Source organism: Marmota monax, unplaced genomic scaffold (genome assembly GCF_021218885.2).
Source record: "Marmota monax isolate L192 unplaced genomic scaffold, Marmota_monax_Labrador192_F-V1.1 WCK01_AAM20220418_F8-fsc00494, whole genome shotgun sequence".
In the NCBI taxonomy this organism is placed as follows: domain Eukaryota; kingdom Metazoa; phylum Chordata; class Mammalia; order Rodentia; family Sciuridae; genus Marmota; species Marmota monax.
In genome coordinates this window covers 159,452-231,540 of record NW_026694667.1, presented here as the reverse complement: position 1 = coordinate 231,540, position 72,089 = coordinate 159,452, and the positions used below count along the sequence as shown (strand labels likewise).

General features: G+C 39.0%; 1 protein-coding gene and 1 pseudogene across 1 annotated transcript; one reads left to right on the top strand and one right to left on the bottom strand.

Moving 5' to 3' along the window:
- Positions 1 to 28,694: 28,694 nt before the first annotated feature.
- On the bottom strand, positions 28,695 to 30,583 carry LOC124078512 (serine/threonine-protein kinase 24-like). The gene is given in 2 exon segments (XM_046423318.2): positions 28,695 to 29,310; positions 29,312 to 30,583. Coding segments are annotated over 2 exon segments (1,293 nt in total). The 5' UTR covers positions 30,511 to 30,583; the 3' UTR covers positions 28,695 to 29,216.
- On the top strand, positions 30,509 to 70,130 carry LOC124078511 (serine/threonine-protein kinase pim-3-like; annotated as a pseudogene).
- The last annotated feature ends 1,959 nt before the right edge of the window (positions 70,131 to 72,089 follow it).

Genomic DNA, 72,089 nt, shown 5'->3' with positions numbered 1-72,089 from the left:
CTTAAAAAATGGTAATGCCTGAAAACTAGTATGTCCATATAATTTATTTCATGAACTAGAGTGCTTTCAAGTGTAAAAAGCGGCTCTATTCATAGTCCAGATAGACCATTGTTGAAGATGAAGAATCAAGATTACCCTACATAAAAATCAGTTGGAGGTAAACTAGCAGACATTGTTTTCCACAGTAGAGGAAGACAAATGCGACACTGAACTTCCTTTCACATACCTTATGCAGTTCCAAATGTGACATAACTGTTTTAGCTACCTCATATTCAAATTATCATTTCTAGGTACAACATTTCAGTTACACTTTTTTCTTAATTCCTTTTGTTTTTCTGTGTTACATAATTTTTTTTAGTAAAAGCATCTAAAATTTTACTTTCTATTTACAACCATTTTCATTTTAAATGAAGACAAGTTTATTTCATTTAAAATGAAATAAACTTGACTTCCTATACCAGTGAAAAGTATGGTATATTATTAAAATAGTGATAATATGTGTGTGCACAAGTCCTCTTTCGAAGTCTACATAGAGGCTTAATTGTATATAAGCAAAACAGTGACTCTTGGAATTCTTGATTGAGTCCGTTTTATAAAATCAAAACTCTGTTGCTGTTTCTATGCCTTTAATGTCATGTAATAAAGATCTGCCTAGTAATGTTTGCAACTGCTATGTTTATATTATAGGTGAAGGGCAACCAGATATATAAATGAAGACAAGCTGAAACCAGTCAGGCCATTGTTATATTGAATACTGTACTTCAATATCTCTCAATAAACTTTTACAGATTTCTCCAAAGAGGTCTTGTATATTTTTGTTAACGTTTTCCCTAGGTATTTGATAGTATTCAATATTGCATTTTTGAAGTTTTATACATGAAACTAAATATATAGGAGCTGATAGGTGCACGTAAAATATTCATTGATAAATTGTTTATAAAGCAACTTTACTAAACATGCTTATTTCATTCATCAGTCCTTTTTGTTTTTTAAAACGCACAATCATATCTTTGAATAATAACAGCCTATTTCTGCTATTTTATATGTCATGCTTTTTTTTTCCCTTTTTTACAATAATGGACAGGCATAACCAGTTCCATGTAAACACTGCTTTCATAAATGCTTAGGACATAATACTTCTTTTCCTGTTCTCTGAAGCTAAGGTTTCTATAAGGCTTTGAGTAATGCTGAACTAGGTTTTCAAATGTACGCACTTTCTGGGTCACTTCATTTCATCATTAGACTCTACAGAAAAGCCAGAGATAGAAGAAGCAGCTCCATACTTTCATGACTTCACACTGTGCATGGAACTTATCTTCTTTGCAAGATGCCTATAATTGTGTCCCCCTAAAAATGACCAGCTTTTCTGCTTCTATGCTGATAATAATCTTACGTGCAAGGAAATATAAAAGCACTCCATAAATTTACCTACGTAATTTTGATCTGTGCCATATGATCATGGATGGGCAGGCCAATCCTAGATCTGTATGTGGTAATGAAAATAGCTCTAGTTATTGAGTTTTTAAATGAGAAGAGGTATAATAGCAACTCACACTCAGAGTGCATGTTATTTGTTAGCCACTTTTCCATGTGAGGAGTCCATTTTTTATGATTTTATTTCATCTTCAAATAATGTAATATTTTCATAAAATTCACAATACCTGAATCTAGTATACTGCCGATTTGGGGATTCAAGGTCAAAGTGCAAAACCTTTGATTTTTCTCAAAGCAAATACTTTTAAACATTTTGTCTATGGAGCTCATGTTGTACATATTGGTTGTAGTAGTAACCTGATAAGTTCATAAAATATTTGTTGGCATATATTTTATTGATTAAAGTAAGAGGCTTTGTTTTTGTCGTAAAAGATTTCTGAAAATGTAGCGCACTGACATCACACAGTGTCCCTAAATCATTGGGACAAAATAAGCTTTACTTTTTTTTTCAGTAATCCTTATTTTACTGTACTATAGAAAAAACTATAATACTGAATTTATTGGAATATTTGTGAGGACACAGAGAAAGAACTATTGGCACATGTTCAATGGAACAATGCTACATCATCTGTTGCCGCAGTCTGGCTGGGCACAATCAGGAGCCACTTGTCAAAAGAAACTAACTTTATTTTTAGAACCACACACGCCAAACAAAACAGCCTCTCAGGAAAAACCCTCAGAGCCTCAACTGCCACCACCGGCTTTCCACAAGCCTCTCTCTCCCACACAAGCTTCTCTCCACCTCCCCCAATCCTCCTGCTCTTGAGGCCGATTGGCTGGGTCACGTGGGTGGAGCCAAAAAAGTCCCCCAATGAGCAGCTCTGTGGTCTGAAAGGGCAGGGAAACAGTCCAATGAGCATCACCGCAGAGGAGCCAATCAGCTAGATGTTGCTGGGGCCGCTGTGAGCCAATCATCAGCCGGCAGCTGGAAGTTTGCTGGCAGCTGGAAGTTTGCTGGGGCCCCTTCGGCGGTGGCTCTCAACATCTCCCCCTCTCTGTTTAAACAACAAGCATGTGGCTTAGGGACCATGTCTGTTAGGCAGTCCAATTCAACATATGGTCCTTACCCGTCATCGGATGAACTGACCTCTAGGCGTCAGCCTCCTGTCTTAGGTTGGTACCACTGCAATTGGATCATACCCGTCACTGACTACCGGTCCAGCATACAGCTATACTTGTGGATAGGCCTTTGCACCAGTGGGGGGTGAGGTTCTTTGCCTCACCTCTGTTGGCCCCCAAATTTTAGACCATCACTAGTAGAGGAGGATGCAAAATGCCATGACATTAAGCCAATTGAGGGCTCCTTTGAAAAATTGTACCACCGGTGACATCATCAGCAAAAATACCCCAACACTACCACAAGTCGCTGCACCAACAGATAGTTCACAATGCATACAGGTGAGCTCACAATGTGTCCAGGCAAGTTCTGCAAGCAGTTCAGTGATGGCTATTGTAGAAGCTGTAGATTGGTTTTATCTTTGACTTCACTGGCACTGGGATGAAGATAGGAATTCTGGCAATAATGGCTAAAGAAAAAATTATGTAACATTACAGAAGGCACTAAAAGAAAACAATTTTCTTAACAATTTACATTATCTTTAAGAGAATTATTAAATATAATGAAAAGGAAAGGTGAAAGTAAACAAACAGATCTGTTAACCTTCTTTTTTGTTTACATATTAAAAAAATCCTCAACAGTTGTTTACCCAATTTAAATTAAACCATATAAATCACGTGAAAAAAATATTTGGATCCATTTTATCATGAGGGCTCATCATATATGATATATGGACATACGTACATTCAAACATATAACACAAAACACAAGTGTGCACACATAATATAATACATACAACACATAACATTATAGTAAAGGCCTTATAACTTTTTACAGGTGAAATCTCCATTGCAATGTTTAAAAACTCTATAGTCAAAAAATAGAACTGATCAGCAAAACATTAACCTAGGTCTGTATGAGCTCAAAAAACAAAATAGAACTTCATGATATGGCAAAGGGCAATAATAAAATAGATATTGAAAAAAGCATCCTGGTTCTGTTGCAGATGTAAGAATAGCCAAACTGGAGTTTTGGATATCAGTTGTTATGGAGTTGAGCCAAATCATCTTCTTTTTGGTCTGTAGAAATCGCTTTAGTTAATCTTTCTGGAATCCAAATCGGCTGCTGTTCTCCCTGTGGAAACACATAAACAGACCCCCGACTCCAGACAATCACTGGGTCAGGACCTTGGTTAATCTCTCTGGAATCCAAATCGGCTGCTGTTCTCCCTGTGGAAACACACAAACAGACCCCCGACTCCAGACAATTACTGGGTCAGGACCTTTCCATTGTCCTGTTAGAATATCCTTCCAAAGTACCTTGGGCTTATGTACATTTTTTGGACACATATGCCTTTCTGCAGCACTAAGTCCTGATGAATCCAAATTTAAAAAGTTTAGAGTAAAAAGGGTTATTTTAAGTTTATCTTTGGGGAATATATACCCCTTCCCAATTCCCTCTTTTTGCTTTAATAAGTACATTTTAATAGTTTGATGAGCTCTTTCAAGTATGCCTTGTCCCTGTGGATTGTATGGGATTCCTGTTATATGAGTAATGCCAAATGTTGAGCAAAATTGTTTAAAAGAGGTAGAAGTATAACCAGGGGCATTATCTGTTTTTAACTGTTTTGGAACACCCACAGTGGCAAAATTTTGTAAGCAATGAGCTATAACATCTTTAGTTTTTTCTCCGGCATGAAGGCAGCCCACCAAAAATCCAGAAGAAGTATCAACTGTAACATGCAAATATTTTAATTTTCCAAATTCTGGCAAGTGTGTGACGTCCATCTGCCAAATATGGTTAGGTATCAATCCTCTAGGATTGACTCCAAGATTAACTTGTGGTAAAAAGGTCACACAATTTTGACATTGTTTTATTATTTGTCTAGCTTGTAACTTAGTTATTTTAAAACGCTTTTGTAAAGTATTAGCATTGACATGGAACTTTTTATGAAAATTTATAGATTCTTCCAGTGTAGAGAAAATATGTATGTCATGTGTAGTTTTATCTGCTAAATCATTGCCCAAACTAAGGGCTCCAGGCAATCCTGTATGTGCCCTGATATGTCCTATAAAGAATGGATCTTTTCTTTCCCAGATTAGACTTTGTATAGTGGAAAGCAAAGAGAAAACAGTAGAAGAAGGGGAAATCCTACCAGAATCTTCAAGAGATACTATAGCATTAACTACATACTGACAATCAGAAAATAAATTAAATACAGAATCCTTAAACATCACAAAAGCTTGTAAAACTGCATTAAGCTCTACCTTTTGAGCTGATTGTTTGGGTACTAAAAATGTAAAAGTTTGATCAGGGGTAACTACTGCTGCTGTACCATTATTTGACCCATCAGTGAATATATTTGGAGCATTCATGATAGGTGTTTTTCTTGTCATTTTTGGAAAAATTACAGGATGCAATGACCAAAAAGACAACAAAGGATTAGATGGTAAGTGGTTATCAAATGAAACATTAGATTTGCACATGATTATTGCCCAAGTATTTAACTCATTAGCTAACTCATCAATTTGATTCATAGTATATGGAGTAATAATTTTATTGGGAGAAATTCCAAACACTCCCTTTGCTGCTTTTATTCCTTTGAGTATTAATTGTCCTACAGCCTCAGGATACCTAGTAAGAATAGTGTTAGGAGAATAAGATAAATGTATCCATAATAATGGACCTTCTTGCCAAAATACTCCTGTAGGAATATTTTTTGTTGGTAGTACAATAAATAATAAAGGCAAACTTATATCAATTCTATCCAAATGCATATTTTCCATATATGTTTCAATGATTTTTAATGCCTTTCTTGCTTCAGGCGTTAACATTCGGGGTGAATTTGGATCTGATGGACCTTTTGGGATATCAAATAAAGGTCCCAACTCTCCTGTTGGTATACCTAAATAAGGCCTTATCCAATTTATGTCTCCTAATAACTTTTGAAAGTCATTAAGTGATTTGAGTTGATCTACTCGTATTTGAATTTTTGGTGGATGGACCATGGTTGAGGATAATAGAACTCCTAAATAATTAATTGGAAAATTTAATTGTACTTTATCTATTGCTATCTCTAGATTATAATTTTTTAATAAGTTTGTAAGTGTGGCATAACATTCTAGCAATGTGTTTTTATCTTTGTGTGCTAATAATACATCATGCATATAGTGAAATATTTGTAGTTCAGCATTTTGATTTCTAAGTGGCTGGATTACTTTGTTAACATAAATTTGACACATAGTTGGGCTGTTAGCCATCCCTTGAGGGAGTACTTTCCATTCGTATCTCTGATCAGGACCTTCATGATTCAGTGCAGGGACAGTAAATGCAAAACGTGGACTATCCTCAGGATGAATTGGAATTGAAAAAAAACAATCTTTAATATCTATAACTAAAACATACCAGGTTTTTGGCAAAGCAGACAACTGAGGAATCCCTGATTGAGCAGGTCCCATAATAACCATCTCATTATTAATGGCTCTTAAATCTTGCAATAATCTCCATTTACCAGATTTCTTTTTGATGACAAAAATGGGAGTATTATGGGGAGATACAGAAGGTTGTATATGTCCTTCTGCTAATTGTTGTTTGACCAGGTCATGGGCTGCTTGTATCTTTTCTTTAGTCAGGGGCCACTGAGGAACCCATACTGGTCTTTCTGATTTCCAAGTAATTTTTATTGTCTCAGTGGCCCTTTCTGAAAATCCAACCCATGTCTGTCTGTTCCTTGATCTATTTGTATTGGTGCTGCTATACCTTGTTCTTGTTTTTCTAATCTTTTTCCTTTCCTAAAACCTTGTCTAGTCATAATAGTGAGTGCATTTTGGTTGATGTTATTTGTTAATGTCAAACCTAATTGATCTAGGACATCTCGTCCCCATAAATTTATAGGAAGATGATCCAATACATATGGCTGTATAGTTCCTTCACATCCTTCCGGATCCTTCCAATCTAATACCATTGCACTTCTATGGGGATTAGTGGCCACTCCTAGGCCTCGAAGCGTTTGAGTGGCTTGTTGTAATGGCCAATGTTTTGGCCATTCTTGACGAGAGATGATGCTAAGGTCTGCACCTGTATCCAGTAGCCCATTAAATTCATGTCCTTGAATATTTAGTTTTAGCATGGGGCGAGAATCTAAATTTAAAGAAAGCATAGCCCAATCTACACCTGTGGAGCCTAATCCCTTGGAACCTCTTTCTACAGTACGACTGGAAAATTTATCATGTAGGCTGGGTATTATTAGTAACTGTGCTATTCTATCTCCTGGTGAAATTACTGATATACCCTTTGGAGAACTGGCTATAATTTTTATTTCACCTTCATAATCGGGATCAATTACCCCAGGACTTATCATAAGTCCTTTTAGAGTAGAAGAGCTGCATCCCAATAATAAGCCTACTGTTCCTTTGGGAAGAGGTCCTTTCACCCCTGTGGGAATGATTTGAACTCCCATCTCTGGAGTTAGTACTGCTCTGGCGGAGGCGCAGATGTCCAACCCTGCGCTCCCTCTGGTTTGTCTGATGAGGGATCTAATGGATAATGTGTCCTGGGCACTACCCTGATGGGGTTGCTGGGTTCCTCCAGTGCTCCGTATATTTGTGGTTTGGGGCCCCGGAGCATTGGGCCCCCCTGTCCATTTTTTGGCAACGGAGCCCGATGCCCTTCTCCACGATATCATGGATAAACACCTGGTCCTTGTTCGTTTTTTGATAATGGAGTACCCTCTATGGTGGTTTGAGAACGGCATTCATTAGCCCAATGTCTCCCTCTACGGCATCGTGGGCAAATACCTGGTATTCTACTCCTTTGATACCTAGTTTTGTTAAACCCTCCTCCAATGGGGCAATTCCTTTTAAAATGTCCTGTTTGTTCACAATTGTAGCATGTTCTTGGCCTGGCATCTAAAGCCTGTTTAATGCAGCTGCCACAATTTGCCCTTGTTCATTAATGTCTCTGGCATCTAAAGCCTGTTTTACTGCAGCTGCCACGACTTGCTCTTGTTCATTAATGTCTCTACATAATTTAATATATGTGTTTAAATCTTCATGTTTCCATGGTCTAATGATATCTCTGCACCAACGATTCGCTTGCTCATAAGCCAGGTGTTTTAGTAATGGCATTGCTTGTTCTGTATTCCCAAAAACTCTGGTAGCTGTTTGAATAAGCCTATCTACAAATTCAGCATAAGGTTCATTAGCTCCTTGTATTACCTTAGATAATTGACCTTGTAAACCTCCATGTCTTTGTAAAGTCTTCCATGCCTTAATTGCATCTGCAGCAATTTGTGCTTATACGCCAGGATCATATGCAATTTGTTGCTGCTGATCCTCATAAGGTCCCTTTCCTAACAACATATCTAGATTTCTCTGAGGATAACCAGCTGCTGCATTTCGCCTAGCCGTCTCCTTGCAAAATTCCTCATTGGCAACCTTCCATAACAGGTATTGTCCTCCATTTAGCACAGCTTTACACATATTAGCCCAATCTGCTGGCGTCATGTTCAAGTTGTTAATGGATTCGACCATGCTTACAGTGAAGGGTGCTTGAGGACCATAGGTTGTTACAGCCTCTTTTAGCTGCTTCACTGTTTTGAAATTTAAAACTTGGTAAAATCGCTGCCCTCCTGCCTCAAATACAGGGCATGTTAATATTTGAGATCTTGTCTCAGGATCCCAACTATCAACTGCGGGGGTTGGGGACCTCCCAGCATATGGAGGTGGCTTTGTTAGTTGGACACTTACGTCCTCTGGTGATAGAAAGGTGTTAGTAGCAGTCTCCTGTAGAGGTGGTGCTGTTGGTTGGACACTTACACCCTCTGGTGATAGAAAGGTGTTAGTAGCAGTCTCCTGTTGTAACTTTCCCCCTGATGGCTTTTTCTGTTTTACACTTTCTTTCTCTGTCTGACTAGCTTGAGAGGCCTTCTCTTTTACTTGAATCTTTTCCTCTGTCTGACTAACTTGAGAGACCTTCTCTTTTACTTGAATCAATATGTCTTCTCCTTCCTCTACCATTGTCTGAACTGAAGGCTTTGGACTAAGCAAACAAGATATGAACGTCCACAATGGCAATGTGCCAACTGGCAGAGTCCCTGGGCTTTTCTTTTCTATTCTTTTTAAATCTTCACCATGATGGTTCCATTGTGATATATTTAACAACTCCTCCTTAAAAAGCCATGGGCTACATTTTTGTATTGTATCAACGTATGCCCTGATTGTTCTTGATTTTACTGAGATGCCTCCTTCCACTAACAATTTACTTAACACTCTTTCATTTTGTTTTTTACTAATTTCTGATCCCGTATTTCTACTATAATACAACCCAACAAGATAACGCCTAACAAAACTGAAACTGAGTGAAACAAAATTGGAACAACACAAAATCATTATAATAGCCTCCTGAAATGTCCATCCGTCCTTTCTCCCTATCTGTTCCTCAGATGTGAGCGGTTTTTCTTCCATCTTACACATCTCCAGGGACAGGCAACTTAAAACAAAAGTGAAACAAAATAACAAAAGAGGAATCTTAAAATGGCTACCCATCCTCTCGCCCTGCCCTCAGGGGCGAGCAGTTCACTTACCCTCAGTCGCTCCCCGTGCGAGCCACCAAATGCCACAGTCTGGCTGGGCACAATCAGGAGCCACTTGTCAAAAGAAACTAACTTTATTTTTAGAACCACACACGCCAAACAAAACAACCTCTCAGGAAAAACCCTCAGAGCCTCAACTGCCACCACCGGCTTTCCACAAGCCTCTCTCTCCCACACAAGCTTCTCTCCACCTCCCACAATCCTCCTGCTCTTGAGGCCTATTGGCTGGGTCACATGGGTGGAGCCAAAAAAGTCCCCCAATGAGCAGCTCCGTGGTCTGAAAGGGCAGGGAAACAGTCCAATGAGCATCACCGCAGAGGAGCCAATCAGCTAGATGTTGCTGGGGCCGAGGAGCCAATCAGCTAGATGTTGCTGGGGCCGCTGTGAGCCAATCATCAGCCGCCAGCTGGAAGTTTGCTGGCAGCTGGAAGTTTGCTGGGGCCCCTTCGGCTGTGGCTCTCAACAATCTGTAAATACTTCTGAGCTTACTTTAGTAGTTACTAGAAGATATGGAGGGGAAAAAAGAGACCTGTTTTTCCTCTCCATAAACTCTCAGCCTGATTATGACCACATGTCATAGAGAAGTCCTTCCAATGACTGTTTCCTATGTTCTTCCCATTACTATGCACAATCTACAATTACAACTCAGAATCACATCTATATCCACACAACCAAAAAGGTGATTCTGCATCAAACAACCCTATTAAGCATACATACACCTTACTTTTTTTTGAACTGGTAATTAAACCCTGGGATGTTTTGCCACTGAGGTATGTCTCCAGGTATTTTAATTTTCTATTTGAGACCTCTCTCATTAAATCTTACAAAAGTTGCTGAGGCTGACCTCAAACTTTCAGTGCTTTTGCCTAAGTCTCCTGAGTCACTGGGATTTCAGGCATGTGCCACCATACGCTGATGCATACCATTCTTTTTTTTAAGAGCTTTATACTTATACATATTGGTTGGGTTCATCTCAACAAACACATACATGCATGGAATTCAATTTTGGTTCATGATCCACTCTTTGCCCTTCCTCCTTTCCCTCCTGTCCTCTGTTCCCTCTCCTGTTCTCCCTTTTCTACCCTACTAGACTTCCTTTCACTTGTCTATTTATTTATATATGATTAAGTCTTTTTTTGTACTTATTCATAAAGGTGAAATTCCCTGTAGTGCATTTATGTAGGCACATTCTGCATGGTCTCTCCTTACCTATCCCTCCACTGTGCCTCTTAAACTCCTTCTAAATTATTGGCCTTCCCTTTGTCATTATATATTTTATCCTTCCCTCCACTTTTCCTTTATTTTAACGTAGTTTCCACGTATGAGAGAAAAATAATTCAACTCCTCAGCTTCTGAGTTTGGCTTATTTCACTTAGCATGATATCCTCCATTTCCATCCATTTACTGGTAAATGCCATAATTTCATTCATTTTTTATGGCTGAGTAGAAATTCACTGTGTACATGCATCACAATTTCTTAATACACTAATCTATTAATGGACACCTGGGTTATTCCATAATTGAGCTTTTGTAAAGTATGCTACTATACACATTGAGGTGGCTGTATCACTAGAGTATGCAAATTTTATATGTTTTGCAGAAATACTGAGAAGGAGGATAGCTGGGTCATATGGTGGTTCCATCCCTAATTGTATTTTTTGTTGGAGGGGGGTACCAGTGATTGAACGAAGGGGCACTTAACCACTGAGATACAACCCCAGCCTGGTATTTAAAAATTTTTATTTTGAGACAGGACCTCACTAGGTTGTTTAGGAACTCTCTAAGTTGCTTGGAGCTTTGCTAAGTTGCTGAGGCTGGGTTTGAACTTTCAGTCCTCCTGTCCCATCTTCCCAATCCACTGGGATTACATTGCACCACTATGCCAGGCTTCATCACTAGTTCTAGAAGAATTTCCACACTGCTTTCCAGAGCAGCTGTACTGGTCTGCAGTTCCACCAACAATATACCTTTTCCCTCACTACTTCACCATCATTATTATTGTTGGTATTCTTGATCATTGCCATTTTCAGTGGAGTAAAATGAACTCAGTGTAGTTTTGACTTATATTTCCCTGATAGCTAGAGATGTTGACATTTTTTTCATATAATTGTTGGCCATTTGTGTCTCCTTTTTTACATGTGTCCTTTCATGTGTACTTATCTTATTTGTTCTGGGATTTTACATTTCGACCAAATATATAATGGTTGATGGAATAAAGTTTCCAACTTCCAGTAACAGTGTCTGTTGGGCGTATGATAAGCATCATGTGGACACACAGGAATTCACAGGCAAAAGGGCCAGCATGGGCTTGTGGTGTCCTGTGCTCTTGGCCATATATTGAGTCTACATTTTGCTGCAGTGTACCTGACCTCCAATTCCTTAATATGCTCCCAATTTATGAGGCAAGTATGGGAAGAGATGACATAACATGAACCACCAGTCTGAGTTTAGGTGACACTGCTTACAGTACTCTAATGTCAGCTGTCCTGAATTCGTAGATGTACTCTGACCCTCCTGCATCTCTATGATTCTGTGTGAAATGAAGTACAGAATTCCATACCCAGAATATGGACAGCACTGATCATGTTGGAAATTGAACTGTTCCTGAGGTATAGTTGCTACCACCAATCCTAGATCAAACTCTTAGCTAAGCAGCTGAGAGTCCTTAGGATCATTTGGCAATTCTTCTTCTTTATTATTCATAGCTTTTCTTGCTTCAGTGTGTCACCATTGCTATTTCACAACTTACATACAAAACAGAAAACAATCCTTTGAATATTTCTGGTTGTCCAGAGGTAAGGTCTAACAGGAATGGAGAGAGGAAGTAAGGAAGAGTTTCAGATGGAAGCCTGCCCTTGGAAGCTGCAGTGGAGCTATTCAGAATTCATCAAGCACTATTCCTCAGGAAGTACAACCCTCCAGTATTCTGAAGGCATTACCTTGACCATTTCCTTATTACTTGCTCACAGAAAGTATAAATCTAGATTTTAGTATTGCCCATTTGTCAAGTACTTGGAAATGCACAACACTAAAAACTAGAATGAAAAATGGAGAAACTGAGTAAAATTTGGTAATGATAATGTGCATGCTGAGAAAGAACAAAAAATTAAATTTGAACTAAACACTGTCAAGAACTATACTCTCATCATATTAAAAATTGAAAAATGGCATGCCTAGTCAAGCTACAATTTAGGGAATGAGAGAGACTGAGAAACCTCTGCTTTCCCACTCAATATATTTTCTAATTAGAAGCCCAGATACATGGAAACTATAGGAGCTGGGGCAACACTGTATCTTACTGACAATAAGAATAGCTGGCTCATCAAGGACCCCTTTTTTGTCTTTTACTTCAATATACAATTTACCCCATTAAATTGCGAGATACATAAAAAGAGATAAAGAGAACTGAAACTGTTTACACTAATGTCCACAAAGAGAAGAGTTTATATTCCACTGGCTACATCAACATTAATAATACAGGATTCTCTTACCTAGAAGAAAATTACAAAGAACTCCACTTTTCATTTCACCAACTTCACAAAATGCCTATCACTCCACAACTAAGTGTCAAATGACATTTTGTCACCCCAATATTCTTTCTGTCTCAGAAACCATACCTTCATCACAGATAGACATATGGCATGTTCTCAATCATATGTGGAAACTTAGAAAGCTGACCTCATAGAAATGGAGAGTAGAACAATGGTCAACAGAGGCTGAGAGAAGAAGGAAGGGAGGGAGATAAGAGTGGTTGTATATTTGGTACCAAAATACAGCCAGATAGGAGAGATAAATATTAATGTTGTATAAAAGAGTAGGGAGACTACATTAAACTGTGGACTGTGTATTTCAGAATAACAAGCAGACAGGATTTGGATCTCAACTACAATAAAGGATAAATGTTGAGGTGAAGGAAATGCTCTTTACCATAGTTGTTCATTTCACTATATATATATATATATATATATATATATATATATATATATACATACACACACACATACATACATATACATACACACACATATCACAAACTATACCAATACTCAATATAGTTAATTTTTATGGGCAAATTAAAACTAAAAATTAAAAAATAGCATTTCTCTGTCTATATATCCTAAAACTTTACACCACAATTCCTTCCCAATTATAACCGCCATCACCCACCTTCAATGATCTCTTTCTACGCTACACTTCTATATCAGAATAAGTATCACTTAGGCCTTTTCTTATCTTAGATGCTAGTTCCCCTATTAAAGTACTACACTTCATTACAGTGTTAAGCAAAAATGCCAGCTTTATCGTATGCACCAGTGATTGGGCTAATATTTGGGAATGATGATCATCTGTGTATGATAAGCATAGCCATTATTACTGTACATCATGTGACAATAACCTTGGCCTAGATCCCAGGACCAATATCTAAGGATATAGCTGAGCCCTGAAATGGTCAAGGAAATGTTTCAAAAGTTTGTTCAGAAATTTAAAGGTATACAATGGGACCATCAAAATTAAATATGTTTGAATGCATTGATTCTATAGGAGTGGATATAGACAGTGAAATCATGACAGAAAGAAGGAAAGAAAAGGGAAAAAAGCAGCAGCAGCAAGCATGAAATTATCTGTTCAAAACACATACAAAAATAAGTTTGTAGGGTGCACACCTTGTAATTCCAACTGAGACAGGAGAATTAAAACTTTGAGGCCAGTTTCACAACTTCTACAGACTCCAACTCAAAATAAAATTAAAGAGGGCTGGGATGTAACTCAGTAGTGGAGAGCACCCATGTTCAATTGTAATAGAGGGGGGAAATATGTATTAAGTTTCTTAATAAGTATTGCTTTCACACTGGGTCTTTCTGAAACACATCTTTCCTTAAAGACAACCTTGGTCTGTCTACTCTCAAACTTTGTGATAGAAAAAGTAAATCCCAGCAGAGGGGAAAAAGAAGGTGGGGGAAGGGTTCCTAAAAGACGTCAGTGCGCAAGACAGAATGTCTCCATGGAGGCAGGAAAAACCCATCCCCCTCTCCAGACAACCAACACTGCGCATGCTCCCTGCTATGTGTCAGTTGCTGCGCATGCATTTTGCTTCCCGTGCCCAGAGAGGTGCCCAGGCGGGTTGTGCGGTCAGTCTTTACTTCCTTGTTTTCACAGGCTCGATTCTTTCTTGCTGAGTGTCAGGAGGTAGGTTCTTAGATCGGCTCTCTCAGAAGGACTACTGTCCAGTAGTGTGAAGAGGTGCCAGTGTGCTTCCAGCATGTTAGACTGGGGGCTCCATAGGGAGGATCTGGAGGTCATCATCCATCTCACCACAATGAGTGTTTGTGATCTTAGAGGGGCTGGGACAAGGGAGTAATGTGGGCTCTATTGAGGGTGGCTGTCATAATAGATGGGGCAAGATAGTGAGAAAGAGCCTGAAAATGTGGGGACAGCATGGGGTTGCCTCTGTGTCCCCAAGATGCACAGAGTGACAATGGGTGGCAGACTAAGCCATCTATATCTCACCATATCATCTGTGTTATGGCTGGAACCAAAATAGCTGTAAAGGGTTTGGGAGGGAATTAAGAAGACTGTGTATTTCCAGAAAAATGTTATTTTAGAATGGGCTTAGTTGCTGGGAGTTTTTATATTCAATAGCCCTTTGAATTTTATTTCTCTACGAGAATTTTCCTACATGTCTCCATAATGATACATGAACTTGTCCAACCAAATCTCAACCAAAACATATTCTGTTTGCCATGTGCCTTAAGAGAATTTCTCTGTTAGCATGGATAAAATACAGGTTCAATGAACACAGGGAATACATTGTGTATTAGTAGTACCCTAGGATTTATTTTGAAATATTTTTCTGTTAGAGTCTGTAAACAAGTCAAAATAACACCTGGCATTTTGCCAGGGGAATGTTAGAGTTCGTAAACAAGTCTGGATGGTGCCTGACAAAATGCCAGAGGGAGTGGTTTGAGAAGTAACAAAAGCAAGCCATTAAGTGTAGAGATTCCTTATTGGTTGACTGATGTATCTAGTTTATGCTAATTAGATAAGCTCTGTGGAATGTATAAATACTGCTCCTGTCCTGCAATAAACGGCTCCTACTCCTGCTGTATCAACGTACACAAGTTATTCGTCACCCCCCCCCCTGATTATTTTGCTGCAGCCAGCCGGACTGCGGCATTTTTCTACATTTTAAGAAATTACACATTATCTAGACTACATGGAATGGTCAAATATGTTGTCCTTTAAATTTATACTTCAAATCACATTATTTAGGTTTTAGAGTGGAACATGAGAAGACAAGAAAGACCAAGAACTAAAGCTGGAGGAAGACAGGATGAACACGAGTCTTCTCAGCCTGTTGAGTCTGTAGTTGTGAGTATTTTCATACTTTATATTTTCTGTTAATAGAAAAATAATTTTGAGAAATGTTGAAGATATTATAGATACGATGTTAATAATTTCCCTGCTGATAGAGTTCTCATCAAGGAGAATTCTCTTCTGTGCTGGCCTGGATGAATGCTCTTATGTTCCCAGGAAATATGCCTGATGATTTCCTTCTGATACCCATTAACAGTAGATTGAACATATCCAATCCAACATAGATTAAAATCTGTACAAAATCATTGCAGTTAACTCCTGTGGGAGTGACCTCATCATGGGAAGAGTAGCTTTGTTGAAAATAAGTATGTAGAATCAGGTTGAAAAAGATATTATATATATCAATTTATTATGCATATTTAAGTTAGTACTTGTATTATCAGCCAAACTTTTAATTTTTACTCACATACACCAACAGGCCCAGGAGTCTGGTGAAGAAGCACCTCAGCAAACTGTGCCACCAAGAGAAAATCAGGAGAGTACACTTATTAAGGAAAGAGAAAGTGAAGGACAACCTAAGGATCAAGGTGATGGGAAGGAAAGAAAAATACATGTGTGGGTTGAGTGTATGTGTTTATCATGCATTATGATATCACCCATAACAGTAGGAAGGAAAATATATGAAAAGTATTTCAAACCTTTACTGAACATTTGAGGGGAAAGTGGAGAGATTAGAGCTTTGTGTTTTCTCTTGTTATAAGAATGTTGTTCTTCTATGGAGATTTACTCTATGGGTCTTTGAAAGCTTGCTGTCCAAAGCTGGCTGTACATTAGCAAATCTAAGGAAATTATGTGTAATTTTAATCATAAAATTGTACATGATTTTTTAGTCACTGCATCAGAAGTGGAAGCACCTTTTAAAACTAGCCTGTGTAGAGCACACGTGTCAATACACTTATGAATAACATAATAAGGCCCATTTACATTGGGATCTTAAATTCTTTCCTACACAAGAAAACCAAGTCACATAAGTTGTATTTGACCAAAGAGCACCTGCTATTTTAATAGCTTTTGCACTGCTGTGATCACTGCTATTGCACTGTTCTTGCCCAACAAGAACAGTGTAGCAGTGGAAAAGTTTATGTGGGGCTCACAGTTTCAGTGTTTTAGTCCACAGACAGCCAACTCCATTTCTCTGTGCCAGACATGAGGCAGAACATTAGGGCACAGCAGAGGAAAGCAGCTCAGGACTTGACCATCAGGAAGGAGAGAGAGAGAGAGAGAGAGAGAGAGAGAGAGAGAGAGAGAGAGAGAGCTCTCCCCTCACTAAGGGCAAAATGTAAAGCCTAAGGGCATGTCCCCAGCCACCCACTTCCTCCAGTCACACTCTGCCTTCCTACAATTACTATCCATTTAATCCCTATCAGTGGACTAATGCACTGCTTAAGTTAAGTCTCTCATAAGTCAATCATTTAACATCTAAACTTTCTTGCATTTTCTCATAGGTGAGATTTTGATGCATACCTAATATCTGAACTAGAGCAACTGCCTGGATAATCAGAGCCTTACTTTGATTCTAACATAGTGTTTTTTTCATAATCTATCATTTGTAAAGAAAAGTGAATGATTTTACTTAAAATGCTTTATATAATGTCATATCCCTCAGCACTTGCCCAAGAAGAGACAGTTCAAATGGGAAAGAGCTCGATGAATCATAACCACTGTTTCTTTCATTGATATTGTTTTCCTATAAGATTGGTAAAAACTGGGTAATTCAGGATAGTGACACAGCTTGATTTATTGGTACCTTTTTAATGGGTATTTGAATTCTTCTAGGATTAGAAATCTCAAAAATATTCCTAGATTATAATACAATAAATTTATTGAAAAAAAGTGTTTGCAAGCTCAAAATCTACAAATTCAGATCATGGATTCTTTTAGCAATTCATTGTGAAGAGTTTTCCAGAACGTGACTGATGAGAATGCCCATTAATTCTGCTCTACTTTTATTTTCTGCTCTTTTCTTTATTTTCACTGTAAAACTATAATTTTGTAGTCAGTCACAAATTATGATGCTTTATTTTTTTGCTACTTTGTACTATGTGAGATTCACTTCTGGCATGTTCCATAGAGGGCAACTGGACCTAAATATGCATTTTGTATACATAATAACTTATATTAGCCTTAAAAATGATGAAAGTCACAATTCTATTTGTCATAGCCCTACATATCCACTTAAGTCATTCCTTCTGAGAAATATGTAGCATGTTCATACATAGGCGGCTATTTAGAATTGAGATTTCATAGTGCAGGAAAACAATAATGTGGAGTCTGTTCCTAGTTGCTGTTAATGTTACAAAAATAACTCCTGTCTTTTTGAACTGCAATCTAGCTGTTGTATATTCTTTTTGATATTTACTTTATAGTTTCAAGGAAATGAAGTTTACTGAGAAATGATAACAGTGGTATATACACTCATATAATTTCACCTTGATTTGAGGTAAGGGTTCTCCTGGAACAAAGAGAAGGTGATGTGGTGTACTCAGTAATTTTGTATGCACATGCTGCCAGTACAAAAAGAAAGTAAAGTGGCATCCTCACTGCTCATGTGCAACTCTGCTGTAACTCTGTCATGACTCTGTCAAAACTCTGCTGCCATTCTATAGTATAGAATACCCAACCAGAATGTATGTTATCATAAAGGGGAATCAAAGGGGCAAACATGTATCAGGGGCACTAACAGAGGTTATATAAGGCAAAGACATGCTGTATTTGGGGTTCAGCCTCTGGGTATGAATCTGCTGTAGTGCAGGCTAAAACAAATGCTGCTTCCTTCTGAAAGCCCTAGTGTCCTGTCTCTGCATGCAAGAGTCCTGCAACATTTCTTGTGGGCTCATGTTGGGGATTCAGAGATAGTGATTTCACCTCTTTTGTCACTGGGGTGTAAGCCCTGGGATGCCGGAAGAAGTGAGTTTGCCTATTGCCAATGGACCAATTGATCAGTAAGTGACTAGCCCTCCCAGCATGCCAGGATTACAAAGGAACCTGGTGGGGTCCAGGATTAAGCAAAGCAGCATCACCCATTAGACAGGTAGGAACCCAAGTCAAGAGGTGGACCTGTCCCTAAATGGCAAAAGGGGAGCCTGAAGAAAAGAGTTGTCCAAGTAGTATATATTGTATAAGACAAAACTGTAGCTCTAAAGAATAGGGTGGCAGATTGGAGGTGCTTTTTGAATGTGAGTGAATGGTGACTGAATGAGATGGACTGAGCATTGAATGAGTATGGAGTCCTGATCTGCAGGTCCATGGTGATCCTCATATAGCTTAGGGCAGTGCCAGTCTTTCTGCACAGTCTACGACCCTAGTCCAAGTCGGGGTTTATACTGACCTGCCAATGCTAAGAAGTGCGTGAAATATCTCCACAAGTGCTCACCCCATTCCCCTTTCTTTTTTTATTGTGTAGTTGTCATCTTTTAGGGGGAAGAAATGAGTGGTAAACAGTGAAATCTTACCCCCACAGAGCATATGATAAAAATTTTCAAAAAAGGATATTTCAGAGACTATGGAGTTAGGTTCACTCCTAGTAAACTCTGGACCTTTTGTGAAATATATTGGCCTTCATTCAAAGTAGGTTGGCCCTCCAAGGGATCACTAGATAAATAACTAATTAGCAAGGTGTTTAGGACCATTGTAGGGGACCCAGGCCACCCTGAACAATTCCCCTACATTGACTGGTAGCAATACATGGTCCTCTCTTGGCCACACTGGGTGAAGGCTTATCTGGAAGAGAACTGTAAAATTATGATCGCCCAGGGGATGGCTCCCTCAAAATGCTGACCAGAACCCAAGAAGCCCATTCTGTCTGGGTAGCCAGAGTAGATTCCCCTTCCTATGCACTACTGTAAACCTCCACTGTCACCTGTACTTCCTGTACTTACTTCACCTAGAACCTTGTCAGAGGCCATTCACACCCCTGAGGCCACCTGTCCCATGAGGCTACCCAAAATGCCCCTGATAGTAGCCACCCTGGAGCCGCCAGTCTTAACCCCATATACTCTGGCTCAGAAACACCAGGAGGACCCTGCTGGTAGTCCCCTTTCAATAGATGCTGAGATGCCCTATAGATGCCTCTAAGAAATGAGTGAGTGAATGGCGACTGAATGAGATGGACTGAGCATTGAATGAGTATGGAGTCCTGATCTGCAGGTCCATGATGATCCTCATATACCTTAGGGCAGTGCCAGTCTTTCTGCAAAGTCTATGACCCTAGTCTAAGTCGGGGTTTATACTGGCTAAGAAACCCAGAGCCCCATCTACTATGATCAAGATGGTCAGGTGAAAGGGGGACAGTGCACCTTCATATATCAGACTTTTACAACTACTGAGCTTTTTAATTAGAAAAACCATACCCCCTCTTTAATTGAGAAACCTCAGGGTATGATGGATTCAATGTGATCTCTCATTTAGACCCACATGCACACTTGGACTGATTGCTGCCAGCTATTCCTGACTTTAACACTGCAGAACGCTGCTGAATTACCCAGGCCACATTAAAGTGCTTGAAGGAACATGCCCCTGCAGGAACCATGAATAAGCAGGCTTATACCCAGAGCCAAATCCCCAAGGAAGATCCCCAATGGGACATTAATGATGACTGGGAATTTCGGACTCATGAGCATTATCAAGAGATTTTTTACGGCAGCATGAAAGAAGGATGGAGGAAGGCCATGAACATGAGCAAGACCTCAGATGTTCTCTAGGGACCTGAAGAGGGCCCAAGTCAATTATATGAGAAGCTATGTGGAGTGTTTTTTCTTTACACCTACTTCAACTTAGGTAGCTAAGAATCAGTGAACGGTTAATGCAGTCTTTGTTGTCTAGACCCAGGAAGACATCTAGTGTAACCTACAGAAGTTAGAGGGCTCCACAGGAATTGATGCCAACCAGCAACTGGAGGTTGCACTGAAAGTATTTGTCAACTGAGACCAAGAAGTCCAATATGAGTTGGACCAGACAATGAAGTGGAAGGTAGATCTACTTACCAATGCTCTAGTGTAACAGCTGAGGTACTCCTAAAGAGGTGTCCTGTAGGCCAGAGCTGAGACCAGAGGAAGAACCGACATGAAGGATCACCACATCTAGAGGTGAGATTAGGAAGGAATCATTATGCTCATTGCCTTCAAGAAGGTCACTGGAAGAATGAGGATGCCCAACAGAGGAATATTACCCAATCCCCAGACAAAAGGGGAGAGACTGATTGGTTCAAGGACAGTACCAATCAATATGGTGACCACATGAAGCTCCCGAGGATGATTTTGTTGGATTGCTCACCATAGGAAACTGAGATTAGGACACACTGGGCTACATTTTGTTAGGCCCCCAGGAGCCTAAGGTCCAAATGATCATGGGGGGCTGACCCATGGACTTCGTAATCGATACCAGGGCAGAATATTTCATGGTGATTCAACCTGTGGGTTCCTCTTACAGAGGCAAGTCATTATTGTGGGAGCCACAGATAGCTGAGGTAATCACCCCTTTTTACTGCCTCAATGATGCAATTTAAGCAGCCTGAATTTATTCACAAATTTCTATATCTCCCCAACTGCCATGTGGCTTTAATTGATAAGGATCTATTAGGAAAACTGCAGGCCCAGGTAACTTTCAATTCTCACAGCCAGAAACAAAAATCCTGTCATGGTCCCCCAAGGAGAAGAGTGGTGCCTTTATAGTCTCAAAGGCCACAACAAGGACCTGAACTTCCTTTCAAGGTGCCTGGGGTATGGGCTGAAGAAAATCCTCCTTGTTTGGCCCCAAACATACCCCCAATAGTAGAACTAAAGCCAGGTGCTGGGCCCACCCACCAAGCAATATCTCACTCCCCACAAGGCACAAATTGGGATCAGTGGTGATACTTCCCAAGTTTAGAATACTTATACTCTACCAGTCATCCTGGAGCACACCTCTCTTGCCAGTCCAAAAGCCAGGAATAGACAACTGTCAGCCAGTTCATGACTTATGAGCAGTAAACCAGGCCACTGTTACCTTACACCCAGTTGTCCCTAACACATACTTTTCTGGGCCTCATCTTCACTGAAGCTGCCTTCTTGACATATCTGGACAAAAAGAAGAGGCCTTCTTCTGTACCCACTTTGTCTCTCAGAGCCAACAATCTTTGCCTTCCAGTGGGAAAATCCTGAGAACAGAGAAAAAGCCAGCTGACATAGATTAGACTGCTTCAAAGATTTAAAAATTCTGCAACTATTTTGACATGATATTATCCTCTGATTTAAAAGCTTTCCTAGTAGACAAACATAGCTGTACACTGCTCCAGTATGTGGATGATCTACTACTGGCCAGAGAGACACAGAATTGTTTGGAAGGGACACAACAACTCCTCACCCTCCTATGGAAAGCTGGCTACAAGGTTTCAAGGAAAAAGACCCAAATCTGTCAAGAAAATGTCAAATATCTTGGTTTTCACCTATTCCAAGGACAATTTCAACTTGGCCCAGTGAAAAAACAGGCTATCTAATCAATCTGGTTCTGTCAAACTGACACCAGATTTGAGAGTTCCTTGAGGCCACAGGTTTATGTAGAATCTGGATACCTAATTTATCTATCTTGGCAAATACCCTTTATGAGGCCACAAAGTGGGGGAGGGGCAGGGAGAATAAGAATCTTTGTTATGAGAACAAGCCCAACAAAAGGCCTTTGAGGAAATCAAGCAGGCCTTCACCAATGTCCAAGCCTTTCCTTTTGTATGTACATGACCATATTGGCATTGCGGTGAGGGTTCTGACCTAGATGTTGGAGTAATGGCATCATCCAGTGGCATACCTCCCCAAGCAAATTGACTCTGTCACTCTAGGCTGGACACCCTGCCTATGAGCACTTGCAGCCTTGCAGCCGTGGGATTCTTGGCATCAGTGGCTGACAAATTGAGTATGGGACAAGAATTAACCATCTGAGTGCCACACTCAGTGCTGAAATTAATGGACTAGAAGGGGCAATATTGACTGACTGATGTCCAGATGGTCAGGTATCAGGGAATGCTGTAGTGCAGACCATAAACCCCATGAACCTATCGCCTGTTAGGCCAAGTCAACCAGATCATGACTACACTGAAGTCTTGAATGAGTTTTTTTCCAGCTGACTGGAATTAACAGACCAAACTCTCAAAGATCCCAATACTGAGTACTTCACCAATGGTAGCAGTTTTGTGGAAGAGGGAAAATACCTTGCTGGCTACTCCATGGTGACCCTAAATTCCACTATCCAGGCAAAATCTTTACCAAAAGGAACCTCATCACCAAAAGTAAAACTCATTACATTGACCCAAGCCCTTCAATTGGCAGTCTGGATACACGTCAATATATACACACACTCTAAATATGCCTTCATCACCCACCACATACATATGGAGCTTTTTATAGAGAGAAGGGTCTAATCAACTCAGAAGGGAAAGACAAAGTATGGCAAAGAAATCCTTTGAACTCCTAGATGATGTATGGGCTCCTAAAAAGGTGGCAGCCATGCATTATTAGGAACATCAATAGGAAAACACTATGGTTGATCAGGGAAATCATAAAGCAGACCAAAAGACAAAGCTCACAGCCTCCAAGTGGGCAATCAACCAACGGTCCTGAATGAAGCCCTATTCCTTAGTCCACTGGCAGAATGGGACTCTAATTACTCACAACATGAGGACACCAGGTTTAAAACTGAAAATGGGAGTTATGCCCCAGGTATATAGAGATTTGAAGATGGCTGAATAGCAATTCCTGAGGCCCTAGCCCCAGCCTTTGTCAAATAGTTCTCTGGGAGACCCACATTAGCTGGACAGCTCTGAAGGCCACACTGAGTTTACATTTCCACATTCCGCATCTCTCCAGCATAGCCCAAGCAGTGTGTGAACAATATGAAACATGTGCCTGGAATAACTCACATCAGGGACCCAAGGCATACCCTGGGGTGCCAATCTTTGGAGGAGCCCCATTTGAAAATATAGTTGTGGATTTTACTGAGTTCCTACAGGTCCAAGGCTATAATTTTGCTAGCCTTTGTGTGTACTTTCTCAGGTTGAATACAGTCCTTCCTACTCACACAGAGAAGACACATTAAGTGGCCCAATTCTCCTAAAGGAAATCATACCTCAGATTGGAATTCCAGTCACAGTGGGATCAGATAATGGTCTGGCTTTCTGACTGAGGTGGTGCAATTGGTGGTAAACGGGTTGAAGATCATCTGGAAGTTACACATTGCATGCCATCCCCAGAGATCTGGGAAGATGGAGCAAATGAACCAAACTCTAAAGTTAAAACTAAACAAACTGTCAGGAAACCTACCTACACTGGGACCAGGTGTTACCAATTGCTTTGTTAAGGATTAGATCTAGCCCTACTAGACAGACACGGTTCTCCCCTTATGAAATTTTTGTGGACTACTTCTTCCCACTCTAAGGGGTATATAAAGAGATCTAAAATAATTGGGCAACATTACTCTGGGGCACTAGATGCAGGCTCTTTGCTCAACCCTGACCACTATACACCATTGGGTTAGGGTACAGCTACCTGTGAATATAATCACAGTTGCCTACTCCTTTAAACCAGGAGATGCTGTTCAGTTGAGAGAATGGAATGCTCAACCCCTAAAGACCATTTGGAGGGGTGCGTTCATTGTCATTTTATCCACCCCTACTGCAGCAAAGTTGGCCGAGATGGTCCCTTGGATTCAGCACAGCAGAGTGAAACCAGCTTCTCATGACTGGGAGTGCATTCCTGATCCAACTGCACCATGCAAGTTGACCATCAGAAACAAGCGAGCTGTATCCCGAGACAACCATGAGGACAACAACCCTGCTTTAGTCACCCCGGAAGCTGACTAATCTACGCACGGCAGAAGCTTGAGGAATTGACCACCTGCCAGGATAAACAGACTATTATTATTTCCTATATTGGCCTCCTCACTGTAATTCTTTGGCAGTGTTACCCCTTACCCCTCTCTGTTGCCATGGTCTTAGCCTTAATTTTCTCTGTAGAATTTAGCAGAGACTGCTCTGGCCAACTGGCAATGGGTTGAAAAGTTTCTATTAGCAATATTTTACCTCCATTTGATAGAATGATGTATTGCTATTGGCTGTGTGTGATCTAATTCCCATTTGTACACTTAAGTCCCTTATCTTGTGAACCAAATCTTCAGGTGACCCAATCAAGTTAGGACATTTTCACAACCCTATTTTATCATATCTATTTCTCCTGAAAATGACCAGTTTAAGGGAAGTGTAAACATAATAAGACTACTATCATATCTACCAGCAAGGGACCAATATATTTGTCTTCACCCACAGTACTCCCCAACTGAGGAGTGGCTAGAGGTCTGAAGTGTTAATAGTATGGGTCAGATAATTAAGCAGACCCAAATCACTAATTCAAAGCTGCCAGTGTCAGTCTTCTTTGATGAATGTCAAGCCATAGATATGTACTGGTCTTGGTGATCTACAGAGGTTTATAGAGGGTTATCTTGGGAACAAGATATCTTGGGTACAGGCTCAATGATAAATACATGTGTGAGCAGCCATCAACTCAACCTGGATGTACTAATAAAATTGGTTACTTTCCCACCTGGAACTGTGTTTCATGGGCAGCCTGGCAGGGGCAAGGTAACAGTGCTCCCCCCAAAGAGTGTTGCTATACCCAACTGCAGTTCAGGAGCATGTAAACTGTTAATTTTACTATGCTTGACCCAGGGGATTCAAAATGAGGAAATGGACACAAAATTGGCATATCTATATATGTACAGAGCACAGACCCCTGGGCCATAATACACAACAAAAAGGTCACAACTCCACTTGAGTCTTCCTCCCATCCCACCATTTTTCCATTTATTTTAAGAAGAGATGAAGTCTGAATTCACCATCTCCAATACAACCAGAAATCTGTTTCTAAGCTTAGCAGAAACTACAGTTCAATCTCTGAATGTCTCTTCTTGCTATATGTGTGGAGGAACTAACATGGGGGATCAATGGCCATAGGAGGCTAAAGAGATAGATCCCCATGAGCCCTGTAGTGAAATAATGTATCCCCATTCAATTACTGGTGTTTGGTTCCTCAAAACCTCAATTATTGGAAAATCTTATTTTGCCTGAGAGGTAAACTGTTTAACAACTCAGTGAAGACTTTAACATGTCTAGGCCAAAAATTTTATAATATAACTACCCAGAAAAAAACAGTGTGGGGTCCTCAAGTCACACAGAACCAAATCCCCACCCCTGACAAATTTCTTTAACCTCAAACAGGCCTGGGGCAATGCCTCCACAGAAACATAATGGCAAGCCCCAAGTGGACTCTACTGTCTATGTGAAAGGGCAACTTATGCTAAATTATCCCAATTCTGGTCCAGACCTTCTATATTTTGGACAAATCTCTCCTCCTTTTTTCTTCTTCCATTAGCCAGAGAGGAGCAGTTGGCAATCCTCATATGTGATGACCAAGGATCCCAAAGGGGGTGACAAGCCCTGGCAATCAGTAACTGGAAAGATAATGAATGGCTCCCCAAATGGATAATTCTCTGTTATGGCTCTGCCACCTGTGTAGAGGACAGGTCCTATGGGAACCATACTATCATCTACAGGTTAAACCCTATTATTGGGCTACAGGCTGTGTTGAAATTATAATTATTGGAACTGCAAGAGCCCTCAATTCACTGGTCAAACAAAGTACTAAAATGTGAAATGCTATTTACCAATATCATTTAGACCTAGACTACTTGCTTGCTTCAGAAGGTGGAGTATGTGGGAAGTTTAACCAAATCAACAGTTGCTTACAAATAGATGATGCAGCCAAGGTCATAGAATAATCATAGATCATGAGAAAAATCACCCTTGTCCTGGTCCAAACATGGAAAGGGTGGATCCCCAGGGAATTATTTGAAGGATGTTTTTCAACTTTTGGGAAATTCAAAACTCTCGTAAATGTTGTGGTTTTAATTCTGGGGGCCCTCAGACTCCTACCTTGCCTGCTACCCCTGGTTATAAGTTCTGTTTCCAGTCTCATCGAAACTATGTTTGAAAGGAAAATGGCCATACATATCATGATGTTATGGAAATATAAGCCATTGAATCAGGATTATGCTCTATGATCCTCAGAGGATCTGAGCATCAAAGGGGGGAATGTGGTAAGTGTTCTCTAAGAACAAAGAGAAGGCAATGTGGCACATTCACTGCACATGTGCAATTCTGCCATAACTCTGACATAAATATGTAACTCTGTCCCAACTCTGTTGCAAACCTATAATACAGAATACCCAATCACAATGTATGTTAGTATATAGAGGAGAGGAAGGGGCTAACATAACATGGGGCCTAACAGAGGGTATATAAGTCAATGCTCTGCTGCACTTAGGGCTCAGCCTTTGGATATGAATCTGCTGGGCCACTGTGAGAACTATAAACAATGCTTCCTGCTGAAAGCCCTGGTGTCCTATCTCTCTGTGTGAGAATCCCACAACAGATTCACCAATTGCCTATGTGTTTTGCTATTGTTTTCCTTTTTTCTTAAAACTATGCCTTTGTCGTTGAATTGGCATCATAGACAAAGGTAAGCTTTCAGTAACAAATTGGTGATCCAGATGGGACCTGAGAGCAGCTCCCACTAATGCTTTCTTGGGCAGGTCCTCACTTCCATGCTGAGGATGCAAAGAGGCTGGTGAATTTGTTAGCCAACTGCTGGAGAGTTAGGAGATGGGTGAGTTTGCCTCAGGTTGAACCACAGGAGATATTCTTGTGATTAAAGGGAGGGACTGAAGGACTGCCCCAGCAGCTGCTGCAACCTCTTTTGCTTCATGAAACTCCCACCTTCTCTCACTGAACTACATGGATTGCTCCATCTTAGCCTACTTTAAGAAAAAGGAAACTGAACTCAGTATATTCACATCTTTGCTATCTGGTAACTCTCCTGATGTGCACACCAGACCCTTGATTCTACATATCTGGTTCCCCTTTGTGGGAATATCTGGTCCTGCTTTGTAAGGACATCTGTGTTGCCACTGGTATAAAAGTCAAGGTTGAGTGGGAGTTGTGAACTTGGAGGGATTTCCCCCCACCTGGTTGGTCTCTTTTAAAGGTTGTCTGTCTCTGAATTTTTTATTTGTACCTGTAACTGGACTTTTAAGACACGGGCAAGGGCTGGGGATGTGGCTCAAGTGGTAGCGCGCTCGCCTGGCATGCGTGCGGCCCAGGTTCGATCCTCAGCACCACATACAAACAAAGACGTTGTGTCTGCCGAAAACTAAAAAAAGTAAATAAATATTAAAAAATTATCTCTCTCTCTCTCTCTCTCTCTCTCTCTCTTAAAAAAAAGACACGGGCAGTACTGCATTGATCATACAGGTAGCTTCTTGGGAAGAAAGATCTTGGCTAATAGGCCACATATAGGTGTGAGCATCCAATGATGACAACCCTCTAAGTGACTTGCAACTCTGAGTCACCCAATCTCCCAAATAGGGAGATCATGGGGACCCTGGAGAATAGGAACCCAACCAGTGCACATTCTGCCAACAGGAGAGTCATTGGACAGGGAAATGTCCCCAGTGCTTCCAAAGGAAGCCACATATGATCAGTAACACTTTGACCAATCCTGGCAGATGGCATGTCTTGTAGAGGAAAGATAAAGGAGCCAAGAAGCTTCTCACAAGTTCTCAAGAGTGACTCTGAAAAAATCTCAGTGGACTCTTAGTACGTTGTAGTAGGAACAAAGTAAATTTTGATCAACTTGGTCTTTTTTTTTTTAAGTGTGTTATAAAATTTATTGGTGTAAGCATCCAGACACTTCCAGGTGGGAAAGATGATGATACGCAGATTCCGCTACGAGGTGCAACAGAAAATCGTGTGGGCAGGACAGTACGCCTGGTGCACGACTCCAAACAAAGGTTAGACGAGAGTGCTTCCTCTGGGAAACTCAGAATAATAATTTAAAGCTTCATGAGGCAAGATATGTTCCAATTTAAAACACTAAGAAATAGTACCATCGATGAAAAAGGAAATCAACTTCTAAGTGTACCAAAAGGGGTGAAGGACAAACAAGAGGGACATTTGCATCTGTCGAGGTACAAATGGGAGTGTTCCATCGAGGGGCGTTAATTATTATTAATGGCAAACCCTGCAAATACAAAATAAAACCCAAATCACTGGTCACATGACTCAAAATTTACATGTAATAAAGGCAAGGCAATAGACTCAAGTTATGGCCTGTCAAATATTTACTCCACGGACATTATCTACAGAAGCACTTGGCCGATTTGTACACAGTGATTCCTTATGCACGCCAAAGGGGTTTCTGTAAAAATGACGCTATATACAGTCTGTACACAGATCCACCAGCGATTCTCCATCTCCCCGGGGGAGTTATCGACTTAAAGCAGGATACCTGAGGTTTCATGTCTTTAGTTGCCTTATCACAATCCCAAATATACACTTCAGGGGTTTTGTTTTCAAAGACATTTTCCTTGAATATGTGCACTATGGTTAAAATTAAAAACAATAAAAAAATAAAATAATTGCTTGAAGGAGCTGGCCCTCCCCACCCCATGCGAGAGACTTCATCAGGCTGGGCACAGCGAGGGCTAAGTGTGTCCCTGGACGTCGCGGCCTTGGGGGTGGCCCTCCGTGGCGCCTCCAGCAGAGCCGGCAAAGGTTCTCCTCGACTTTCAAAAGGAGGATGCAGAAGAAAGGAGGGAAAACAAAACCCCAGAGGCCAAGGGGTTTCAGTGGGACGAAGTTCCTCCACCACTTAGAGAATATCTCTGCAGCCGCTGCACCAGCTGGGCCACCATGGTGTCCGAGATCCCGGGGCAGGCCTTCTGCCAGGTAGATGGCCCCTCGCAGCTCCTCTATGGACCCCAGGTTCCCTCCACATGCTTGGCTCTTCTCCTTCAGCTCCGCAAACAGAGGAGAAATAATTGTCGATAAACACTGAGAGAAAGGCCTCTTTGGGATGTCTTTCATCTTGTTTCTCTCCAAATCCGACAGCTGAAGAGCTCCGTTCTCAAGATTCTTGGGATCCTTCTCTCGGATTGTGAAGATCCAGTCCCCAGAGTCACTACCTCCAGATGCCTGGCCATCTGTTTCCGCGTCCGAGTCCTCAGAGCTGGAGTCGTCCTGGCTCTGCTCGGCCTTCCACCGCTTGTACCTGTCGATGAGCTCCGTCAGGTAGGACGTCTTCTTTGCATTGCGCATTATGAATTTGTGCTTCAGCAGCTCCTTAGCCATGGGTCTAAAGCTCGGCTCCTTGTTCAGACAGGCCTCCACGAACTCCTTGAGGGGTTTGCTGTAGTTCCCTTCCAGCGTCGGGGGGTTGTTCTTTGGAATCAGGAATAAAACCTTCATGGGATGCAGCTCGGAATGAGGGGGCTCCCCTTTCGCCAGTTCTATAGCTGTTATACCCAGTGACCAGATGTCCGCCTTCGAGTCCTAAGCTGACTGTTTAATGACCTCGGGCGCCATCCAGAAGGGGGTGCCCACGAAGGTGTTCCGCTTTATCTGGGTATCTGTCAGCTGGCCCGCCACTCCAAAGTCCGCCAGCTTCACCTCTCCATGCTCCGACAGCAGAACATTGGCGGCTTTGATGTCTCTGTGGATTTTCTTCTCTGAATGAAGATAATCAAGTCCTTTCAGAATTTCTCTTAATATGGTGGCAATCTGAGTTTCATCTAAAGGGCCAGGTTCTAATAGATCCAGTGCAGAGCCTCCGCCAAGGTATTCCATTATTATCCACAATTTAGTATCCTTCAAGTAGGATCCATAATATTTGGTTACATAGGGACTGTCACACTGACTCAGCACTGTGATTTCTTGTTGAATGTCCTCTATCTCATCTTCAGCTTCTTCCAGATCAATGATTTTTATGGCAACCACTTTCTGAGTCCGATTGTCAATGCCTTTGAACACCTCACCAAAAGAGCCTTTTCCAATTTTCTCCAGTTTCGTAAAAAGCTCTTCTGGGTCTGCTTTTAGGTTCTGCATGCCCGGCAGGCCCGACTGCACCGGGGAGTGGGCCATGGCGCTCCTGACGGCCACTTCCTGGCACGGGACGGCCGGACCGCGGGGATCCGCGCGGGCGACAGGCCCGCGGGCCGCGCGGGAGCCCGAAGCCACCGCAGCCCCGGCGGGTCCCGGCCGGCAGGGTCTCAGCGGCGGACGGCGGGCCGCGTCTCCATGCACGGAGCCGGGAGGGGCTGCGAGGGGCGCGGGGCCTCGCGCGAGCTGCTGCTGCTGCTGCTGCTGCTGCTACCGCTGCGCCGCCGCGGTGCTCGGCTGCAGCAGGGCGGCCTGGGCCCGCTCGCGCTGGCCGCCTGGAGCCGGAGTGGGCGCGCACAGCCCGCCGAGCCCGCGAGCGCCGCGCCCCGCCCGGGCCCGGCCCCGGCCCGGCCCCCGCGCCAATCAACTTGGTCTTAAACACCTGGCAGAAAAGTATAACGAGTGGCTCTTTCAGCATAACTTGAGATGTACACTTGTGTTATCCCTACAAAAAATAAGTAAAATTGGAGGCTATAAAAGAAGGGTTCTTATATGGGAGTGCCCAATGATAACTATACTGTAGGACTAGAGTGTCACCAGTTTGTCCTCAGTTTTAGAAACAGTCTACTAATTGCTTTTGTGGTAATTGTTTACAAAAAGTAATATTTTGATGTCTTATTTGTTGTTGTCCTAGCATGATTCTTGCCTTATTTATTCCTTGTCTAGTCATCTGCCAACCACCACCATGGGCCTCTGGACAGCCCTGCTGTTAAATGCCCTTAACTGTCCATTCCCCAAGCAACAGAGTACAAAGACTTTGAGCCACTTTTCTCCAACGTTGCCATCTTTCCGCAGGAAGCATTTTGGAGATGTTGTAACCCATTTTTCCATAGAAATTGACAGTTGGGAAATGTAATAGCTGTCCACCTCATGCTTTTGTTTCTCATAGCTCTTGTTTCTCTTCCAATGAGGCTTATTTTTTAAATGGACATATTTTCTTTTACTCTTCTCCCTCTCCCCATCCACAACCTGGGGTAGGGGAACAAAATTACCTTTTCCCCATCCTAGGCTAAATTATCTGTCTTGAGCATACAATCACCATAGGATCCAAGTTACTTTGACTTCAGAGATAGCACCAAAAGATCTAAGAAATGGATATCTCCCAAATGAACAAGTAAATCACAAACCCCAATGTGTCATTATTCTCTTCTTCAAGACCCTCTGTTCTCCCTATCATGTTCCTTATGACAGTAGAATCAATTGCACATGTTGTATAAACATGCAATACATCTCATTCTAATTAGGATCCAGGTCTTGTGGATACACATGGTATTGAGTGAATATCTTGTTTCAAAACCCTCTATTATTCCTGAAGGATAGAATAACAGCCTGTGGGACTGGTGTCCCCAGTGCTTCTCCTCTGCTAACAAAACAATAAACCTTCTTTCTTTCTGTTTTCAAAACCATGACATCATTATTGGATTGGCATCAGGTACAAGGATCAAGCTTTTGGTAACATTGGCAACCGTTCTCTATAATGGGGAGAATTATAGCCTCTGGGACAGGAGCCTCTGTGCTTCTCCTTTGCTAGCAGAGCAATAAAGCTTCTTTTTCCTTTTTCTCAAAACTCTGTCCTGGTTATTAAATTGACATTTGGGACAAGTACTGATCATTCAGAACAAATGTGGGATTAGTTTTGACATATTTAGTCAAGGACATAGTATAATTTGGTCTATTTTATTACCTAGTGCCTACCTTTGACCTCACATTCCCTCTCTCAATCCCTTACTCTAATGGTTTCTCTCCTATTTTCATGAGATCCAGTTTTTGTTCCTTTTGTTCACTCTAGTGTCCACATATGAGAGAAACATTTGCTCTTCACTTTCTGAGTCTGGCTTATTTCACTTACCATGATATTTTCAGTTCCATTCATTGATCAGTAAATAAGTTTATTTCATTTATATTTATGGATGAGTGAAACTCAATTATACACTCCTCTAGTTTGATGATGGATATGTAGGCTGGTTGCATAACCTGGCTATTGTGAATTTTGGTGCTATGAACTGATATGCATGTATTCCTGTAGTATGCCAATTTTAGTTCTTTTGGATAAATACCAAGAAGTTGGATAGATAGGTCATATAGAGGTTCCATTACTAGTCTTTAAGGGACCCTACATACTGATTTCCATAGTGGTTATACTAATTTTGCACTTCCACCAACAAATCATAAGTGTACCTTTCCCCGCTCCTCTTCTCTGGCATTTATTATTACTGATATACTTATTGAGCGCATTCTTGTATTCTGATTGAAGTGAGATGAAATCCAAATGTAATTTTGATTTGCATTTCTCTGATGGCTGGGGATACTGAACATATATTTTTCATATTTTTAACCATTTATATTCTTTCTTTTGAGAAATGTCTGTTTATTTTTATTTGCCCATTTATTGATTGGGTCATTTGTTTTGTTTTGGTGTTAAGTTTCTTGTGCTCTTTATATATGCTGAGTTAATATCCCTTGTCAGAATAGTAGCTGGCAATAGATTTTTCTCCCAGTCTACAGACTCTTTTCACATTCTGGTTTCTTTCACTCTGAAGATTTTTAAAAATTTTTTGCCATGCTGTTTATTGATTCTTACTATATTATTTACTGAAATTTAGTTGTTATTAAGACTTTTTTCACCCCGCATTTATTGGTGCCTACTCAAGCCATGTAACATACTAAGCACTAAGGACTTGAGTATTGAGAGAAGTAATTTCAACTTGGACTCACAACCCAGCCAAAGAGGCCCTCAAATTACTGATTTTATATGTTGAATAAAATAACAGGTAAGTACAAAAGAGTTAACTATATTGTCTGAAGGAGACTTGAAAAAAGAAACAGGTAATATTTGCAAAATCTTTGCTTCTTTGGGGAGGGGAACAGAGTCCTCCTGCTATGCTCTTGAAGTAATAACATATTAGGTAATGCATATAATGCAACTAATGCATTACTACCCCAGCCTACAGGATTCACTTCACAACATGTGGTGAAGAGTACCATTCTTATATTCATACTACATGTTTTACTCTGAAAAAAGTAAACCATTATAACCTTTTGTTTCCATTGTGTAAATTTGACATCAACAAAAGATGTTTTGATGAACATAAACAGAGGGAAATGATTACTGTAATCATTCAAATTAACTTATCTATCACTTCACATGTTTACTTTTCTATATTTTGAATGGACGTGTGGTAAGAGCACCTGGAACCCACACTTTCTGAAATTTTCTAGTTGCAACAAAGTAATAATAAGGATTCATTATATTGTTCATTAGAGGTCTGGACTGATTCATTCTACGTAAGTACAATTTAAAATTCTATAAATGACATTTTCCCTCCACCCCATTCCAACTTCTATTTTCCTTCACTTCTGTGCATTCAACTCTTTTTTTAAAAAAAAATCAATTTACAAGTGAGATAATGCAGTGCATTATTGTGTCTATGTGGATAAATTTGTACCTTTACTTTATTTATTTATTTTTATGTGGTGTTGAGGATCGAACCCAGTACTTCATACATGCAAGGCAAGTACTCTACCACTGAACCACATCCCAGCCCTATGTGGATAATTTGATTTAGCATAATGAAGACTAGGTTTATATATGCACATATATGTACATCACAATTCCTTTGAATATTTGTTTTAATCAGGTTTTGCATCACTGCAAACAAAGGTCTGAAAATAACAACTTAAAGGCAGAAAAATGTATTTGGACCCACAGTTTCAGAGGTTTAGTCCATAGTTGTTTAAGTCCATAGCTCCGGGCCAGAGGTGAGGTAGAATATCATGGCAGAACAGCATGGGGGAGGAAAGCAGCTTAAGACATGGAAACCAGGAAATAGAACCAGGGACAAAAATGTAAACCACAAAAGCACATCCCAGTGACCTATCTCCTCCAGCCACACACAGCCTGCCTACAATAAATACCCATTTAACCATATCAGAATTTTAATCCGCAACACTCATAATTTAATAATTTCAACACTGAGCATTCCTGCATTGTCTGCCACATGAGATCCGGGGTATTCATCATGTCTAAATCATAAGACACTGAATCTGTAAAGGGGCATTTGATTCTCTTTGGTCAGGGGGACTCATGAATGTAGAGCACCATCAACTGTCAGAGTAGCTCAGGAGTTTGTTACCTGGCTGAAAGTTGTAAAAAGAGGGGGCTTGATATGTGAACAATCTCTGTTCATGGAAAAGTTGGAGACCTGGTTTAATCCTCACTACTGGGTTTGGTGGGGAAGTCAAGGGAAGTACCCAATTGCCCATTCAGGCTCTGAGTGGTCTTTTGTTTCCCTGCCTGGCTGGCACCTGTATGAAGGCTGAATTCAGTAGCCCTATCCTATGGCAGCAGGTGGGAAAGTGTAAAGGAAAATCTCTTCCACAGAGCAACAGGAACTTGGGAATTATTGCTTACTTGTTCTGCACTAATTGTGGGGACAGGGTGTATGTATGTGCTCTCATGCCTATTTAGAACACTGTTTTATTCTGTTGTCTGAGAGTACTCTGAAAAGTTGTTGCATTTCATAATGTGAGTTTGAAAACCAGTTCCTTAGAGTGGGAAGAGTAAAACAGAGGAGCTGTATTTGTGGTCTCATTTAGGACAAGCTAAGAGTTGGGTATTCCTTCCTGACTGTAAGGTACTGAGGTAGGGTTTGTGATGAGAATGTGTTTCTAGTTATCCTGTCCATTTACATGCAGGTATATTCTAGAATTTAGGGCTCTCCCAACTAGTTTCTGATTTCACTGATAGGAAATTGACATATCTGTAGTTGTTTATTCATTGCATGCAAGGGAAGAAATAAATTGATGAGACTCCTATGCTTCCATCTTTCTGAGTTCACTTAAAACCTTTTTATATTTAAGGGGCCGGCCTTGAAGCTGATCTCCATGAACTGTCTCTGATAAAGACTGGAGGTAAAAAAAGAAGGAGATTGTCTTAATGTCAAGGGGGAGTTTGTAACTAGTCTAGATCCCACTCAAGTGACAGAAGCAGGTATTGTAATCCTTCATATTGCAAAATTATGGAGATTGATCTTCTACAATATATTATACTTAATAATATAGTGATAACAGTACTGCTACAATAAACCAGAATTGAAATATAAAGATTGTTTGAAAGTTAGTTCAGACCCCAAATGTCTGATTTGCCTTATAAAAGCAAAGTGGGTCAAAACCATATTGAATTATAAAATATGAACACAATTTCCAATTTTTGAGTATAATTCTCTTTAACAGGTAATAATTTTCAGGTTCTTTTACAGTTTCTGTTTTTAAAAACTTATATAGTTTTTAGAACCACTTCTTATGAAATAAGCTGCTGTGATGATTAGATTCTAGTACCAATCCCAACATATTTTGAGGGATTGGGGATGAATCCTTAACTTGTAAACCATCTTTGCCCTTATCAAAAATTTTGAATTCACTAATTTTGAATTCATTAATTCAAAATCATACACATTAAAATCATTTTCATAGTTGATTATTGCATTCTCTTTTGTGTTGTATAGAATGAAGAGGGCTTCTATTTTGCATGAATTGTTTACCATAAAATTTGTGCCTGCATCAAATTAAAATATATGAAGAGTGTTCTCTATCACTAAGCAAGTGAGAAAACACTATGATGTATTTTTTTCTGTTCAAAGACACAAATGTGTGTTGTGATAGCCTTTCAGTTTTTTAATTAGCTGACTCTCAATAATGACAGCTACAATCCTTCTCCCAATGGAGCCTTGAGTGACAGAATAATAAATAACATGGCAATAGGTAGTATAGTTTCTGTGGCTTGTGATGCAGGGAAAGTATATGGAGATCAGAGACACTCAAGGTGTGTGTGAGGAAGATGCCTGTACTTCTTGCCCAACTCTCAGACTTCTAGAGGTATAGTCTCTTACTTTTTCCTTTGGTAAACTGATCAGGAGTTGTTTTTGTTGTTGTGTAGTGCTGGGGATTATACCCAAGGATGCTCTATCACTGAACTACATGCCTGGCTCTTCTAATTTTTATGTTGAGGCTTCGTCTCCCTGAGCTGCTCTGGCTGAACTGGAAATTGTATGCCTTTTGCCTCATCCTTGGATTAGCTTGGATTACACATGTGTGCCACCTCTCTTGGCCTGGATCATGAATTTATTCCATTCATAAATAAGAATATTCATTAGCACACATTGTGTAATGCATCCTCAATATTTGCAGAGAATAGTGAAGGTAAGTCAGATATGAATCCTGTCCCTAAAGGACCACAAAATGAAGCAGGGAAACTCAGACAGGAATGAAGTACTGTTTCCAGTAAGGCAGTGGACAGCATATGAGATAATAATGTCTTCCATATCATGTATTATTATTATTAAAAGCTTCTACCTTGAGATAACTGAGGATAATATTTGATGTTCAAGTACCATATGATCTCCTGTGTAGTCAACATAAGTATGTTTTACACAAATGTTTTACAAACTGATTATGATTAGTTACACAGACTTCTGAATTTAAAAGAAAAACTTGATATTTAGGGAAGAAATGACCTCTAGTTAGTCTTCTGAATTTTTTTTCCTCTAAAGGCTGCACCATTCTATTAGACTATTTACAGTGGAAGATTCTTCTCTGATCACTTCTAGCACACTTCTTAATGTGAATAAAATGCAAATCTTACAATCATTCCTTTAAATGAATACTTTGTTAAAATTAATAACAAAATATGTGAACATGCAGTGTAAAAAGCTATTGTAGAGCAACAGAATAAACCTCAGGGAAAGGGAAAGAGATACTTAATAAAAGACCTTTATGAATTACTTTTTGATAAAATAAACAGTAATTCAACAAAGAAATGACAAAATCACTGTTGTTGCCAGGTGTGCTGGTGCATACCTGTAATCCAAGCAGCTCCTGATTCGGGAGCATTGCACATTCTATGCCAGCCTCAGTACCTTTGCAAAGACTAAGTAATTTTGTGAGACTCTGCCTCTAAATGAAATATAAAAAGGACTGTGGATGTGGATCAGTTGTTAAGTGTCCCATGGTTTAATTTCTGGTATCAAAAAAAAAATAAATAAATAAAGGAAGATGGCAGAATAGAGGAGGTCACTTTCTTAGGTGCTCCCTGGTATGAAAACAAGAAAGCACACAGGCAGCTTATCAGCAAGGTGGGTAAACAGAAAAAGGGGCTACATTACTGGAATTTAAAATTGAATATTCAAAGCAGATTGGGTAATCAGGAGGTTGGATATAATGAAATAAGGAAGAAACCCCCAGCAGCACAGCTGATGCCACAGCCATAACAGAAGCACCAGCAAAAGTGGTCTCTCCATCAGCAAAGTGGAGGTATAAGTAAATTAAGGGAAACCACATTTTTAGGAGGCCTTAGATGTGTCTGAGTACAGAGCATTTAGATATCAAGGATATTGACTAACTAAACTGAAAGGTGCACTGCACAATATCCTTGTGAGGAAAAGAAGCCAGCATCTCTCCAGGCAGCATGTGGAGGACAAAGGAAGGAACTACTTTGCAGCCACAGCACAGTGGCCAGCAGGTGAGGGAGCTGATTCCTGGCAAACCTGAGTTTGGCCTGAAATATAAGTCCAGTAAACACACACTGCCCAACATAGAGTGTGCTTAAGTGACAAGGAGAAAATCAAACATGGAGAGAGGTGTACACAGGGAACAACTGATAATGGAAACCCACCTGGCTCTATCCTTCCCCCTCCAATTTAGCTGCTTGCAGGAATCGCTAGGAGAGATGTGTCTGGCCAAGAATATGGAAGGGCAGGGGCAGGAGAGATTGAGTTTGGAGACTTAACCCAAGAACAGGAAACATGGGTCCACAGGTGATGTAGGGTACTAAATATGGGTTTCTTCACCACACAGTGGAACCCATGGAAGATCCCTTGGGTTTATCATGGATCAGCAATTACTGGGCCCTGGAAGTGCACTGATTTAAAATCCCTAGAAAAATTGGCATTCAGCAAAGACCCTGGAGCCACCTAAGCCTAAACCCTGCCTCCAAGAATTCTGCCAATGAGATTACCTCTCTCTTTCCAGCAATCTTGAGAGTAGAGTATCATGCTCCAGACAACCCCACCTTAAATTGCTGAGAAAAGAAGCTAAGAATCTTTTGAACTCCAACAGAAATAATTCTTTAGCTCTTCATTGAGATTTTTTCTTTTCTCTATTTAATTGTGACCTTAATTTTGCATAGACATTTATATTTATTCATATTTGCTTTTTTCCTCATTTATAGCATTTTTGAAGCCAGTTATTTTTCATAGGTCAGTTTTTTGAAGACTAGGATATTTGATTAGTATATTTTAGTTTTGTTTTGTATTTTATTTTTATTTTTAAATTTTTACTTTATATGTATTTTTTCTCTTACCTGTTTCCTTTGATTCTTTTTCTGTTTACCTGATAACAATCAATCTCTATTATTTTCTTTTTCACTCTTCCTTTAATTTTTTACTTCTGTCTTCTGTCTGCCTCCCTCCTAAATATTATATCTTATTACTTCTGTTATCTCCCTGACCACCATTTTAAATTGGAAATCCTTTTGCAAACTTGCTGTTTTCATTGTAGGCAATAACTGATCATATCATTTCTGATTTTTGAGGTAATTAACATTCTAGACATCATAGTAGGGATATTTGGCTTAATGCTATATATTGTTTTCATTGGCTGCTATTATTTTTGTCCCCCTAAACAATAAGGTGCTAGAAACCTTAAGGGACACTATAAGTTCATGGGGTAGAAACTCTATTGCCTCAGATCCATACTGTTAGATTGGTAGACACACAAACAACATGAAAGATCAAGGGAACAGATTGCCCCAAACAAACCAAGACACTCTAATAATAGAATCCATTGACAGCATAGTGGAATAAATATTAGAGAAAGAGTTTAGAATGTACATAGTTAAACTGATCCACAAAGTAAAGGACAGTATAAGGTGTGAAATCAGAGAGAAAATAGAGGAAGTGAAAGATTGCTTCAATAAAGAGAGAGATTCTGAAAAAATAAAAAGCAAAAATTCTCCTAATAAAGGAATCAATAAACCAAATTAAAAATTCAGTTGAAAGCATCACCAAGAGACTAGATCACTTCGAAGACAGAGATTTAGGGAATGAGGACAAAATATATAATCATGAAAAGAAAGTCAAACATGGAGAAAACATATTAAGAGACCAAGAACAGAACTTCCAAGAAATCTGGGTTAACCTAAAAGGATCAAATTCAATTTAAGATTTATTGGAATAGGGCTGGGGTTGTGGCTCAGTGGTAGAATGCTTGCCTTGCATGTGTGAAACCCTGGGTTTGATCCTCAGCACCACATAAAATTAAATAAATAAAATAAAGGTATTGTCTCCAACTACAATTAAAAAATAAATTTAAAAAATTTATTGGAATATATGAAGGCTCAGAGATACAAACCAAAGGAACGCACAATCTTTTCAATGAAATAATATAAAAAAATTTCAAACCTAAAGAATGAAATAGAAAATCAAATAAAGGAGGCTTATAGGATCCCAAGTATACAAAATTACAACAGACCAACAATGCTAACATACAGAATAAGGATAGGATTTTAAAGGCTGCCAGAGAAAAACGACAGGTCACATTTAGAGGGAAACCAATCTGGTTCTCAACTGATCTCTCAATCCAGACCCTCAAAACTGGTAGGTCTTGGAATAATATATACCAAGATCTGAAAGAAAAATGGTCACCAACCAAGAATTCTAAACCCAAACACAGCAAAATTAAACTTCAGATTTGAAGATAAAATAAACGTTTTCTATGGTAAACAAATAATTCACAACTAGAAAGCTTGCTTTACAAAATATACTCAATAAAATATTTCATGAAGAAGAAATTTTAAAAATGTGAAAATGAGCAAAGGGAGGAACTACACTAAAATCAATCAATGGAGAAACTGATTTAAATTAAAAACCAGAAATAAATCAAAATGACAGGGAATAAAAATCATATCTCAATAATAACATTGAATGTAAATGGAGTATACTGCCTTACAACCCCCCCCCCGCCCCCACACTTTCCAGCCTCATCTCAGTTTGGATCACCTGGTGTTTTTCTCATGAATAGTTTTAACACTTGGGACATTGCAACTATTGCCATAGTCCCCTCCACATGGTAGCCTGCATCTGAGGACACCGATAGGGTCTGAAGACAGCCACCCACAGCAGCATCCCACACCACAGAGCTACATCTCTTAACAACCTACCCAATGCCACCACCCAGCCTGCCCTCACTGCCCCATTTTTGAAATGGTCGCCTCCATCTTGGGACACCTTCCTTATCATCTTGGATTAACCCCACTACCACCATCACAATCTTCAGTTGGGGCAACTCCCATCTTAGGGCTCCATCTGGGGCCTAAAAGCAATATCAAGGTACTTATAGCCCCCAACCCTCTCCACCCACTGCCACTAACCTGGCACAACACTTGCAGCTATGTAGCTGACCCATAGCTCTGGAAGCCTGGTTCTGATCTTTCCAACATAGAATAGTTATCTGAAACAGGTGCATAGGCCCTCCAGAGAGACAGGTTTCTGATTGAGAAGTAGAAAGGGAGGGGGGCATAAGAGATACAGTTTAGAGTCTAAATTAGAGGCCAGAAATTGTGAGGTCTATAGGCAATCTAAGTGGCTAAGACCAGGTGCCTACATCACATGAGTGCGCCACGAAGGAGATCCTTGGGGTGCAGTCTTCCAATGGGGGCCAGCAAGGTCTATACCCCACTTCCAGGAGCTCTGCCTCCAAGACCAACCCTGTGGGTAAAGACACCATCAAACATCTGACAACCCTGGCTATTGGATAAGAAGGGAAGCAGGGAAGATACTGAACTCCAACAGGGACAATTATGCCATTTTTCTTTGAGATTTTATTTTTCTTTCTTTCTTTTATTTCCCTCTCTCTTTTCCTACCCTCACATTCCCAACATTTGTGAAACCAAGACCTTTAAGTGCATTAGGCTACTGAGATGTCTGAATAGTATATTACATTTTTGTTGTATATTTTTTACCTTTTTAATTTTTCTTAATAATTTTTGTTTGATTTTTTGTACTTTCAATTTTTTCCCACTTACCTGTCTCCCCAGAGTGTCTTTCTTTCTTTTCTCCTGCTTCCAGCCAACTACTTTTGATTTCTCTTTCATGTTTCTTAAGATCTAATAACTCTATATCCTCACCTTCTATCTCCTTAACATCTCATCAAACACTCTCTCATTCTCTCCTTGTCCAGCATTAGAAACTGTAGACCCTTTTGCAAATCTACTGTTTGTATTGTAAATAATAATCAAACACACACCATTTCTGTCTATTGTGACAAAACTGTTAATGTCTTAATAGGAGCTATTTGATTTAAGGCTGCATATTGTTTGCATTGTGATCTGTTACTATTGATCTCTTCCTTAAAGGAGAGGTATTGGAAACATGTAGAGGTAGGTTTATAGGGTAGAAACCATAATACCTAGGATCTGCATTGCTAGAGGGGAAGACACAAGAACAACATGAAAAAACAAAGGAAGAAAGTGCTCCAAACAAACCAATATTATTAGAATCAATGGCCAGCAAAACAGAAATGTCAGAGAAGGAGTTTAGGATGTACATAATTAAAATGTTCTGTGAAGTAAAGCATGATATAAGAGAAAACACAGGCAAAAAAAGATCACTTTGATAAAGAGCTACATAAGCAAATGCAGCAAACAAAGGTTTACTTCAAAAAAGAGATACAGATTCTTAAAAAAAAAAACAAGCCCTGAAATCCTAGAAATGAAGGAAACAATAAACCAACTTAAAAACTCAATAGAAAGCATCACCAACAGACTAGATTACTTGGAAGACAGAACCTCAGACAGTGAAGACATATGAATAATGGTTTTTTTGTAGTTGTAGATGGACAGCATGTCTTTATTTATTTGTTTATTTTTTATGTGATGCTGATGATCAAATACAGTGCATCCCCACATTTGAGGTAAGCACTCTGCCGCTGAGTTACAGGCCCACGCCAAAATATACATTCTTGAAAATAAAGTTGACCACACAGTGAAGATAGTAAGAAACCATAAGAAGAATATCCAAAAATTATGGGATAACATGAAAAGAACAAATTTAAGATTTTTTTGGATAGAGGAAGGAATAGAGACACAAACCAAAGAAATGAACAACCTATTTAATGAAATTATATCAGAAAAATTTCCAAACCTGAAGAATGAATCAGAAAATCAAATACAAGAAGCTTATGGGACACCAAATGTGCAAAATCACAACAGATATACAAAAAGGCACATTATAATGAAAATGCCTAGCATAGAGAATAAGGATAGAATTTTAAGGGCCACAAGAGAAAGGAATCAGATTACATATAGGGGGAAATCAATTGCAATATCTGCATATTTCTCAACCCAGACCCCAAATCTAAGAGGTCCTAGAACAACATATACCAAACTTGAAAGAAAATAGATGACAGCCAAGAATCTTATACCCAGAAAAATTAAGCTTTAAATTTGATGACAAAATAAAAATCTTCCATGATAAACAAAAGGTAAACAATTTACAGCTAGAAAGTCTGTATTACACAACATCAATGGCAAAATATTCCATGAGTAGGAAATGAAAAACAAAAATGAAAATCAGTAAAGGGAGGAACTACACTGAAGAAAAAACAGTTAAAGGAGAAACCAAGTCAAGTTAAAACCAAAAATAAACCATATCTCAATAATATCTCTGAATATGAATGGCCCCAAACTCATAAATAAAAAGATATAAACTGGCAGATTGGATTTTTAAAAAGACCCAACAATATGCTGCCTTCAAGAGACTCATCTCAGGAAAAGACATCCACAGACTGAAGGTGAAAGATTGGGAAAAACCATTCCACTCACATGCACTGCATAAACAAGCAGGGGTTTCATTACCATATCAGATAAAGTACACTTCAAGCAAAAATTAGTCAGAAGGGATAAAGAAGGACATTATATACTGCTTAAGGGAACCATACATCAACAAGACATAACAATTGTAAATACATATGCCCCAAACAATGGAACATTTATGTACATCAAACAAACTCTTCTTAATTTCAAGAATCAGTAGACCACAACACAATAACACACCTCTCTCACCACTGGATAGATCTGCCAAACAAAAACTAAACAAAGAGACTATAGAACTCAATAATACAATCAATAATTTAGACTTTATATATATGTGTATGTATATATATATATATATATATATATATTATATAATATTTCATCCATAAACAAGTGAATACACTTTCTTCTCAGCAGCACATGGATCCTTCTCTAAAATAGACCATATATTATGCCACAAAGCAACTCTTTGCAGATACAAAAAAATAGAAATAATACCCTGCATTCCATCAGATACTACCCTGCATTCTAATGTAATTAAATTAGAAATCAATGATAAAATAAAAATAGAAGCTACTCCAAAACCTGGAGACTAAATAATATGCTATTGAATGAACAGTGGATAGCAGAAGACATCAGAGAGGAGATTAAAAAATTCTTAGAGGTAAATGAGAACACTGATACAATATATTGAAATCTCTGGGACACAGTATTAAGAAGGCAATACTAAGAAGAAAGTTCATTGCATTGAGTTCAATCCTTAAAAGAATAAAAAGTTAAAAAGTCAACAAATAAATGACTTGACATTACATCTCAAAGCCCTAGAAAAAGAAGAACAAATTAACACCAAAAGTAGTAGAAGACAGGAAATAATTAAAAGTAGAGCTGAAATCAATGAAATTGAAATACAAGAAACATTGAAAAAAATTGACAAAGTGAAAAGTTGGTTCTTTGAAAAAAATAAAATTGATAAATCCTTAGCCATGCTAATGAAGAGAAGGAGAGATAAAACTCAAATTACTAAAATTTGTGATGGAAAAGGAAACATCATAAGGACACTATTAAAATACAGAAGATAACTAGAAACTATTTTGAAAATTTGTACTCAATAAAATAGAAAATCTTTTAAGATATTAACATATTTCTAGAGAAATATGATCTAACCAAACTGAATCAGAATATACACAAGTTAAACAGATAAATTTCAAGCAGTGAAATAGAAGACACCATTGAAAGCCTACCAACCAAGAAAACCCCAGGACCAGATGGATTTAGAGCTGGGTTCTACAAGACTTTCAATGAAGAACTAATACCAATACTCTTCAAATTATTTCACGAAGTAGAAAAAGAGGGAACCCTTACAAAATCATTCTATGAGGCCAATATCACCCTGATTCCAAAACTAGACAACTACACATCAAGGAAATAAAACTTCAGACCAATATCTTTAATGAACATAGATGCAAAAATTTTCAATAAAATTCTGGTAAATTGAATACAGAAATATATTAAAAAGATAGTACACCACAATCAAGTGGGGTTTTTCCCACAGGTGCAAGATTGGTTCATTATATAGAAATCAATATATGTAATTCATCACCTCAATAGATTTAAAGATGAGAATCATGATTATCTCAATAGGTGTGGAAATATCATTTGACAAAAAACATCATCCCTTCATGTTGAAAATACTAGAAAAACTAGGGATAATAGGAATATGCCTCAACATTGGAAGATCTATGCTAAACCCAAGGCCAACATCATTCTAAGTGGAGAAAAATTAAAAGCATTCCCTCTAAAGACTGGAACAAGACAGGAATGCTAAGAATATACACACCATTCTTAAGTGATATCATTGGATTGTAAATAGCAACTGTTTCTCCCTTCTTATTTGAACAACATTTGCTGGTCCAACATTACTGAAAACGGAGGATTCAAAGAAAATGTGAGACAAGTGTACAACCAGAGATATGAAAAATTGTGCTCCATATGTGTAACATGAATTGTAATGCATTCTATTATCATATGTAACAAATTAAAATTGAAAAATGTTAGAAAAAATGTAGGGCATGGCAGTTTGTGATCAATTGTGAGATAGAGCTTGATTAAAGAACTAGGGATAGCAAACTATTAAAACATTAGTTATTCCAGCACTTCAACTTATCAGTTTTTAAAACTTTTTTGGTGCATTAAAATTATACATAACAGTGGGATTCATTGTTATATATTGGTACATGTACATGACATAACAATAAAACTTGGTCGATATGGTTCCCCAGTATTTTCCCTATCCCTTCACTGTACCCCTAGTGCCTTTCCCTTCAATTTTCATGGGACTAGCCCACCCAGGTTTCTTTCTCTTTACCCTCTCCAGTTTCTATCCATGATAGAAAATCATAGAACCCTTGATTTTCTGAGTTTGGCTCATTCCCCCTACTATATGCTCTCAGATTCCTTTTGTTTGTCAGCAAATATCATAATTTCATTTTTCTTTAAGGCCAAATAAAACTCTATTGTGTATACACACCACACATTATTTCTCCATTCATCTGTTGATGGACACCTAGGATGATCCCATAACTAAGCTATTGTGGCTAGTGCTGCAATAAACATATACTACACATATCTCTAAATTATGCTGTCTTTACTTTTTTTGGATAAATACTGAAGGGTGGTATAAGTATATTGTATGATATTTCCATTTTTAGTTTTCTGAGGAATCTTTATACTGGTATTCATGGTGGCTGTAGTAATTTACGTTTTTCCAACAGTTGCATATGGGTTTCTTTTTCCCTGGATCCTCATCAGCATTCATAGTTATTTCTATTCTTGATAATCACCATCCTGATTGGGATCAGATAAAATCTCAGTGCAGTTTTGATTTGTATTTCCCTAATGGCTAAAGGTTATGAACCTTTTTTTTTATATCATTGTTGGCCATTTATACTTTTGAGAAGTTTCTGTATAGTTCATTTGTTCATTTATTGAAAGAGTCATTTTTTTTAGCTTTGCGGTTTCAAGTTCTTTATATATTCTGGATGCTGATATTCTGTCATAAGGACAGTTGGCAAAGGTTTTCTCTCATTCTATAGATTCTCTCTTCAGACTCTTCATTGTTTCTTTTGATGTGCAGAAGTTTTTAATTTGATCTCATCCCATTTATTGATTCTTGATATCATTTCCTGAACTATAGGAGCCTTATTCAGGAAATTGTTGCTGTTGTAACTTTTCCCCTGATGGCTTTTTCTGCTCTAAACTTTCTTACTCTGTCAGTCTAGCTCGAGAGACATTCTCTTTTTCTTGAATATTTCTACTATAACTATCATACAACCCAACAAGATAATGCCAAACAAAACTGAAACAGAGTGAAACAAAATTGGAACAACAAAAAATCATTATAATAGCCTTTCTATCCTCCTGAAATGTCCATCCGTCCTTTCTCCCTATCTGTTCCTCAGATGTGAGCGGTTAGGTGCTACTAACACCTTTCTATCACCAGAGGGCGAAAGTGTCCAACCAACAGCGCCACCTCTACAGGAGACTGCTACTAACACCTTTCTATCACCAGAGGGCGTAAGTGTCCAACCAATAGTGCCACCTACATATGCTGGTAGGCCCCCAACCCCCGCAGTTGATAGAAGGGATCCTGAGACAAGACCTCAAATATTAACGTGCCCTGTAATTGAGCAGGCAGGAGGGCAGCGAATTCACCATGCTTTAGATTTCAAAACAGTGAAGCAGCTAAAAAAGGCTGTAACAACCTATGGTTCTCAAGCACCCTTCACTATAAGCATGGTCAAATCCATTACCAACTTGAACATGACAGCAGCAGATTGGGCTAGCATGTGTAAAGCTGTGCTAAATGGAGGATAATACCTGTTATCGAAGGTTGCCAATGAGGAATTTTGCAAGAAGATGGCTAGGAGAAATGCAGCAGCTGGTTATCCTCAGAGAAATCTAGATATGTTGTTAGGAAAGGGACCTTATGAGGATCATCAGCAACAAATTGCATATGATCCTGGCATATACTCACAAACTGTTGCAGGTGCAGTTAGGGCATGGAAGACTTCACAAGGACATGGAGGTTTACAAGGTCAATTATCTAAGGTAATACAAGGAGCTAATGAACCTTACGCTGAATTTGTAGATAGGCTTATTCAAACAGCTACCAGAGTTTTTGGGAATACAGAACAAGCAATGCCATTAATAGAACAACTGGCTTATGAGCAAGCGAATCGCTGGTGCAGAGAAGTCATTAGACCATGGAAACATGAAGATTTAAACACATATATTAAATTACGTAGAGACATTAATGAACAAGGGCAAGTCATGGCAGCTGCAGTACAACAGGTTTTAGATGCCAGGCCAAAAACATGCTACAATTGTGAACAAACAGGACATTTTAAAAGGAATTGCCCCATAGGAGGAGGGTTTAACAAAACTAGGTATCAAAGGAGTAGAATACCAGGTACTTGCCCACAATGCCATAAAGGGAGACATTGGGCTAATGAATGCCATTCTCAAACCACCATAGAGGGTACTCCATTATCAAAAAATGAACAAGGACCAGGTGCCTATCCACGATATCGTGGAGAAAGGCATCGGGCTACATTGCCAAAAAATGGACAGGGGGGGCCAATGCTCCGGGGCCCAAGACCACAAATATACGGAGCCCTGGAGGAACCCAGCAACCCCATCAGGGTAGTGCCCAGGACACATTGTCCATTAGATCCCTCACTAGACAAACCAGAGGAAGCACAGGATTGGCCATGTGCGCCTCCGCCAGAACAGTACTAACTGCAGAGATGGGAGTTCAAATCATTCCCACAGGAGTAAAAGGACCTCTTCCCAAAGGAACAGTTATTATTGGGACACAGTTCTTCTACTCTAAAAAGACTTATGATAAGTCCTGGGGTAATTGATCTGGATTATGAAGGTGAAATAAAAATTATAGCCAGTTCTCCAAAGGGTATATCAGTAATTTCACCAGGAGATAGAATAGCACAGTTACTAATAATACCCAGCCTACATGATAAATTTTCCAGTCGTACTGTAGAAAGAGGTTCCAAAGGATTAGGCTCCACAGGTGTGGATTGGGCTATGCTTTCTTTAAATTTAGATTCTCGCCCCATGCTAAAACTAAATATTCAAGGACATGAATTTAATGGGCTACTGGATACAGGTGAAGACCTTAGCATCATCTCTCATCAAGAATGGCCAAAACATTGGCCATTACAACAAGCCACTCAAACGCTTCAAGGCCTAGGAGTGGCAACTAATCCCCATATAAGTGCAATGGTATTACATTGGAAGGATCCTGAAGGATGTGAAGGAACTATACAGCCATATGTATTGGATCATCTTCCCATAAATTTATGGGGATGAGATGTCCTAGATCAATTAGGTTTGACATTAACAAATAACATCAATCAAAATGCACCCACTATTAGGGCTAGACAAGGTTTTAGAAAGAAAAAAGATTAGAAGAACAAGAACAAGGTATAGCAGGACCAATACAAATAGATCAAGGAACAGACAGACATGGGTTGGATTTTTAGTAGGGGTCACTGAGACAATCAAAATTACTTGGAAATCAGAAAGACCAGTATGGGTTCCTCAGTGGCCCCTGACTAAAGAAAAGATACAAGCAGCCAATGACCTGGTCAAACAACAATTAGCGGAAGGACAATACAACCTCCTGTATCTCCCCATAATACTCTCATTTTTGTCATCAAAAAGAAATCTGTAAATGGAGACAGATTATTGCAAGATTTAAGAGCCATTAATAATGAGATGGTTATTATGGGACCTGCTCAATTGGGGATTCCTCAATTGTCTGCTTTGCCAAAAACCTGGTATGTTTTAGTTATAGTTATTAAAGATTGGTTTTTTTTCAATTCCAATTCATCCTGAGGATAGTCCATGTTTTGCATTTACTATCCCCGCACTGAATCATGAAGGTCCTGATCAGAGATATGAATGGAAAGTACTCCCTCAAGGGATGGTTATCAGCCCAACTATGTGTCAAATTTATGTTAATAAAGTAATCCAGCCACTTAGAAATCAAAATCTTGAACTACAAATATTTCACTAAATGGATGATGTATTATTAGCACACAAAGATAAAAACACTTTGCTAGAATGTTATGCCACACTTACAAACTTATTAAAAATTATAATCTAGAGATGGCAATAGATAAAGTACAATTAATTTTTCCAACTACTTATTTAAGAATTCTATTATCCTCAACATGGTCCGTCCACCAAAAATTCAAAGACGAATAGATCAACTCAAATCACTTAACGACTTTCAAAAGTTATTAGGAGACATAAATTGCATAAGGCCTTATCTAGGTATACCAACAGGAGAGTTGGGATCTTTATTTGATATCCCAAAAGGTCCATCAGAACCAAATTCACCCCGAATGTTAATGCCTGAAGAAAGAAAGGCATTAAAAATCATTGAAACATATATGGAAAATATGCATTTGGATAGAATTGATATAAGTTTGCCTTTATTATTTATTGTGCTACCAACAAAAAATATTCCTACAGGAGTATTTTGGCAAGAAGGTCCATTATTATGGATGTATTTATCTTATTCTCCTAACACTATTCTTACTAGGAATCCTGAGTCTGTAGGACAATTGATACTCAAAGGAATAAAAGCAGCAAAGGGAGTGTTTGGAATTTCTCCCAGTAAAATTATTACTCCATATACTATGGATCAAATTGATGAGTTAGCTAATGAGTTAAATACTTGGGCAATAATCATGTGCAAATCTAATGTTTCATTTGATAACCACTTACCATCTAATCCTTTATTGTCTTTTTGGTCATTGCATCCTGTAATTTTTCCAAAAATGACAAGAAAAACACCTATCATGAATGCTCCAAATATATTCACTGATGGGTCAGATAATGGTACAGCAGCAATAGTTACACCTGATCAAACTTTTACATTTTTAGTACCCAAACAATCAGCTCAAAAGGTAGAGCTTAAAGCAGTATTACAAGCTTTTGTGATGTTTAAAGATTCTGTATTTAATTTATTTTCTGATAGGCAGTATATAGTTAATGCTATAGTATCCCTTGAAGATGCTGGTAGGATTTCCCCTTCTTCTACTGTTTTCTCTTTGCTTTCCACTATACAAAGTCTAATCTGGGACAGAAAAGATCCATTCTTTATAGGACAAATCAGGGCACATACAGGATTGCCTGGAGCCCTTAGTTTGGGCAATGATGTAGCAGATAAAACTACACATGACATACATATTTTCTCTACACTAGAAGAAGCTACAAATTTTCATAAAAAGTTCCCTGTCAATGCTAATACTTTACAAAAGCGTTTTAAAATAACTAAGGAACAAGGTAGACAAATAATAAAACTATGTCAAAATTGTGTGACCTTTTTACCACAAGTTAATCTTGGAGTCAATTCTAGAGGACTGATACCTAACCATATTTGGCAGATGGACGTCACACACTTGCCAGAATTTGGAAAATTAAAATATTTGCATGTTACATTTGATACTTCTTCCGGATTTTTGATGGGCTCCCTTCATGCCGGAGAAAAAACTAAATATATTATAGCTCATTGCTTACAAAATTTTGCCACTGTGGGCATTCCAAAACAGTTAAAAACAGATAATGCCCCTGGTTATACTTCTACTTCTTTTTAACAATTTTGCTCATCATTTGGCATTACTCATATAACAGGAATCCCATACAATCCACAGGGACAAGGCATAGTTGAAAGAGCTCATCAAACTATTAGAATGTACTTATTAAAGCAAAAAGAGGGAATTGGGAAGGGATATATATTCCCCAAAGATAAACTTAAAATAACCCTTTTTACTCTAAACTTTTAAAATTTGGATTCATCAGGACTTAGTGCTGCGGAAAGGCATATGTGTCCAAAAAATGTACCTAAGCCCAAGGTACTTTGGAAGGATATTCTAACAGGACAATTGAAAGGTCCTGAACCAGTGATTGTCTGGAGTCGGGGATCTGTTTGTGTGTTTCCACAGGGAGAACAGCAGCTGATTTGGATTCCAGAGAGATTAACTAATGTCCTGACCCAGTGATTATCTGGAGTCGGGGGTCTGTTTGTGTGTTTCTACAGCGAGAATAGCAGCCGATTTGGATTCTAGGGGATTAACTAAAGCGATTTCTACAGACCAAAAAGAAGATGATTTGGCTCAAATCCATAATAGCTGATATCCAAAAGTCCAGTTTGGCTATCCTTACATCTGCGACAGAACCAGGATGCTTTTTTCAATATCTATTTTATTATTGCCCTTTCCCACATTATTAAGTTCTATTTTGTTTTTTGAGCTCATACAGACCTAGGTTAATGTTTTGCTGATCAGTTCTGTTTTTTGACTATAGAGTTTTTAAACATTGCAATGGAGATTTCACCTGTAAAAATTTATAAGGCCTTTACTATTATGTTATGTGTTGTATGTATTATATTATGTGTGCACACTTGTGTTTTATGTTGTATGTTTTTTTAATTGGTTGTTCAAAACATTACAAAGCTCATACATTTGACTCAAGTGGGTTATGAACTCCCATTTTTACCCCAAATACAAATTGCAGAATCACATCGGTTACACATTCACATTTTTACAAAATGGCATATTAGTGACTGTTGTATTCTGCTACCTTTCCTATCCCCTACTATCCCCCCTCCCCTCCCCTCCCATCTTACCTCTCTACCTCATCTGCTGTTGTTCAATTCTCTCCCTTGTTCCCCCCCTTTCCCCTCACAACCTCTTATATGTAATTTTATGTAACATTAGGGTCTCCTACCATTTCCATACGATTTCCCTTCTCTCTCCCTTTCTGTCCCCCCACTCATCTCTGTTTAATGTTAATCATTTCCTCATGCTCTTCCTCCCTGTTCTGTTCTTAGTTGCTCTCTTTATATCAAGGAAGACATTTGGCATTTGTTTTTTAAGGATTGGCTAGCTTCGCTTAGCATAATCTGTTCTAATGCCATCCATTTCCCTGCAAATTCCATGATTTTGTCATTTTTTAGTGCTGCGTAATACTCCATTGTGTATAGATGCCACATTTTTTTTTATCCATTCATCTATTGAAGGGCATCTAGGTTGGTTCCACAGTCTAGCTATTGTGAATTGTGTATGTTGTATGTTTGTATGTACGTATGTCCTTATATCATATATGATGAGCGCTCATGAAAAAATGGATCAAAATTTTTTTTTATTCACGTGATTTAAATGGTTTAATTTAAATGGGTAAACAGCTGTTGAGGATTGTTTTAATATGTGAACAAAAAAGGAGGTTAACAGATCTGTTTGTTTACTTTCACCTTTCATTTTCATTATATTTAATAATTCTGTTCAAGATAATGTAAATTGTTAAGAAAATTGTTTTCTTTTAGTGCCTTCTGGAATGTTACATAATTTTTTCTTTAGCCATTATTGCCAGAATTCCTATCTTCATCCCAGTGCCAGTGAAGACAAAGATAAAACCAATCTACAGCTTCTGCAATAGCTATCACTGAACTGCTTGCAGAACTTGCCTGGACTATGTATCACTTGTATGCATTGTGAACTCACCTGTATGCATTGTGAACTATCTGTTGGTGCAGCGACTTGTGGTAGTGTTGGGGTATTTTTGCTGATGGTGTCATCGGTGGTACAATTTTTCCAAAAGGAGCCATCAATTGGCTTGGTGTATCTTCCTCCCTTCTGCTTGTGATGGTCGTTCAGCTAAAATTTGGGGGACAACAGAGGTGAGGCAAAGAACCTCACCCCCCACTGGTACAAAGACCTATCCACAGGTCTGGCTGTATGCTGGACCAGTAGTCAATGATGGGTAAGATCCAATTGCAATGGTACCAACCTAAGACAGGAGGCTGACACCTTGAGGTCAGCTCATCCGATGACCGGTAAGGACCATATGTAGTATTGGACAACCTAAGGCAGGCATGGTTCCTAAGCCACATGCTTGTTGTTTAAACAGAGAGGGGGAGATGTTGAGAGCCACAGCCTAAGGGGCCCCAGCAAACTTCCACCTGCCAGCTGTTGATGGCTCACAGTGGCCCTAGCAAACTTCCAGCTGCCAACTGATTGGCTCCGCTGCAGTGATGCTCATTAGGCTGTTTCCCTGCCCTTTCAGACCATGGAGCTGCTCATTTGGGGCCTTTTTTTGGCTCCACCCACGCGACCCAGCCAATTGGCCTCAAGAGCAGGAGGAGTGGGGGAGGTTGAGAGGCTTGTGGGAAGCCGGTGGTGGCAGTTGGGCTCTGAAGGTTTTCCTGAAGAGCTCGCGTAGTGTGGCGTGTGTGTTCTAAAAATAAAGTTTGTTTCTGCTTGACAAGTGGCTCGTGAATTGTGCCCAGCCAGACTGCGGCACTTAGGGTCTTCAAATACAACCTTACATCATCTGCAAATTGGGATAATTGGAATTCTTCTTTTCCTATTTGTATCCTATTTATTTATTTTCTTTCCTAAGTTCCTTGGCTGAAATATCAATTACTACATTGAACAGAAGTAGAGAGGAGGTACAATTTTCCCTTGTTGCTGATTTTAGATGAATATATTTTGCATTTTTCTTCATCTAATATGGTTTTTGTTTTGAGTTTGGTATATACAGACTTTATAAATTTGAGGTAAGTTCCTTCTAGATGAGGAAATATATTTGAAATAAACTCAGACAAGTCTTCAGGTGACATACTTCATATGACTACTCTGAGAAGTAGAGACCCCCATGAGTGTTAGACTGATGGAACTTGTTTCTAATATTCTGACTTGTCCTTTCCACTGTACTGACTAAAAAATAAAGACCATACTGATGTCATGAAATAATATTGTAATTGTTTAGCCTTTGGGAAAACACCAAATGTTATGTTTCAATAATAATAACCAAGAAAAATTAGAAACCAATATCCTCCCTATCCTACATGCCTCAAATGAGGACTAAAGAGCAATATAGACTTTATAAAAATGGGTTCATGACAGCACACTAATACTTGTGTAAACTATTTCCATTGTATGAAATGCAAAAGAATCTAATATTTTGATGCAAAATTATGTTAATTTAATTTTTAGTGAAAAATATGTGGATACCCTTTACAAAAATTTACAAAATATGGAAGAGTAAAGTAAAAATTATCTACAACTCCACCATTCCAAAATGAATAATATGTTGTATTGCTATCCATTCTCTTTAAGATTCTTCTTATCTCTTCAATTATATACATATCTCAAACATTTCATTGTACCCATAAATATATGCAATTATTATTTAACAATCAATTTATAAAAGAAATGAAAAATTTGACAGTCATCAACAACCTTGGAATAACACAATCAGGAAAATTATTCAACATCTAACAAAAAAGATTGATATTTTTATATGAAAATACTCATTGAAAACATTGAAGTGAAAATTTAAATTGTTATGAACATAAAAATACAAATGGAGAAAAATTAAGATTGAAAATTAACCCCCAAGAAATTCAAATTCCAAAGTGATAGGCACATTATCAACAGTATAAACATTTATCAAATGAGTAAACATAATTTTTTGTGACTGAAGATATTCCATTTACATCATTCATAATGGTGCAGTGAAATATGCACTTTTATATATTCACTTGCTGAGATTTTTGTAATTTTTTAGGTTTTGTAACTTCTCAACTAGCAACATGAAAATCTCATGTAATATAAATGATTCCTTTATGTTTTAAAGCAACTTGTAAAAACACAGAGCCATATATAGGTTATAATGCATACATTTTTATAGACATTGGTCAACATAAGAATGTGACAGTCCTCCATATATTTTTACTTCATATTTGATCTCTTAACATTTGCAAACTGGATTACAAACTACACTTTGGAAAACAGAAAAGAGTATAATATAACATCCCCAATGGTGAATAAATCATGATATAAAATAATTTGCAAATACTAGTGTGAAGCTCATTTTTTAGTTTCTCCTTGGCAATTAAGTGTTTTCAGGCACAATCATCATCTCTGATATGGGGCATGTTAGGACTTTAACCAAATACATAATGCTTGATGAAATATAAGTCCCAACTGCAGAAAATTGTGTCTGTTTTGCACATGATATGCATCACTTGGACAGATGTCCACTCACAGACAAAAGAGCCAGCAGGTGCCTGTGATCTTCTGAACTCTGGGTCACACATGCAGAGACTGCACTTGGACTGAATGTCTATCATTTCTCTATTGTGACAAAGAGACTTCCACCTCCCTAGTGTGTTCCCAATTTATGAAGCAAATATGAGAGTTGCATTTAACATAATAGGAAATAGATGACATAACATCAACCACCAGTGTGTGTTTAGATGACACAGTTTATAGTACTCTAGTATCATCTGCCCAGAATCTATACATTCTCAGATCTTCCTGCATCCCCTGTGTTCAGTGCAAATCTAAGTAAAAAATCCCTTCCAAGAATATGGGGAGGACTGCTTATGTAGGGATTTGAACCAACTCTCAGGTGGAGAGGCTGCCATCAATCCTAGCTGCAACTTCTGTTTTAGCAACCCAGAGGAGTCCTTAGTATGATTGGGCAATTCTCCTTGTCCCAGTAAGGTCTTTCATAGCTTTTCCTACTTCAGTGTGTCCCCAAAGCCATCTCACAACTTACATACAAAACAAAAACAATCCTTTGCATTCTTCTGATTGTTCAGGGGTAAAATCTTCCATAGAAATGGAGAAAGGAAGGAGGAGATGGACATCAGGTAGAATCCTGACCTTAGAGCTGTTGTAGTGGAGCTCTTCAGGACTCATCAAGCACATGTCCTCAGGAAGCACAACCCTCTGGCAATCTGATGGCATGAACCTGACCATTTTCGAGAGAGAGAGAGAGAAAGAGAGAAGAAAAGAGAGAGAGAGAATTTTTTAATATTTATTTTTCAGTTTTTGGTGGACACAACATCTTTATTTTATTTTTATGCGGTGCTGAGGATCCAACCCAGCACCATGCACATGCCAGCCGAGCACGTTACCGCTTGAGCCACATCCCCAGCCCCATGAACCTGACCATTTTCTAATTACTTGCTCACAGAAAATATAAATCTAGAATTCACTCTTGCCCATTTGTTGAGAATTTTGAAGGCCTTACACTAAAAACTAGAATGAAGAATGAAAAAACTGAGTAAAATTTGGTAATGACCAAATGTCTTCTTTGATATAATGAGAGCAACTAAGAACAAAGCAGGGAGGAAGAGCAGGAAGAAAAGATTAACATTAAACAGATACATGAGGTGGGAGGGAAAGGGAGAGAAGAGGGAAATTGCATGGTAATGGAGGGAGATCCTCATTGTTATACAAAATTACATATAAGAGGTTGTGAGGGGAATGGGAAAATAAATAAGGAGAGAAATGAATTACAGTAGATGGGGTAGAGAGAGAAGATGGGAGGGGAGGGGAGGGGAGATAGTAGAGGATAGGAAAGGTAGCAGAATACAACAGTTACTAATAGGGCATTATGTAAAAATGTAGATGTGTAACCGACGTGATTCTGCAATCTGTATTTGGGGTAAAATTGGGTGTTCAAAACCCACCTGAATCAAATGTATGAAATATGATATGTCAAGAGCTTTGTAATGTTTTGAACAACCAATAAAAAAAAATTGGTAATGATAATATCCTTGCTGAGAAAGAACAAAAAGACAAAATGTAAACTATTGTCAAGAGAATATACTCCATCATATAAAAATTGAAAACCAATGTCTATTCAAGTTACTCTTTAGAGAAAGAGAGAGATTGAAAAACCTCTGTTTCCCACTCAGTGTATTTCCTTGAAAGATGCCCAGTCTCATGGAAACTATATGAGCCTGGGCAGTACTATATCTTAGCTTAGTGAAAACGAAACAGACTTATTCATTAGGGCCCCCTTTCTTCTCCTTAACTTCCATAATTTCCCACACTAAATTTTGAGTGATATAAAAAGAGTTAAAGAAAATTGAAACCATACACATGACCTTATGTCCATGTAAAAAAAGTGTTTATATTCCACTGTCTACATCAACATAACTTTACTAATATAGGATTTTCTTACCTAGGAGAATAAAGTTGCAAATTCTTCATGGTTTATTTCACCATCAGCAAGAAAATGCCAATTCTACCACAACTTAGTGTCAAACGACATTTTTTCACCCCTACATTCCTTGAAATTCATGTCTCTGAAATCATGCCTTCAATACAGACAGACATATCGCATGTTACCACTCATAAGTGGAAGCATAGAAAGCTGACCTCATAGAAGTAGAGAGTAGAACCGATGTCAACAGAGACTTCAAGGAGAAGAAGGGAAGGAAATAGACCAGTGGATGTGAATCAGGTACCAAAATACAGTTAGATAGGCAGGCAAGCACTAGTATACTATAAAAGAGTGGGGTGGCTACATTAAACTATTGGCTGTGTATTTCAGAATAAGAAGCAGAAATAATTTGGAATATTCTAACTAGAAGAAAAGATAAATGTTTGAGGTGAAGGAAATGCTATTTACACTGGTTGTTGATTAAACATGATATACATATTTATTGAAATCACAAACTATACCCAATATAGTCAACTAGTATGAGTAAATTAAATATAAAAAATTAAAAAAATCAGAGCTTTGCCGTGTTCACAACCCTAAAACATGACATCACAATTTCTTTCTGATTATAATCCCCATCACCCATCTTCAGTGATTTCCAGACACTAGACTTCAAAATCTGAATAAATGTATCTTGGGCCTTTTCATCCTTTAGATGTTAGTTTCTCTATTAAAGTACTACCCTTCATTATAGCATTAAGCAAAATATTAGCATTATTGTATGCACTTTTAATTGGGCTGATATTTGCTGATCTTCTGTATTCTGATGAGCAGACTCATGCTGAAGTATATCATATGACAGTTACCTTAGCTTCGATCCCAGATCAATATCTAAGGATGTATCTGAGACAGATGAACAATAACAGGCATAGCCAGGGAATCTGTTACATGTCCAGATATTTAAATACATACAATGTGGCCCCCCAAATAAATACATCTCAATGCAATGATTGCATATTGTCTATTCAAAACACATATAAAATTAAGATCACAGTGGCTTATTAAATTCCTTAATAAATATTGCTTTCACTTTGGGTCTTTCCAAAAAATATCTTTCCCTAAATATAGACTATTCTGAAAGTGAGTTCCAACAGAAGGACAAAGCAGGTGTGAGGGATTGCTGAAGGATCTCATTGTGCAAGACAGGATATTTCTGCTGAGGCGGGAAATGTCCATCCCCTATTTCAGACAGCCAGTTCAGTGTGCATGCACCTTATCTTGCCTCAGTTACTGTATATGTGCCCTGTCCTCTGCTGTCTGTGCCCCTATCAGGGCTCAAGCAGGTTGCACTTTTTGTCTTTCCTTCCTTCTTTGGCAGACCTGATCCTTTCTTGCTAGATGTCAACAGATAGGTCCTTAGATCAGCCCTATAAGGAATCCTAGTGTTTTGAACTGTGAGGAGGTACTACCAGTGGTGCTTCCAGCAGGTGGGGCTCAGGGATCCCTAGAAAGGATCTGGAGGTTGTTGTCCTTCTTTCAAGGTGCGTGTTTGATCATGGAGAGGCTAGGAAGAGGGAGTAAAGCAGCCAGAAGCAAGGATGGCTGTCTTTATAGATGGGGTGAGTGTTGGGGGTGGTGATGGAGTTATCAGAATCCTGGAGGTGTTTTTTGGGCCCATGAAGGAAGCAGGGAAATTCAGGCAGGGAAATTTACTAAGGCAGTGGACTGCATATGAGATAATCATGGCATCCATATCATGTATTGTTTATTAAAAAAATCTGCCTTGAGGTAACAGTGGATAAGATTTGAAGTTCAAACACTATATGACATCATGTACAGTCAACATAAGTACATTTAACACAGGTGTTTTACAAACTAATGGACATTAGTTACAAGGGCTTCTGAACTTAATGAAACACTTTATATTTAGGGAAGAAATTACCAAGACTTAGGGTTCAGAATGTTTTTTTATCTATAATGCTAAACCATTCTATTAGACTATTTGCATTGGAAGATCATTTTCTGATCACTCCAGGACCTTCTACCATGACTAAAATGAAATACTAGGAATCTCATTCATTTAAATGAATATAACGTTAAAATTGATAACAACATATGTGTACATGTAGCGTAAAAAGTTATACCTAAGGGAAAAGGAAAGAAGTACTTAATAAAAGGCCTGTACAAATTACTTTTCTCTAATGCAACTGATAAATGACAAAATTGCTGTTTGACAATATAACTATTGAATCAAGTAGTCAATTCAGATTAGATGACAACAAAGAAAATGGAATAATCCCCAAAATGAGAAATAATAACAGGCATTAAATATATTGTATGATTGAAAGGGAACACATTTTGAAATCTAATAGTGTCAAAGTATGAATGAAATTTTTGATGATGGAGGAAAATATGCATTACATGTTATATCCCAATGGGAAATTAATCTAAACATAATAAATATTATGGAAGAATTTCTGAACTTTAGCAATTGTCCCTTGTAAGCACATTTTAGATGCAAGGGTTTGGGGTTACCAAGTGTCTTACTCCCCCACCTCCTCCTTCATTTATTCCTTCTACATCTTTATTTATAGACCTGTATATTCATTCGTGTATTTTTCACTCTACAATAAGACAGTATATCTCTTCTCCTTTTGATGTTTAAAATGATAGTAATGGCTGAAAATTAGCACGGATAATCTATTTTGCAAATGAAATGCTTTCAAGTGTAAAAGGAGGCTTTATTCTTAGTCACAGATGGACTGTAGGTGAAAACTGAGGAATCATGTTTACCTTACTTAAAAAACATTTGGAGGGGCTGGGGTTGTGGCTCAGTGGTAGAGCGCTTGCCCAGCATGTGTAAGGCATTGGGTTCGATTCTCAGCACCACATACAAATAAATAAAATAAAGGTCCATCAACAACTAAAAAAAAAAAATTTTAAAAACAACAAAAGAAACACTTGGAGGTAAACTAGCAGAAAACAAAAACTATTTTCTACAGTAGAGAAAGACAAATGAATTTCTCTTTCACATCACTTTTGCAGATGCAAATGTGGCATTAACTGTTTTAGGTACCATATTTTCAGATCATTATTTCCAGGCACAATACTTCAGCCACATCATTTTTAGTGATTCATTTTGTTTCATGGATTTTTAAATGTATTTCATAGAATTTTTAGCAAAGATGTCTAAAATTTGGCTCTTGATTCTTGAGGACAAGTTCATTTCATTTAATGTGGATAGTACTCAGTCTCTTAATTTCCTGTACCAATGAAAATTATGATGTGTTGTAATAACAGCGATAATGTATGTGCATGGGAGTCTTTCTTCAAAGTCTCCCCAGAGGCCTAACTGCATATAAGCAAAACAGTGACACTTTGATTACTGCATTTTATAGAACCAAAGCTCTGATGTTGTTTCTATGTTTTTAATGTGATGTAAATAAAGTTCCAACAGGTGCAGTGGTGCACGCCTATAATCGCAGCAGGAGGACTGAGAGTTCAAAGCCAGCCTCAGTAACAGTGAGGTGCTAGGCAACTCAGCGAGATCCTGTCTCTAAATAAAATAAAAATAGGGCTGGGATGTGGCTCAGTGGTCGAGTGCCCCTGAGTTCAATCCCTGGTACCCCCCAAAATAAAAAATAAAAAAATAATAAAATTCTTCTGAGTAATGTTTCCAACTGCTATGTTTATATTACAGGTGAAGGGCAACAAGATGTACAAATGAAGACAAGCTGAAACCAGTCAGGCCATTGTCATATTGAATATTGGACTTCAAATTCTTTCAATAAACTTTTACAGATTTCTCCAGTGATGTCTTCTGTATTTTTTGTAAACATTTTTCCTAGGTATTTGATATTATTGAAAATTGTGTCATGTTTGGAATTTTGTACTTCAAGGTGAATATGTAAAAGCTGGTATGTACAGATATAGATATAGATATAGATATAGATAGATAGATTTTCTATCCAGCAATGCTGCTAAACATATTTATTCCATATTTGTCTCTTGGTACTTTGAAATTTCAAAATACACAATCACATCATCATTGAATAATAATAGCTTGTTTCTGCTATTGGAAGCATCATATTATTTTTCTTTTTCATAGATTATAATAATGGACAGGCACAACCAATACCATGGAAACATTACTATCATATATGCCTTGGGGAATAAAACTTATTTCCTATTCTCTGAAACTAAAGTCTCTGTAAGGATTTGATAATTTTGAGCTAGATTTTCTGACGTATGGCTCTTTTTCAGTTATGTTATTTCATCATTGGACCCCACTTAAAAGACAAAGACAGAAGAAGCAGATCCAGTCCTCCATGACTTCAGACTCTTTAAGGTACCTATCTTCCCTGCCAGACAACTATTATGGAGCTGTCCCTCTCAAAACTACCTGCCTCCTTTTCTATGCTGATAATAAACTTTTATGCAAGGAATGTTAAAAATCACAACTCCATCAACTTGCCTAGATAATTCTGATCTCTGCTGTATGGTCATAAATGAGCAGTCCAACCCTAGATCTGCATGTGGCTAATGACAATAGCTCCATTTATTATTGACTTTTAAAAAAATAAAACAGTTTTAATAAGAACCTTACACTAATTGTGAATTATTTGGGGACCAAATTTCAGTGTGACAATTTCATTGCTTATGAAATAATTTTATCTTCAAGCAATGTAAAAATTGATTCCAGTATAAAACAGACTTGGAGTTCCAAGCTCAAAGCCTTTGAATTTTCAAAGCAAGTACTTCTAAAAGAGTTAACTACTGAGTTTGTTGTATTTATTGATATAGTAATAACCTGACGTGTTCATAAAATATTGATGGCTGTATGCTGCCAATTATGTGAGAAAACCCTAGGCCATATAGCTTGATGAAAGTACCAGGAATAGCAAACTCTAAAGGCATTAGATATTCTAGCACTTCAGTTTATTAGTTTTTGTATTTTACTTGGTGCATTGTAATTATATATAACAGTGGTATTCATTGTTACATATTGGTACATGTACATGTTATAACAATATAATTTGGTCAACATATTTCCCCTACCCCTTCCCTCTCCTCTCCTCATACTCCCTTTTCTCAACTGTACTAGTCCCCCTTCAGTATTCAGTATTCAGTATTCATCAAATCCCCCATAGTCAATTTCTTTCCCTTTATTCTCTCCAGTTTTCATTCATGAGAGAAAACAGAACCTCAATTTCCTGAGTTTGGCTCATTTCACTTATTTAACTTAACAAAAGGCTCTCAGGTTCCATTAATTTTTCAGGACATGACATAATTTCATTCTTCTTTAAGGCTGAATGAAACTCCACTGTATATACATACCACATTTTTTCTACATTCATGTGTTTTGGACACCTAAGCTAATTCCATATGTTTTTTTTATTTTAATTTTCTTTTTTTCCTTTTTTAAAAAAATAATATGTATTTTTTTGGTTCTTGTTATACACTACAGCTGGCAAATATTTCCTCCCACTACAGTAAAATGTATTTTGACATATTTTACGTATATAGAGTATAAATTCCCATTCTTGTAGTTGTACCTGATGTGGAATTTTATTGGTCATATATTCATATATGCACATAGGAAAGCAATATTTCCTATTCACATTCCCCCTCCCTTCTCTTAATTCCCCTTTGTCTAAGCCAAGTTGTTCTATTCTTCCCTACTCTCCCTTTTTGTGACTTAGCCCTTCAACAAAAATGGACACATAAAGAATATGTGGTATATATACACAATGGAATACTACTCAGACATAAAGAGAAATGAAATAATAATACTTGCCAGTAAATGGATGGATCTGGAGACTATCATGCTAGTTGAATTAAGACAATCTTGAAAAAAAAAGGCCAAATGTTCTCTCTGATATACAGATGATCCCATAACTTAGCAATAGTGACTAGTACTACAATAATCAGCATGCATGTGTGTCTAAATTATGCTGTCTTTAATTCTTTTGCTTAAACACTGAGGAGCACCATAAGTAGATCATATTTCCTTTTTTAATTTTATGAGGAACCTTCATACTAATATCCATGGTGGATGTACTAATTTACATTTCCACCAACAATTGTATATTGTTTCCTCTTCCCCTGTGTCCTCACCCTCATTTATCATTATTTCTATTCTTGACAATTGCTGTCCTGACTGGGGTGTGATAAATCTCAGTGTAGTTTGATTTGCATTTCCCTGATGGCTAAAGGTCCTCAAACATTTTTTTTCATATAATCATTGGCTCTTTGTACTTTTGAGAAGCATCTGTATACTTCCTTTGTCCTTATATTGAATGAGTCAATTTTTTGGGCTTTGGGTTTTTTTGAGTTCTTTATATATTTTGGATGCTACTGTACTGTCAGAAAGGTAGCTGGCAAATATTTCCTCCACCCTGTAGGTTCTCTCTTCATGCACTTAATTATTTCCTTTAATGTGCAGATGCTTTTTAATTTGATGTCACTCCTTTTATTTATTCTTGGTATAACTCTCTGTGCTATACAAGTACTTTTCAGGAAGTCGCTGCCTTTGCCTATATGTTGTGTTTTCCTCTAGCAGTTACACAGTTTCTATGTGTATACCTAGGCCTTTAACCCACTTTGTGTTAACTTTTGTTCAGGGTGATGTATAAGCATCTAGTTTCATTCTTTTACAAATGGGTATCCAGTTTCCCTGGTGCCATTTATTGAAGAGACTATGTTTTCTCCAGCAGATGGTTTTGGTACCTTTGTCAAGAATCAGAAGACTATCTCTATGTGGGTTTGTTTTTGTGTTGTCTATTCTATTTCATTGGTCTACATGCTTGTTTTTACAAGCTGTTTTTGTTACCATGGCTCAGTAGTATAATTTGAAATTAGGTTATATTGATGCCTCTAGTTGTGGGCAGCCAGTCTGAACGATTTTGCATTCTCCTTCCCTGAGTAGAGGGGCTCTGACTCTTACTCTGTCTTGTAGTGACCTGGACATTGCCCTGGTCCCAGAAGTTCGAGGAGAGGTCTTCAGATGTAAGTGCATTGCCCCATGGATTGAGCTTTGATTCTGAGATTTATTAAATTTATCCCCTGATTGCTTCAATCATTCAAAAGTGTATTTTCAAATTCTATTTGTGGGGCTGTGGTTGTGGCTCAGCAGTAGAGTTCTTGCCTTGTATGCATGAGACCCTGGGTTCGATCCTCAGTACCATATAAAAATAAATAAATAAAAGTGAAGATATTTAAAAAACTCTGTATAGTTTCTCTACCTTTTCTTGCTGTTGATTTCTAATTTCACTCTATTATGATCTGATATAATGCAAACAAATTATATGAACTTTTTGTATTTGCTAAAAGTACTTTGTGGTATAAAAAAATGAACTACTGTGGTATACATTCCATGAGCAGTTGAAAAATAAGTGTACACAGTTGTTGGATGAAATATTCTGCGGCAAAATGGGGACACAATTTCCATAAAATCTCCAACTCTGTAAACACTACACCATCCCCTCTTGGAGTCAATCCCTCTAGTTCTCTGCTGTGAGTCAGAAGTCAAAGGGTATACCCTGGGTATGACTTCCTGGAAGTTTCTCTGGGATCCCCCAATAAAGCTGGAGAGTAAGAGGAGCATGCCATTCTTTTCTTCTCTGAGAAGACCTACTCCATCCCTTGAGAGTATTCCTTTTTCTCTTTCTTATCCTTTCTAATAAATTCATGCCTGTTACTCTAAGCAACATGTCAGAAATTATTCTTACATGATAGAAAGGATTGGAGTATGAAGGTTGTGTCTCTAAACTGCCTCAGTTTCATGGCAGTCCCCAGCCCTGTAACAGTGTTTCACTCTTAAAGCTTTTCAAATCTCTTCTTTTTCTGAATCTTTGGTATTTTAATTATAATGGATCATGGAAAGGTTCTTTTCTGGTCATGCCTATTTAGAATTCTAAATGAACCCAGTTTCTTCATGTCCAACTCATTCCCAAGCTTAGTTTTTCTGTCAGCCTTTTTTGCCACTGTGACTAAATGACCCAACCAGAACAACTGTAGAGGAGAAAAGGTTTATTCAGGGGCTTATGGTTTCAGAGGTCTCCATCCATAGATAGCAGGCTCCATTCCTTGGGGCTTGAGGTGGCAGAAGAGCGTGGCAGAGGGAAACAGCTCAGATGGTGATCAGGAAGTAGAGAGAGAGAGACTCCACTCTTCCAGATACAAAATATATACCCCATAGTCACGCCCCAGATGAACCTTCCTCCAACTACCCCACCACTTGCCTCCAGTTACCACTCAGTTAATCCCATCAGGGATTGATTAAATTATTGTGTTAAGGCTATAACCCAATCATTTCTCCTCCAAATCTTCTTGAATTGTCTCACACATGAACCTTTGAGGGACACCACATCTAAACCATAAAAATTAGGGAAATTTTCTGCTGTTATTTCACTGAATACATTTTCTGCACCATTAGCCTCTATCTCAACTCCTTCCTCAAGAGCTATGAGTCAAAAATTTGATTTTTAAATTTTGTCCGAGAGTGCTTGTATATTCTGTTTATTGGTTGTAATTTTGTTCTTTTCCCTGCACTCCTGCTGGTGAGAAAAGAGGCTGCCTGCTGTGCTCCAACCAGGAGGGAAACCACACATTTCCACCTCTGAGAAACCAGAGATCAGGAAGTTCCTTCAGCTGACCAAAAATATTCCTACAATGTAACTAAACCCTGAGAGACTAAAATAGCCACAAAGAAAAGTTTACCTGAAGCATTCAGGCTCTCAATATCAAGGGAGAAAGCTCCCATTGTTGTTGGCTGGGAAGATACCCAGTATTTCATATCCGTAGTGGTGAAGGTAAAATCCACGGAGGTTTTTTTTGTCTCTACATCCTAAAAGTGGATTTTACTAGAGACCCTAGAGATCCAGACCTCCTGCTGAGACCAGCATCTCTCCAGAAATAGAGGATGTGGATAAATTCACAAAAACCTATCCTGGAGTTCCAAAGTTAGGTCAAGACTAAACCCCAACTACTGGAATCTCCAATTTAGAAGTTTTTACCACCCCCAACATAGAAATACACAGTTTGTCAGTATACAAATGGTGCTATCACACCATATATCAGGAGTCTAGAAACTGAGATCTACTACAAACAGCTATGCCTCCTAGACACAAAAGCTGGCAGCTAAGTGAGGAACATAAAGACAATGGGTCTGGAAGACCTACCTATTTGTGAGAGTGGTATAGTAAATTCATCCTCTATTACTGCATTGGGATCTATATGTCCCTTTCTGTCTCCTAAGGGTTAGTATTTTGGAACCTTGATCTTCATTGTGACAATGTGAGAAGTGGTGGTATCATTATGTGGTGAGACCTGCTGGCAAGTCAATAGGTCACATGGCAATGACCTTGGTAGAAATTAAGATAGTCCTCATGAAAAGTCTGGTTATTGCTTGAGCGATGGTATTTATGAGAGCAAACCTGATCCCTTATGTTCGAAGACTATCTGTCTCACCTTGAAATCTCTCTTTCACATGTGCTTCCACGATCTATCAGGTGATGCAGCTTAGGGGCCAGTACTGATGACATTCTGTTTGCAAATTTTGTAATCAAAGCTATGAACTAAAATTGGCTCTTTCCTTTATGAAGTACTCAGCCTTGGGTATTTTAATACAACAAGGAAAACTGACAAACCCATTGGATATCCAGCTTGCCGAGCACTATTTATTAAATAGAATGTCCTCTCTCCTTGTTTGTTCTTGTTCACTTTGTTGAACATCAATTTTCCATGAGTGAGTGGATTTATTTCTGGGCTCTCACTTCAGCTCATTGGTCTATGTGCTTGTATTCAGTATACCATAGAAGTTTTGCTCTCTTTCTGAATTTATATTCATCACTTCTCATTTATTGCACCCATTGTGTTAGATCCTAAAAAATGTGGAGAAAATTTAAAGGAAGCATTAACAAGTTGGATTAACAATGGCAAAGAAGGTAATTTTCACATTTTTGAACAAAGTTTCTTTAAATTATGAAGTATATGGAATTTCAAAATTCACCAATGCTTGTTTTATAATATTTTGATACCATTTTAATTTTAGAAATTTCATTTGAACATGTTATCCAGAGGCTTTGAGGTAGCAAATAAGAGGAAATAAATGATTTCATTCCTTAGCTCAGGGCCCACTAAAAAATGTTGCCACAGGCTTTTCATTACTTCAAGTTGCTGTAATAGCTAAAAACAGAGATTCTATTAGTAGGAGAAAAAACATCGATGCTACCCTCACAGCAAAGGGACTGGTCCACTGTAACTACAGTTGGGAAGATTGGGAGTTGTTAGAGGTCCAACATAAGGAAGTTTTGGGAAAATTATATATATATATATATATATATATATATATATATATATATATATATATATGTCAATGTTTGAAACCTACATAAATAATGATAGATGAAGACATATATTTGAATGATGCTCAGACACATGTTCAGGTAGATTCCCAAGGGGCTACTCTGAGACATAGAGACCTCTGTTAGTGTTAGACTGATGAAACTTGGCTGTAATCTATTGCTTGTTACGTTTATTTGCCTTTTTCCCTACAGTGAAAACATAACATTTTGTGCCACTCCCAAGCTAAACTATTTGTTACAGAATTAATAATATTAATAGTAATATTAATAATAACCAAAAAAGAACTAGAAACCAAGGTCCTCCCTATCCTCCATGCCTCAAATGGTGCCTAAAATGTAAATGAATTTAATATTTTTGATGTAAAATTATGTCAGTTTCCTCTCTCTCTCTCCCTCTCTCTCTCTCTCTCTCTCTCTCTCTCTCTCTCTCTCTCTCTCTCACCAGGGATTGAACCAAAAGGGACTTAACCACTGAGCCACATTGGCCAGTCCTTTTGTTTGTTTTTATTTTGAGACAAGGATCTTAAGTTGCTTAGGTCCTTGCTAAGTGGCTGAGGCTGTCTTGAACTTGTAATCCTCCTGCCTCATCCTTCAGAGCCACTAGGATTACACTGCACCCAGCTGCCAATTTCTTTTCTGAATAAAAAAGCAGTGGATGCTCTTTATAAGATATTATAAAATATGGAAGAGTAAATAAAAAATTATCCTCAACACCACTCCAAAATAAACAATTTGTTGCAAGGCAACAAATATATACACACACCCATACATATACATATAACCAAGCCAGGTGTGGTGGCACATGCTTGTAAATCCAGAAACTCGGGAGGCTGAGGCAGGAGGATGGCAAGTTGAAAGTCACCCTCAGCGACTTAGCGAGGTCCTAACCAACTTCGTGAGACCCTGTCTCTAAATAAAATATATACAAGGGCTGGGGATGTGGCTCAGTGGTAAAGTGCCCCTGTGTTCAATCCCTGGTACAAAAAAAAAAAAAAAAAATCAATCACGTTACATAAATAGATGCAGTTATTATTTAACAATTAAAAATTTTAAAAATAAAGAAAAAATAGAAAATCATCAAGAATCTTGGAAAAACATAATCAGGGAAGTTATTCATCATCCAACAAGAAAAAAAAATATTTTTATATACACACTCTCGATGAAATCATTGAAGGGAAAAATTAAATCATAATGGAAATAAAAATAAATCAAAGAAACTTAAGATAGAAAAGTAGATCCCCAGGAATTCAAATTATAGAGCAATTGGCACATTATTAGAACTCAAGATTATAAAGCACTGCCTCAGGCCGCAGTGCAGGCGTGCAGCGAGCCCACCCGATCCGATCCACCTGTTTGACCGCGGCCGGGAGGCTGCCCTCCTGCGTCCACGCCGCCGGGAGGGCGAGAGGCGATTGAGAGCGCGAGGCCGCCACCTCGAGGCTGCTTTCCAAGTTTGGCTCCCGGGCGCACCCCTGCGAAAATCCTACAACCAGCCAAGGCGGACAAGGAGGTGTACCAGATAGGTTCCGTGCTGGGCAACGGTGGCTCCAGCAGGTTCTATGCGGGCAGTGGCATCACTGACGGGCTTCCGTGGCCGCGAAACACTTGGTGAAGGAGCGAGTGACAAAATGGGGCAGCCTAGGCGGTGAGGCCCGGACCCTGGAGGTGGTGCTGCTGCCGGTGGTGCGCGTGGCTTCAATTGCCTGTTGGACTGATTCCAGCGGCCCGACAGCTTCCTTCCGGTGCTGTAGCAGTCTGAGCCAGCACAGGACCTCTTCGACTTCATCACGGAGCCCAGCGCCGGGGAGGAGCCGCTGGGCGCCGCTTCTTTGCGCAGATGCTGGTCGCCAAGCACCATTGCCAGGGCTGCGAGGTGGTGCACCTGCGCTCTGGAGAGCTCATCAACTTTGGCTCAGGTGCCTCCACTCAAGGAAAATGTCTACACCGACTTTGACGGCCCCTGGGTGTACAGCCCCCCAGATTGGATCCACTACCACCACTAACACTGGCACTCTGCCACCGTGTGGTCCCTGGGCATGCTGCTGTACGATATGGTGTGTGGCAACATCCCCTTTGAGCAGAACAATGAGATCCTCTGTGGTCCCCTTTCTTCCCAAGGAGGGTGTCCCCAGAATGCAAGCAGCTCATTGAGTGATGTCTCTCCCTGTGGCCTTTCAAGCAGTCCTCACTGGATCAGATCGCTGCCCACCCCTGGATGCTGGGGGGGAGAGAGGGGTGCCCCTGAGAACTGTGACCTGCAGCTCTGATCTCTGGACACTGACCACGGGGCCAGCATCACCTCCAGCAGTGACAGCTTGTGAGGAAGAGCCTGGATTCCACGCTGGGGATCTGGGCTTGGCTTGGCCACTATTCCAGAATACTGACTTTTCCTCTTCTTGGGCTGTCTCCTAAAAATTCAGTGACCTCTGACTCCTGGTGACCTTTGCCCTTGGCACCAGGCCTGTTTCCTTTGCTTTGAGGGCCTTTTTGAAGGCTGGTCCTTGGAACTGGGTTTTCTGAAGCTCTTCTGCCCAAAAATGGCTCAGGGCAAAGCAAGGTTCCACCTGCCTTGGATGGATACTTAAACCAGACACTTCTCCCACTCTGCTGCCCCATAATGAGAGGCAGCCTTCCCTTCTGATGGTGTGTGACCCAGAGTACCCACCAGTGGGCACAGGGTCCCCAAGCCAACCTCCTGGTTTCCAGTCTAGGCATGTTCCTATACAGGCAATGCAAGGGGGCTCTGCTGCCCACTTCCCACTGAGCTGTGTTGGTGCATGCCAATGTCATTTATTTATGGTGTGACTCCCCTGGAGGGCACCCCTTCCTGCCCAGGGCCATTTATTCTTTTTTTTTTTTGGGGGGGGGGTTACCAGGGATTGAACTCAGGAGCATTCACCACTGAGCCACATCCCCAGACCTATTTTGTATTTTATTTAGAGACAGGATCTCAGAGTTGCTTAGCACTTCACCATTGCTGAGGCTGGCCTTAAACTCTGGATCCTCCTGCCTCAGCATCCAGAGCCCAGGCCTTCACCACAGGCCTTCACCACAGTGCCCCCCATTCTTTAATTTATTTGTTGAGGTTACTTCCTCTGAGAAGCCCTCCTCCAACCCCCTGGTGTGGCCAAGGGCAGGCAAGGGGGTAGCTATGTGGTCCTGACCATGGTTCCTGCACCTGGAGTTGATCCCCAGCCCTGCCTTTGTCTATAGGAGGAGGAATTGATATAGTGGCTACCTTAATGGGAGTGGGTGATTCTGCCACATTTGGCACTCTGCCAGGGTGTGGGCTTTAAATTATTGAGCTTGTACAGTCTGCTTGCTGGTTCTGAAGGCTGGGGGTGGGCAGAGTCTCAAGCCCTTATTTTATTTTAGCAGCCATGTTTCTGTGACCCCAGTGTGAGCAGGCATTGAGGAAATGCAAGATGTCTGGAGATGATATTTTTATACAGGTATTTCAATTAAATTCTTTTGTACATAAAAAAGTAAAGTTGGGAATATTCCATGTCTGTCATTCATTATAGTGCAGTGAAATGGGCACTTTTGTATAGCCCCCCCTGCTGAGATTTTTTTCTTTCTAATTTCGTGGGTTTTGTAGTTGCTCAACTAGCAAGATAAAAACTCTGAAAATACAAATGATGTTTTAACTATGGTAAATAATAACTTGCAACTAATACAGATACATGTATATTATAATGCATACAATTTTATAGATATTGGTCAACATAAGAATAAGATGGTCCTCCAGATAATTCTGTTTCATGCATGATTTCTTAACATTTCAAACTGCATTACAACCTACAGTTTGGAAAAATAGTTAAAGGTAAAATAGAACATCCTAAAAGGTGAATAAATTATGCTATAAAAGTATTTGCAAATGCTCTTGAGAAACCAATTTTATACTGCTCATTGGAAATTCAGTGTTTTCAGACCAAACGGTCATCTTTGATATGGAGCACCTTAAGACTTCACCAAATATAAAATGCTTGATGAAATATGAGTTCTAACTACAGATAACTGTGTCCATTTTTCACATGGTAAATATCACTTGGACAGATGAGAACTCACAGGCCAAAGGACCAGCAGGTGCATGTGGTCTCCTGAGCTCTAGGCCACATGCAGAGACTGCACTTGGACTGGAGTATACCTGAATGTCTAGCATTTCCCTGTTGTAGCAAAAGACCCTACACCTCTCCCAATCATACTATGTTGTTGTTATTATTGTTAAGTTTTCCAGTTCTGTATATATTTTGGATATTATTCTCCTGTCAGAAAACTAG